The sequence below is a fragment of the Rana temporaria genome, assembly GCF_905171775.1.
Source record: "Rana temporaria chromosome 2 unlocalized genomic scaffold, aRanTem1.1 chr2e, whole genome shotgun sequence".
NCBI classification, from domain to species: Eukaryota; Metazoa; Chordata; class Amphibia; order Anura; family Ranidae; genus Rana; species Rana temporaria.
Genome location: NW_024404410.1, coordinates 119,616 through 191,704, shown reverse-complemented (window position 1 = coordinate 191,704; position 72,089 = coordinate 119,616). Strand labels below are relative to the sequence as shown.

The window sequence follows — 72,089 nt, the reverse complement described above, 5'->3', positions numbered from 1 at the left end:
AAAAATTCTTTTAACTGTAAAGCAATCTTATCTGCCTGGGCATCATTAGACAGCAGGTCCACATTGTTTCTCCATAGGTATGCGGGAGAAGCTGAGTTTTGATCATGTAAAGTTATAGACACAGGAGCGTGGTCCGACCAAGTTATGGAGTGAATAGATACTGATAATGTTCTGTGTAGTAAAGGCAGATCCGATAGCACTAAGTCTATTCTGGAATATGCACGGTGCGGAAATGAGTAATGGGTGTAGTCCTTTTCCGAGGCATGAAGACACCTCCATGTGTCATATAGATTATGACTGGAAATAAAGGAACTTAGTTCAAGTCTCCGTTGAGTTGGGGGTAGTGAACAGTCCATTGATTGGTTTGGAACACCATTGAAGTCTCCACACATTAGTAGAGAGCCTTTTTTGACCTTTTCCACTTTTTTAAACACAGAGTTGAGAAATTTAAGCTGTCTTCTATTCGGTGCATAAAGGTTGACCAAGGTGTACGGGGTGTTGTTAAGGTCACAGGTCATGATAATATATCTGCCATTGGGGTCACATATAAGGTCATGAAGTTGAAAAGCGACCGAATGTTTGATGGCCACTAAGACACCTCGTTTCTTCACTGGCGCATTTGCCTGGAAGATGTTTGGGTATGCTCTATGAGAGCATTTAGGAGTTTTGGACGACATGAAGTGGGTTTCCTGTATACAAACCACATCTCCTTTGAGACTGGCCATCTCCCTCCACATGGAGGACCTTTTAAAGGGGCTATTGAGACCATGCACATTCATAGATATCACTGACATAGTCATGTCAATTGTTTAGGGGGATGCTCCTTGCTAGCCAGTGTGGTTCTAATTGTTAGTGGTAATGCATTAATCGTACCTGAAGGTGGTGCCGTTGCCTTAAATGTCCAAAGCCAGTTCTCCATGAGGATGAGAGTGATGAAGAATCTCGGTGATGCTGTAGGCCATTTTCTTAAGATGCAGATGTCTCTTGGTGTATTATAAACATAGAAAAAAAACGTAAAGAATAATAAAAATGCAAAAATGAAACAAGTAAAGTGAAAGAAATCACTAAGTGCGAGCATTTTCGCTATAATCCTGGGGGGGATTTCTCCTTGAGACCCAATTCCAGCCGTATTATAGGATAGGATGTAAGATACAGGGCATAGATATAGAAGTTATTTTTGGCGCCACTCCGGTGCTATCTTTGGGGGGTTGCGTTCCATAGATGAGGCTGTAGCGTCTTCTGGGAGTAGTTTCCACTTTTTGGCCAGGGCAATTCCATCATCAATATTAGTAATTGCGTAGGTGCGATTGTCCTTTGTTATGAGCAATTTAGTGGGGAATCCCCATGAGTAGGGAATCTTGTGGTTCTGAAAAATTTTAGTCATGGAGGAAAGGTTTTTACGAGCGAGCATGGTATGCTTAGATAGGTCTGCGTAAACCGAAATGCCGGAATATGGTCCGGGCAGCGGTTGATTTTTCCTGGAGAATCGCATGAGGTCATCCTTGATATGAAAATAGTGTATGCGAGCAATGACATCCCTAGGGATTCCCTCCGGCAGGTATTTGGGTTTAGGGAGGCGGTGTGCTCTGTCTATAATCACCTCAGTAGGAGACGATTCGGGTAGTAAGGCAGCAATGAAATCCTGAACATAATGGCGCAGGTCTGCTGGGGCTACCGTTTCTTCTACACCTCTTAATTTAATATTATTTCGTCTCGACCTGTCCTCGAGGTCTGTTAATTTCTCTCTCATTGCCTGCAGTTCAGTCTCCGCGTCATTGTGGGCATCTACCAGCTCATTGTGGGCCGTTGTAAAGTCTCCCATCTTATCCTCCACGTGGCACACTCTATCCCCTATGTCAGACACATCCCTCTTAAGTTGGTTAACACAGAGTAGCATGTCCTTGTGCAGGGAGCCTCTTAATGTGATTAGCATGTCCCTCATGGTGGTATCACTAAGGGGCTGTCCAGTAGTGGGGAATTCAGTTAGTTGCTCAATAAACACACTTGTGCTGTTCTGTGAGTTGCACCCATCCCCAGGCTCACCTGCATATGTATGGGATGTGGATCTCTTCTGCGTCGACTTTTGTGGACTATTTATGGGTGATGTGCCCAGCGATGATCCTCCACTGGCGTTCTGAGAAGGGTAGGTGTCTCTTCTGTGCTGCGGTGATGTGTCCCCACTTCCGTTGCGGCGCGGGCCGAACTGCGAGTCCGAGGCCTCGGCGCCATCTTGCGGCCTAGGCGTGCTCGCCGACGGATAAAAATCCGTCAATTTCTTTGGACCTTTGTCGGTCTTTCGCTTGCCCATGGCCTCGATCGGGTGTCCGGGGGTCCTGTCAGGTGTTGGGATGCCCTGGATCGTGGCTGCTAGTCGCTGGATTAGGCTGGATTCGCTCGGGTCTCTGGAGCTCTGGCTCTACACGACCATCCGCCTCGGCTGCTGGCCACGCCCCCTTTTGTTTTATCTTCAAGATGTTATATCCACCCTACTCCTGGTTTGGGGTGGATCTTTTCCCAACCCATGGGATAAGTTCTAACTATTGGTTTTGTTTTTCTTCAGGTTGTTATACACATGTTGTCAGTCATCCATGTCTGTGCACTGACCCTCACTAGTTACGGATCACTGACTTCTCCACGCATTTTGGTAGCTACCTAGTTCATAAGATGTGCAGATGACCCTTCCCTGTCTCCTTATCCGGAGTCTCCTGATGGAAGTCCGTTTACGTCCCTACCTGACCCTGGGCTTTGCCCAGGGCCTCCTGAGTGATATTCACAACTCAGGTTTTCAAAGTTTAATTTTTTTTTTCTTTTTCCTGACTTTTTTTTTTTCAATATTTTTATTTTTATTATTTTCGTTTTCTGTGTCCACATCTGTAGATCAACTCTGTAGGTTGAATATGCATTGTTTTTTATTTATTGATTCACTGAAGTTCCTTAGCAGAAAATACTTATTACCTTGCAGGTCTCGGGGGAACGTCTTTTCTAGAAATGTCTATGTATCTTGCTATGCCTCTTATTATGTTTACGCCCTTTATTTTGTGCTAATATCTGTTTTTGTTATATTCACGCAAGCCTGTTTATTTAGACTACTTCCATGGCCTTAAGGATTATGTCATATAATGTGAAAGGTTTAGGTTCTGTCCACAAGCGCTGGATGGCCCTGAAGGACTTCAGGGCCTCTGGTGCAGATGTGATAATGATCCAGGAGACCCACTTCCGTGAGGGAGGTTCGTTTAGATTTGCCTCCAAATTTTTGCCCACCTCTTTTCTTGCCTCTGATTCCACGGGCAGGGCGGGTGTGGCTGTCCTGGTGAAAAGGTCATGTCCTATTAAGGTAAAGAGCTCGTATGCAGATCCTCACGGAAGATTCCTCATTTTGAACTGTGAGTTTCTGACTACATCGCTCACCCTAGTCAATCTCTATGCCCCCAACACTGGCCAGATAGCCTTCCTCAACAAACTTTTTGACTCCCCCCAATTTCGTGCGCAACCATTTATGATTGTGGGTGGGGATTTCAATTTGGTTATGTCTCCCACCAGAGATAGACAAACCCTTCTCAATGTCTCCCCGTCTAAAAAAGTCACGTCTCAGGCCAATGCTTTCCGTAGGTGTGTTAGGTTCCACCAACTTTTTGACTCATGGAGGATCAAACACCCACTTTCCAAACAGTTTACCTTTTACTCTCCAGCTCATAAAATGTATTCTCGTCTTGACCACTTTCTCATCTCGGCCCTGACTATTCCCTATGTAGTCGGGTCTGATATTTCACCCATCACATGGTCTTACCATGCTCCCGTTGTGTTGGATCTCATGCTTTCCCAGGCCCACGCCAAATCCTGTCACTGGCGTCTTAATGATCATCTGTTACAATCTGAGGTTTCACGTTCAATTTTAGCCAAGGGCTTGGAGGATTTTTTCCAACTCAATGTGGGGTCAGTTTCTGATTTTTCTACACTGTGGGAGGCGCACAAGGCCGTATTTCGTGGCATTTGCATAGCTGAAAGCTCCCGACTAAAAAAAGATCGTAATGGCCTTCTTCAGTCCTTGACGTCTGCTCTGGTTCTCGCCGAGCGGAGGCTGTTGTGCGCGCCCACAGTGGCGAAATTACGTAAAGTTACCTCCCTTAGGGAGCAAATCAAATCTTTGAAAATGGGTAGGGCGGCTAGGTCCTTGCTTTGGTCAAAGCAGAAATTTTACGAGTTCTCGAACAAACCACATAGGATGTTAGTCAACAAACTACACCCGCGCCCATTTCATTCCTTCCCTGACTTTCTCCTCCAACCAGACGGATCTAGAACACATTGCCCCCGCGAGATGTCAGATACTTTTGGCAAATTCTACAGTAAGTTGTACAATTGTCTGACTCCAGAGCATCAATTTACTTTTACCCAAGATAAGTTTGAGTCCTTTTTCTCTAACATTAAACTTCCAAAGTTATCTTTAGCGGATCTTGCTGGATTGAATGTGGCGATATCAGCTGAGGAACTTTTAGCTAAAATTAAAGATCTCCCCCTACATAAATCTCCTGGCCCTGATGGTCTACCCTATTTCTATTATAAAACTTTTATAGATATTTTATCCCCCCATATGCTGACCCTTTACAGCTCTTTGTTTAAAGGCACCCCCCCGCATGCTCACTTCTCTCACTCTCACATTTCGGTTATACCGAAACCTGGTAAGGATCCCTCTATTCCAGATAACTATAGACCCATAGCCCTTTTAAATTCAGATTATAAGATATTTACCAAGATCCTCGCTTCCAGACTGTCTAGGCTAATTTCCAAGCTAATCCATAGGGATCAGGTGGGATTTGTCCCTGGCAGGCATGCGGGGGACAACACCCGACGTACCGTGGATCCGATTGATCTCCTGGACAGAACCACCCGTTCGGCACTAGTTTTAAGTTTAGATGCTCAAAAGGCCTTTGATAGGTTGAGCTGGCCATATATGTTTGCCACTCTTAAATTGTATGGTTTTAAGGGCCCTTTTTTGAAAGCTTTAGAGGCCCTGTATTCAACCGTTACTGCCCAAGTGCAGATGTTGTCCTTCCTGTCGCCGTGTTTTCCCATGACGAACGGGACTTGGCAGGGGTGTTCCCTATCCCCATTGCTTTTCATTTTATGTTTGGAGCCCCTTGCTGAGTCTATTCGATCCCATCCAGACATTCGTGGGGTGGTGATGAGACAGGGGGAATATAAATTGTCGCTTTTTGCGGACGACATCCTGCTCACTATTACCAACCCACTGATTTCTCTCCCTTCTCTACATAAATTATTATCTTCCTTTGGTGCCATTTCAGGTTATAAGGTTAACACTTCCAAAACTGAAGCGCTCCCCATACATATGACGCCCGCGTTGCTGTCCCAACTTAAGGGATCATATCCCTACAGGTGGTGTACTGAGTCCCTTAAATACCTGGGTATTCTCCTTACTCCCTCCTACTCATCTCCCTATTCTGTTAATTTCCCCTCCTTGGTTTTAGACATTAATAAATCTCTGCTGACCTGGACAAAATATCCTCTCTCCCTTCTTGGTAGGATTAACGTTTTGAAAATGTCCGTCCTACCCAGATTGCTTTACCACTTTGAAACGCTACCGGTCGCTGTACCTTCTCCCCAGCTGAAAGCGCTTCGACGGAGTTTTTTAAGGTTTATATGGGGCGGCGGGGCTCATCGTATAGCTAGTTCGGTGGTATTTGCTCCCACATGTAGAGGTGGCCTGGGAGCCCCGGATATTGTTAAATATTATTATGCCTCACACTTGAGAGCGGTGGTCTCCTGGTCCTCTCTACACGCTCCGAATCAGTGGGCCGCCATTGAAAAGGGGGTGTTGTATCCGGTCCACCCTTGCTCGTTGATTTGGGGCGCCCCTCTATCCCTAGATCCTATTTTTAAACGTCAATGCACGGCCCCAATGGCTTTCACTTTAGCCATTTGGCATAAATGTCTTAAAAGCCACTCCCTTGCCTCACCCTGCCCTCCATTGGCGAATGTTTTGTTTAACCCAGTTATACCTGATAGCATCTCATTGGGTAGGATATCTCCGTGGCTCGATGTTCCTCTATTTCAACTTCGAAATTTAGTTCATCCTGTCACACGGAGACTATATAGCTTTGATATTTTACGCAAAAAATTCAATATACCCAACCACCTTTTTTATTTTTACCTGCAGGTGAGACATTTCTTTCAATCCAAGTCTTCTAACCTGACCCTCGATAAACCGACGGCTTTTGAGTTTTTGTGTGCCCAGGGCCCACACCAACTACACCTAATATCTTCTATTCACTGTATCCTCCATGGGTCAATCCCTCTTTCTGAAACAACACACCTTTACATGAGAAAGTGGTCCCACCTATTGGGTAAGCCTATTACAGTCCAAAACTGGGATAAGATTTGGTCCTCTACCTTTAAATCCTCTAAATGTGTGATCCATCGGGAAACGTCTATTAAAATTCTCATGTTTTGGTATAAAACTCCTGATGTAATTCACACATACGTTCCCTCAGTTCTACCGCATTGTTGGCGTTGTGGAAACGATATTGGCTCTTTGTTTCATATTTTTTGGAGATGTTCCCTGGTTCAACCGTTTTGGCAGGAGGTGATAGAAGTTTCTCTTCCATTTGAACCATTGAACTTTCTTTTGGGCCTCCCGTTCCCGGGTCTAACCAAAAAAGCTAACCGCTTGGCCGCCTATATTTTATTGGCTGCCAAGAGGCTCATACCGTTGTGTTGGTTGTCTAGTGCTCCGCCTCCATGGCCCAGATTTCTCCACCTCGTGGCTGAAATTCGGAGGATGGAATATTTGACGGCCTCTGTTAACGATTCCATACCACAATTTGATAAAGTCTGGGAACCTTGGGATCTCTCGAGATACGGGACCCCTGTATCGTTGCCCTCACCTTAGTATATGCCTCCCCCTTGTGGTTTATTTATTTTTTTCTCTGTTTGTACCTCTAATATATACCTGAGAGTTGTTTGTTTTATATGATTCTCTAGATTCATGCAGATCTCCTCTGTGATCTGCGTCCCTGGACACTATGTATATGTCATTTATTTTCATGTTCTTTTTTTTTCTCTCTTTGTACAATCTCTGTATCGTCAGTGTGCTGAACTTATCGATACTTTGTACTTTATGATACTCTGTTGTCTTACTTGTTTTTATAACCCAATAAAAATACAATTTTGCAAAAAAACATATTTTCCAGATGAGGCCGGTCCCCATAGAGGACAGACTCCACCAGTGAGGGGAACAGGGATATCTTTGTTGGTTTAGACCAGGGGTCTCCAAACTTTCTAAACATAGGGCCAACTTACGATCCTTCAGACTTTAGGGGGCCAGACGTTGGTGTCAGTGGGAAGAATACTGTCTTATATCAGTGAGAGGATCACTGCCCTGAGGGCCAGATAAAAGCAAGCATCTGGCCCCTGGGCCGCAGTTTGGAGACCCCTGGTTTAGACAATTGGAGGGACCCCATGCTGGATATCTTGGGATAAGCAGACCCAGGATTGATCTACCACTACAAATGAGTGTACACCAGCAACGGGGTCAGCAATGGTATCCTAAAGCCAGGCTTTGTGTTACTTTAAATAGTAATATAAATGGTGTATTTGGACCAACTAAGAAATGTGTCTGTTGTCAGCACTGTACTGACTGTAATTCCTCATACTGCTGACGCTTCATACAGTGGCCGCATTTCTCAGTAATGGAAATGTTTTATTTGGGCCAGCCTCACCAAACAATCCATTTTAAATACAAGAACACCTGGAGTTGGGCTTTAACCACTTTAGCCCCGGACCATTTGGCTGGCCAAAGACCAGAGCCCTTTTTGCGATTCAGCACTACGACGATTTAACAGACAATTGCGCGGTCGTGCAACGTGGTTCCCAAACAAAATTGACATACTTTTTTCCCCACAAATAGAGCTTTTGTTTGGTGGTATTTGATCAGCTCTGCGTTTTTTATTTTTTGCGCTATAAACCAAAGCCACAATTTTGAAAAAAAAAATCAATATTTAACTTTTTGCTATAAAAAAATACCCCCCCCCCCCCCCAACTATATATTTTTTTATATATTAACCCCTTCCATACCGGGGGGCACTTATACACCTTCCAGCTTGTCATTGCACTTTGAATGACAATTGCGTGGTCATGCTACACTGTACCCAAACAATTTTTTTATTATTTTGTTCCCACAAATATAACTTTATTTTGGTGACATTTGATCACCTCTGCGATTTTTATTTTCTGCAAAAAATAAGTAAAAAAATTACCGAAAATTTAGAAAATATGTTTTTTTTTTCTGTTATAAAACATTGTAAATAAGTACATTTTCTCCTTCACTGATGTTACTGCACTGACGGGCACCAATGAGGTGGCACTGATGGGCACGAATATGCGGCACGGATAGGCGGTACGGATGAGCACTGATAGGCAGCACGGATGGGCACTGATAGGTGGCACTAACATGTGTTGTACTAATGGATGCCAATCAGTGCCAAACAATGCCTGCCAATCAGTGATGCGCATTGTGGGCACTTATTATTTGTGATTGTCATCCCTGGCATACCTGTGGTGGGCATCCCTGGTGGTCTAGTGTGGGCTGCGCTGATAATCAGCACAACCCCCCCCCCCCCGGTCAGAGGATCAGCCGATTGGCTCTCCTCTACTCGTGTCTCATAGATGCGGCATTTCCTGTTTACATCGTGATCAACCGTGATTGGACATGGCTGATCACGTGGTAAAGAGTCTCCGTCGGAGACTCTTTACCTAGATCCGTGTTGCGGGGTGTCAGACTGACAGCCTGCAACAACGATCACCGTGATGCGCTCTCCCGTGGGTTCGCAGTGGCTCAATATCCTGAGGACGTCCACTCAGGATATTGAAACCACTTTGCCAACGTCTTTTTGCATAAGGCGGGTGACAAGTGGTTAAAAAAAAAAGTATTCCTCAGTTTAGGCCGATGCACATTCTTCTACATATTTTTAGTTAAAAAAAAAAAAAAATATATATATATATATATATATATATATATATATATATATATATATATATATACACACACACACACACATATATATATATATATATCTCGATAAGCGTTTATTGATTGGTTTGCGCAAAAGTTAAAGCTTCTACAAAATAGGGGATAGTTTTATGGCATTTTTAATAAGATTTATTTTTTACCAGTAATGGCTAGTGTTGAGCAGAATACGCCATATTCGATTTCGCGATATATCTCGAATATATATTCGAATATTCGAGATATATTCGCTAAATTCGAATATTCGTGATATTTTATCGAAATTAAATGATTGCGATTTTTCGCTATTGCGAATGCGAAAATAATTGCGATTTTTTGATAACTGCGGTAGGAGCACTCTGATTGGCTCAGAATATTCGTGATATTTTATCGAAATATCGCAACATGCGAATGCAATATTTACTGCGCAATTTCGACAAATGCTGTAGGAGCGCTCTGATTGGCTCAGAATATTCGTGATATTTTACAATACAAAATAATTGCGAATATTCGGCAAATGCAGAAGGAGCACTCTGATTGGCTCAGAATATTCTTGATATTTTACAATAGAAAATAAAAAGTGTTTTGCATTGGTGGTGATTCTTTACTCTATCCATCTGTCACAGCCGTTTGTCAATCAAACACCTTGAAGATTGAACACGTTCATGCTGCATGCTTTGGACTTTTTTTCACTTCACATATCAAAGACATTTTTATGAAAGATTATTTTTCTATTATTGGGACTATATTTCTTTATATATTTGTTTCACTGTGTATTTCACAAGTTATTTGCGCTTGCTTATTTTATAATTTGCCCACATGTCTTGTCACTAGACATATTTTTTATTCTTGTAGAGCGACTCCATTTTCTGTCTTGTATTAATTTATGTTGTATAACATTTTTGAGTTGCTGCTGTATTCTCCCCTTTTTTTAAGGTATGCGCAATTTTTTCCTTCTTACAAAAAAAAATAATATCAAACATACAAATATTCATAACAGAAACATACACAAAGCCCCCCCCTTTTGCATCAGAGACAATCAGAGTTCTCCTACCACAGTTATCGAAAATTCGCAATCATTTTCGCATTCGCAATAGCGAAAAATCGCAATTATTTTTTTTTCAATTTGGCAACATAAAAGGATCGCCTCAGCTTAGCTACTCGGCCCAGGGTCTCTAATCATACCAGCAATGCTTTTAGACGTCGATAGGATGTGATCTGTTTTAAAAATCAAATTGAAAAAATGCGAATAGGGGGCGTGGCCTGGCGAGCGGCTGAGATGGCAGCACACTGAAAGAGCTCCGGCAAATCCACAGCCTAAAGCCCGTATTTCTGCAGCATAGCACTGGATAATGAGCAAGCTGAACTACAGACCGCCTCAGTCCAGACCTAGACGCTCATCGGCGGCATACAAAGGAAACAGCATATCGGACATTTTTAAGAGACAAGCCCTTTCCCTGAACGGCGGCCTGAGTGGCAAGATGGCGCCGACACGTGCACTGGAGGATTTCAGTGATGACTCTCAATCTGCGGCCGAGGACAATGCAAGGGGACATTTGAACCCTAATCTTCCCCTCACCTACGCAGACATGTCGATATTCGCAGCGGATATAAAATCAACCTTCTCGGCAGCTATCACAGACCTCAAGTCTAACCTCCTTGTACTGAACGACAAGATGGCGACGGCCGAGGCAGCTGGGAAGCAGAGGGAGAAAGCCATACGCAGGCTGGAGAGGGTGTCGGCATCGCACTCTAACCACTTCATTGAAATGTCGAGGCATATGGAGGACCTCGACAACAGAGGGAGAAGGTGCAACATCCGCGTGAGGGGAATACCAGAGTCGGTTGAACCCGACCAGATAACCCTAGCCCTCAGACGCTTGTTTAACAACCTACTGGAAAGGCCTGAAGACTCCGAAATCGAGTTTGTGAGGGCACACAGGGCCCTGAGAGCGCGCGGCCCTGATAATCAGCCACCGAGAGACGTAATCTGCTGTCTGCAGAGCTTCGTTCTTAAAGAAGAAATAATGCAGAAAGCCAGAAGAAATGATCGGATTGTCTTCAACGGGGAAACAATTCTACTCTTCCAGGACTTATCGCAGATTACCTTAAAAAACCGCAGAGCCCTCCGTCCCCTCCTAGACGAGCTTAGGAACAAAGGTATGCGGTACACCTGGCGCTTCCCTTATGCGCTCCTAGTTACCCACAACGGCCGCCAACATGCTCTACGAACTCCGGAAGACCTGGAATATTTTTGCTCCAACTTACAGCTTACCCAAGTGGAGCTCCCAGACTGGTATCAGGAGTATCGGATGCCCCCTCCGACCAGAAGTCCCCCGTGCTCACCGATGGCTTCGCCGGAGGGGAAAGATCCAAAGCGGATGAAACATGGGCGCCAAGGTAGCGCTGTAGCAGGCACCCCGAATCAGAAGCATGGTCGCCAAGGAAGCTCAGTAGCAGGCACTCCGAACCACGGAAGAGCACACCCCTCCGGAGCCCTGGAAAGAATGGAAGACTGACAGACGGCAGCTGATAATCCTACACAGCGTTAAACCAAAAGACCCCATGGACGGTATGTACTGCACTTAATAACTGTATTAGCTCGGCCACCTATGACCCATTATACCGCATGCAACATGCACCGAAATTCCGATACCCCTTTATTTTTGAGCGATGAAACGTCCTCTGCCTTGACCCACAAAGGCAAGGGAGCTAATAGACTTAAGGCAGAGACACCCTACATAACACGCTAGAATGTATGACCACGGTTTTAATACCCAAGATACACAGGGAACGAACGTGGATAACCACCTGTCGATTAGCCATAGAATGACTTAATGATATTCCACTGATAAGAAATGGCTTCCGTGAGCTGATAAAGAGAGGAATACGGTTTGAGACCACTTGGTAGACACCCTATCCCCTGATGGAGAACGTCTTGTTTACACCTGAGACTACGACGGGATCTGGAGTTGTTTCAAATGCAAGACATCATACCTTCACCACCACCGCCACAACCTGACAGCCACTGCAGTTCGCTCGGAGAAGGAGGGGGAAAGAGGGAACTCCAAACAGCACCAGTAACAATTCCCGTAAACAAGGGTTTTTAACCATCCACGTTCATGCCGGATCCCCGTGGCTCACAGTGAAGAAGGTATCAAATTGTTCCCTTTCACACAAACTGCCCAACGTGATACAACTCCCGACCAAACCACCGCGGCTTTTTCTACAGAGGTCACCACTTACACACATATGGGGTAAGCAAAACACCTCCTGCTCCTACTCCATCCCATTCTTGAAACTTGGCCCACATAGAGACATGGGACATTAGCAGGTGTGCTATTCTTCCTCGCAGGTACCTAAAGGAACCGCACGGAGATGCCAGCTTATTGGTTCGTTGTAGGATTACACAACTTTAAGCTACCTGTTATTCTCACTCTTATGGTTTGAAATGATAACCCACGTTTTTCCTTAGTTACAGGTTGTAGATAAGATGTGTCTATGTCTTGACTACTGTTTATTAACGTTCCATAAATGTTAAGTTCACTGACAAACGTTAGTGCTGCAGACTTACTACATTTAAATGCATGATTCAGCTACAATAGGCTGTGGAAATATGCCTCTCGCCTGTGGACTTGGTTTTCTACTACTAGTTGTTATCTGTTTAGTGAACTATATCACCAGACTACAGGCGCTGAGTGTTGGTTGTCGAGGCGGCTGCCTCACATCGCCCCACACAGTGTCTCCCAGTGGGGCATAACCTCATTGGGACACACAAATTAAACCTTACTGATAGTTTAACTATTATAAAAGGTATATAACATTTACTCTCTCTTTCTGTGATTCTCATCCCTCCTCTTTGTTTCTCACCTTCCTCTTCAACCCTATTTCTTCCCCCACCCATCCATGATCCCCCCACAGGTCTGAGGTACAAAAGCAGCATTGCTATTACCAATAGGATACTGTACTGAAAGTGACTGATTGCCATATTAGAGTGTTCATTGTTGTCTCTTAGTATCATTTTAATAGACACAAATTGACCCATGGCGTACTCCACCCTGGACCTCAACACCACTGTGGTCTCCCACAATGTCAGGGGATTGAATGTCCCGGAAAAGAGGTCAACGGTCTTACGCAAACTCAGAAAGAGTAGGCCTCTCTTCGCTTTCCTTCAAGAGACGCACTTCAGGACTGACAAGGTACCTAGACTCACAGATTCATATTTTACTAAAGCGTTCCACTCCACGAATGACCATGCTAAATCCAAAGGGGTGTCAATACTGGTCAGTAAAACGGCTACTTTTGAGATTACAGGCAGGTTGACGGACCCGGAAGGGCGATACATCTTCTTGAAGGGAAAATACAGGGGGATACCGCTGACATTGGCTAATGTCTACTTCCCAAACTCAGCCCACTTAACCTTTTGTAAGAGCCTGATTAGGGAACTGGAGGGCTTCGCCTCAGGGCGCATAATCCTAGGAGGTGACTTTAACCTTCCCCTAAACCCCTTGGTGGATACTTCCACCGGGACGACTTACATCCAATATAAAATACTAAAGAGTCTGAAAACAGCACTGAACTCCTTGCACCTGGTGGATGTGTGGAGATACCTTCACCCAGATGGAAGGGACTTTACCTATTATTCTGTGCCGCATGATAGGTACTCAAGGATAGACTACCTTTTTGTCTCCCGGGGGGATCTACATGCGGTACAGAATGCACAAATAGGCATACAATCAATTTCTGACCATGCCCCCATATCCCTGACCTTAGACTTAGACACCCACGGGCGCCCTCCACCCTCATGGAGACTGAACGCATCACTTCTCTCCGACCCTGAGCTGCTCCCAAAACTGACCTCGCACCTCACTGAGTACTTCAACCTCAACTCCACCCCAGACGTTGATCCTTTGTCAACATGGGAAGCCCATAAATGCTCTATAAGAGGCGAGCTCATCAGGATGGGAGCTCGCCGTAAGAGGGAGAGAGAGAAGGAGATCCGAGATCTGACAGATTTAATATCAAAAATGGAATCCTCCCACAAACAATCCTTATCAGGGGCGCTAGCCACAGATCTACTAGAGGCCAGGAAGAAACTAAAACAAAAATTAGAAGCTACCTCAAAACGTTTTTTGTTCTTTCAAAGAAAAATCTACTATGAACATGGGGATAAATCGGGAAGGTTCCTGGCTAGGGCCCTAAAAGGCCCGAGGCTTCAAAATGCCATATTAGGCATTAGGAATAAAACGGGGACCATAGACATAGAGGACAATCTTATCGCCAAACACTTTCAAGACTACTACTCACAATTATATAACCTACCTAGTCAACACAAACCGGCTGCCGCCGAAGGCAATAGGATACACATTATTCAGACTTATTTGACAACATCCAAAATCCCCAGATTAGCTGCGGCAGACATACAGGCACTTGAAAGGCCTATAGACCAGGCAGAGGTTGAGGCGGCTATACGAGGCCTCAAGGCAGGAAAGAGCCCAGGTCCAGACGGGTTCTCCTCCATTTACTACAGAACATTTTCGGATATCCTCCTGAACCCACTGACCAAAGCCTTAAACACATTTTCCAATCCCAGGGAGGTTCCGAGGCCGTTCTTATTAGCACACATAACAGTTCTGCCCAAGCCCGAGAAAGACCCGGCGCTCTGCACGAGTTACAGGCCAATCTCCCTGCTTAACTTAGATACTAAGCTTTTAGCGAAAATAATGGCGACCAGGCTTAGACCCCTACTCTCCACCCTGCTGGGGCCTGAACAAGCGGGCTTCATGCCCGGTCGAGAGGCCAAAGACAACGTCATTAAATCCTTGAATTTAATCCATGCAGCAGGTCAGCGAAAGATCGAGGGCATTCTCCTGTCAACCGACGCGGAGAAGGCCTTCGATCGAGTAGCTTGGGACTTCATGATGGAAACCTGCAGGCATGTAGGCATTGGAGAACATATGATGGCATGGATCTCTGCCTTATACCAAAACCCATCGGCTCAAATACGAATAAACGGATCGTTATCAGAGACCATACATATTACCAATGGCACGAGGCAAGGCTGCCCCCTATCACCCCTCCTATTTATCTTGACACTAGAGCCGTTTATCCGAAGAATAATGATGAATAAAGAAATAGCTGGCTTCCAGGTGGAGGACAGGGAATTTAAATTAGCAGCCTATGCTGATGACCTTCTGTTTTTTTTTACTCACCCGACAAAGTCCATCCCCCAACTCATGACAGAATTTTCATTTTTTGGATATTTATCCAATATGAAAATCAACTACACGAAGTCGGAGGCGTTAAACATCTCAGTACCTCAAACAAAGTTAAAAACGATACAGGAACACAGCCCCTTTACTTGGGTGCCTACGGCCCTCAAGTATTTGGGAGTTAAGCTCACATCACAAATCTCCCAGACGGTTGAGTTAAACTTCATGCCTATGCTCAAGACTATAGAAAACGACTTGGCTGGATGGCACCCACGCCATTTTTCGTGGTTTGGCAGGGCAGCCATCTGCAAGATGTCTGTACTGCCCAGACTCCTGTACCTACTTAGGACACTCCCCCTGAATATCCCCGACAGTTTCTTCAAAAAACTACAATCCCTCCAACTTAACTTTGTATGGGCACACAAACGCCCCCGAATTAGATTTCACCTTCTCACAAAGAACAAAGCAGAGGGGGGGATGGGCCTTCCAGATTATAGACGCTACTATTATGCCTCACATGTCGCCAGAATTGTAGATTGGCACTGCCATGAGACAGAAAAGGATTGGGTCTTTTTAGAAGGCGCTCTCAGCACAATTCCACTTAAATTCCTGCCCTGGATTCCCTGGGCAGGATGCCCAGCGGCACTAAAAAACCACCCATTGGTCAGTGTCACACTAAAAATTTTCCGGAAACTTACCAAAAATCCAAACTTCTCTTCACAGCTAGGCCCACTGACCCCCCTGAGGGATAACCCCGACTTCCCTCCGGGAATTGGTCGCGGCCCTCTACAGGCACCACTGCAGGACACCCCACTTTTGGCATCCCAATGCTTCTCAAATAGCCAGATGAAAGATTTCACTGCTCTAAAGTCAGACAGCTCTTACCCCAATCTACCCTTATGGACGTATTTCCAGATCCGCAGCTATGTTAACAACTCAAAGCTTAGAGGACATTTCACAAGACAATTAACCGACATAGAAGAGATATGTTTGAAAGGGGAACCGACTCAGAGGGCCACATCACTTGCATACACCTGGTCCCAAGAACCAGCTCAAGGCAGGGAGGACAATTTCAGGGAACGTTGGGAGGAGGAGCTGGGAGTGCCCATCACAAACAGGCAGTGGAGCAGGGCATGCATACTGGCGCACAAATGCTCCCTCAGCACCCGGATGCAGGAGACATCATATAAAATGCTGACCCACTGGTATGCAACCCCGGTTAAATTGAGCAGATGGTACCCCGGATCCTCTGACCGATGTTGGCGCTGTAAAGTAGGGATAGGCACACTCTACCACATATGGTGGCAATGCCCAATAATAACTCCTTATTGGCTTGAAGTCATCAGGATAGTTAATATTATGACGGATATAAACCTGTCTTTAGATGCCGCATGCTGCCTTCTTAACATAAACAACTTCTCACTTAAAAGCTACAAACGCTCTCTGTCCAGACACTTGCTGACCTCAGCCAAGTCCTTGGTCCCACTGTACTGGAAAACTCCATCTGTACCCACCATCAAGACCTGGCTACTCAAAGTAGCAGAGATTTGCGAAATGGAAGACACGGTGGCGCAGGCCAATGATTCTATAGACCAATTCCACAAAATGTGGTCACCCTGGTTTTCATTTAAATTTTCTGATGAATATGCCCGCCTCACAGCAAACAAGAAAACTTGACCGCACACAATGTACTAGACTGTGATAGTGATACTATACCAATGTATACCTCAGTCACTATACCTCTGTATTCCCAACCCACCCCATTCTCTTTCTGTTACCCCCCTCTTCATACTGGATACTTAATTCTAATCCTAAATCTTATAACAGCAATCTGAACTTTAATGACCCAAGACAAAATACTTTACACACTGTTAAATACTTAAACTTTATATATGAGATTGTCAAATTTGGACTATATGCAACTTATACAACACACAGCTGCGTTCTATATATGAATAATCCCTTATATGGTTGTATACCCTTTCATGGGCCATTATGTATGTGTATATGTACTATGATTTCATGTTGTACACTACATTTATCTTAAATAAAAACCTTTTTGAATGAAAAAAAAAGAAAAAATGCGAATATTCGGAATTGCGAATATTCACCGCGAAATTCGAAATATAGCGCGATTTCTCGAATATGCTATATTCGAGTCGAATATTCGCAATGCGAATATTCGTGAGCAACACTAGTAATGGCGGCGATCGGTGATTTTTATTGTGACTGCGAACATTTTGCCGCATCGGCCACTTTTGATGCCATTTTGGAACCATTGTCATTGATACAGCGATCAATGCTATAAAAATGAACTGATTACTGTACAAATGACACTGGCAGGGCAGGGGGTTAACCAGTAGGGTGCGCTGAAGGAGTTAAGATTAGGGGCTAATAGATTAGATCAGTCTGGAGAAGTACCCGCTACATGGAGTTTGTGCCAGGACATTCCTCTCCGGATAGAAAATAGGAAGCTTGGGTGGCAGACTGGCTAGCAGAATGATCAGAGGAAGGTAGGGAGTCAGATTGGGGGCAACCATCATAGGAAAGGCTACTAGGTTCCTCAGTGGATAAACTACCAGCCCCATTGGAGCCAAGTGCTAAACATGAGCTGGTGACTTCATCTGAGCTTTTATCTATGCATGTGTGACCTGCCACACTTTTGAATATCGTCCCCGGAGAAATACGTATTACCTCCTCTGCTGTGGAAAAGGAGGGGAAGACCTTGGAGCCAAAAACTTGTATTTTACTGTGAACCCAGGTAGTGCAGTGAATACAATCGAGCATCATGACAGCATCCAAAGAAGGGGAGTCACCACTCCAGGTGGATATTTAGCAGACAAATCAAGGAACCTCCCAGGAATCCAAGGTGCTGGCAATGCACTAGGCAAACATGGAAAAGTGGAAATGGATGGACAGCCACACTCCAAAGGAACTTGAAGAAGTAGTCTTTATTAATAAAAACTGGACATGCAAATCCAAAGATACAGTCACATAAGGGGACAGCCGACACGTTTCGCACACAGTTAGTGCTTAGTCATGACAGCATCCAAGCCCCGCCTCTACACATTTCAAACACACTACGCAACTTCCTCAGGGGGGGGGGGGGGGCGAGACTATGCCAATGAAGGAAAGCCAGAAGGTGCACCCAGAAAGATGAAGAGGTAGGATGTGCGAGTGCAGTAACACAAATGAGAGTCAGGTGGAACAGATGCAGCGACTGCCAGTAAGGTTGTGTAGGTGCAGTAGCACCAGGCACACGTGCCAGTTTCAGGAGAGGGTACCAACATCTAAATGCTCCCAGCTTGCTTCTGTGACCACTGGAAGGGTGATCAATGGCCCCCATACAGTCCTAGGGATTTAAGAACTAAAAGGCACCCTTGTGCATGGAAATTTTTTCTGGGCTACTGCCCTGTAGGGTTCATTTATATGGGCAAAGAAACTTATACAGTGTGCAAGAGCTGTTTGGTTATGCTTGTGGAGATGCATGCAGGCAGCACATTTATTGGAAGAATTAACAGAAGGAGATACCCCCATCCTGGCTTTTCCCAGAATGGTGGTCATAGCCCCACAGGGGTCTTCATGGACAGCACTCTGCTGCTGGCAGACCATGGCTCTGGACCTGTAGACCACTCTGCAGCAAAACTTCTTCTTTCTACAAGCCAAGGGGAGTGCCTACGGCAGGATTTAGTGCATGGCAAAAACATTACAAGCCAGATCTTATATCTGATGGGGTCCAGTAATGGTTCCCCCTGGCTCTACTAAGGAATTAACCAATCTGGAAGCTGCAGTAGGAGCTGCAATGGCGATGGTACAGCAGGAACCTTGATAAGGAAATCAACTTGGTAGAAAAAGAAAAAAAGCAAAGAGAAAAAAATCCATCACCCAATGACACAAAAAAACAGAGGCTATCAGTGTGAGGAGGGAGTTCTATAGGGAGATGCCTCAGCAGCTCTCTTTTTGCTAGTATCCAATCACCTGAAGGTAAATGCATACAACCAAGTGATAATGGCGAAAGATCCTGTGTCCCCAACTCTATTGATCGGACATTCCGACAACAAAACTGTTTATACATTTCCAACGGATGTTGGCTCAAACTTGTCTTGCATACACACGGTCGCACAAATGTTGTCGGAAATTGTGAACGTCAAGAACGCGGTTATGTACAGCACAATGAAACAGAAGTTCTATACCAAGTGCGCCACCCTTTGGGCTCCTTCTGCTAATCTCGTGTTAGTAGAAGTCTGGTGAGAGATGATTCGCGTTTTTTCAGCTTTGTGCTTTTTAGTCTGTTACAGCGTGACGAATGTGCCATCTCCATTACGAACGCTAGTTTTACCAGACCGACCGCTTCCGTCTCTTACTCGATTCAGAGCATGGGATTTTGTGCGTCAGAATCCGATTGGGGCCTACACACGGTCGGAATTTCCAAACAAAAGCTCCCATCGAACATTTGTCGAAAATTGGGAGCGTGTTTACGTGGCATTTGACTAAAATATACTTATATTTTATCGCATTTAATCTGCAATGTTTTAAATTGGTGTCTCTGAGCCCTGGTTCACACTGGGTACGATTTGGAACGATTTGAGATGCGATTTGACATGTCAAATCGCATCTCAAATCGGCGGCAATGGCACTGTCCTAATCAGTGCGACGCCGCATCTGCGATTTCAAAAAGTAGTTCCTGTACTACTTTTTGCGATTTCGGGCCGCGATTTACATAAATTGCGGCCGAAATCGCGGTAAAAATCGCAGCCACGAAATTAGCGGTAAAATCGCGCATTTCACCACGATTTTGAATTCGCAGCAGTGTGAACCTAGGCTCAAAGAGATGGACAGGCTAAATAAACAAAGCTTAAAAAAACCCTGTACAGTTTGCAAAATGCAGCATACACTTTGGGGAAAAAAACAAAACAAAAAGTATTCATCAGCCGTGGGGAGGAAAAGTTGTACACTTTTATTAGTTGAGAACGTCCTACATTAAGTTCACATCTATTTCTGTTGCACTGTGCGATTTGCACAAAGGAAGTTTGGTCTATGGATCCTAAGCAATAGCTACAAAGAGAAACAAGACAATAAGAACATCTATTCTTTATCAGATGGAATACCTAGATGTGCAGAAGAACCAGATCAGACACAATTGGCCAGTTGGACTTAAAGTGGGGGTTCCGCGGGATTTCGTTTTTTTTTTTATGTGCATCTGCAGGTCGGTAAGTCATTAACCACTTAAGGACCGCCGCATGTACATATACGTCAGCAGAATGGCACAGGCAGGCACATGCACGTATATATACGTGCTCTGCTTGACGTGGGTCGGGGGTCCGATCGGGACCCCCCCCCGTACATGCGGCGGTCCCCGTGGCTTCAGGAGCGATCCGGGACGACGGCGCGGCTATTCGTTTATAGCCGCTCCGTCGCGATCGCTCCCCGGAGCTGAAGAACGGGGAGAGCCGTGTGTAAACACGGCTTCCCCGTGCTTCACTGTGTCGGCGCATCGATCGCGTCATTCCCTTTATAGGGAAGACACGATCGATGACGTCATTCCTACAGCCACACCCCCCTACACTAGTAAACACACACAAAGTGAACCCTAACTCCTACAGCGCCCCCTGTGGTTAACTCCCAAACTGCAAACTGTCATTTTCACAATAAAGAATGCAATTTAAATGCATTTTTTGCTGTGAAAATGACAATTGTCCCAAAAATGTGTCAAAATTGTCCGAAGTGTCCGCCATAATGTCGCAGTCACGAAAAAAATCGCTGATCGCCGCCATTAGTAGTAAAAAATAAATAAATAAATAAAAATGCAAAAAAACTATCCCCTATTTTGTAAACACTATAAATTTTGCGCAAACCAACCGATAAACGATTATTGCGATTTTTTTTACCAAAAATAGGTAGAAGAATACGTATCGGCCTAAACTGAGGAAAAAAAAAAATGTTATATATGTTTTTGGGGGATATTTATTATAGCAAAAAGTAAAAAATGTAGCATTTTTTTCAAAATTGTCGCTCTATTTTTGTTTATAGCGCAAAAAATAAAAACCGCAGAGGTGATAAAATACCACCAAAAGAAAGCTCCATTTGTGGGGAAAAAAAGACGCCAATTTTGTTTGGGAGCCACGTCGCACGACCGCGCAATTGTCTGTTAAAGCGACGCAGTCCCGAACTGTAAAAACCCCTTGGGTCTTTAGGCAGCATTTTGGTCCGGGGCTTAAGTGGTTAATAGTTTACTTACGTGTCCAATTTCACTAGCCCTCCGCCTTGTCTTTCTGCAGTAAAAAGTACTTTATAAAATTCTGCCCGGAGCGGGTCTATCTTGCTTGTGGGCACTGTGAAGCCCACAAGCAAATCCTTCCGGGATTTGGAGCCGCATTTGTCACGTGACCACCTGCATGAGTCACGCGACGATCAAAAATCACGCGAGATTTGCTCTATATGCAGTCTTAATCGTCTCCTGGGCAGCATGATGCTGAGCTCCCAGGAGACATTGCGGCGCAGAGAGACGAAGCGACACGCCCCCTCCTGCGGAAAGAAAAACCAGGAAGTCACTGCTAGACATTGTCTAAAGAAGGTATTCGATTGTTCTTTGAAAAAAATGGATAGCGACTTGTTATTTTACACACCAAGATAGTGCGATTGAACATTAGATTAGGTTTAGGGTGAACCTCCGCTTTAAGTGGCCCGGTCTAAATAACACAGCAGCAAGCAACTCCCTGATGGAGGACCTAAGCAAGTTGCAGAAATGGATTTCTCATTGAACAGAAAAACTCCTCCTTGGCAGGTGTCCCACACCATTCTGGAGTGCTGTTTGCACAGAGCGGAGCTAGAACCTTTTTGCAATGGGAGATGTGGACCAGACGGGCTTACCACAGCCCTCAAACTTGGCTGCGAAGGCACAAGATTCCACTTGATCACTAATATGGCTCCGTTGCTGAGGCAGATTTGTTGGGGTACATTCCCAACAGCAAATGTGCATGGCTTCTGATTCGATGAGAGAACCTTATCCTGTATCTAGAGTAGATCACTCACATGTGATTGCTGCTTGAGCGATTGCCTGCAAGTGACTGATTTAAAAAATAAACTATGCTGTGCTACAAATTATTAATAACAACAAAAATCAGTAAAAACAACAGCAGTCAGCACAATATTGAAGTAAAAAAAAAAAAAAAAGTAAATGTAGTAAAAAGGTGCAGCGCTTAAATATTAGTCCCAAAGAATTAACCAGGAACAAATGTTCAAATGATGGTTCGATCAGCCTCTTACCCCAGTTAATGGACCCCCTCCCCCATCATAGAGATCACATCAGCCAATATAAAATACAGGTGGAAACTCGTTACTCCTCATATATCTTATGGCAGCAAATCAGATCCTCCTCAGGAGTTGGCGACGAGACTGCATGCTGGGACACGGTGGCTATCTTTGTGATGGGGAGAGGCTGCTATTACACAAACAGAGCTTGTTTAGATTTCTACTAATGTGAGTGCAATATTATTCATTTTTATCTTTTTAAACATTACTTTGATGTACTGCACAGCGAGGTGTATTTTCCTTTGTTCACATGGGATATTTTATATATGGTGATTAATCGCTGGAGTGAACCTTAAGGCCCCTTTCACACTGGGGCGGGAGCCGCGGTATAGCGGCGCTATACCGTCAGATTTGCCACGGGATTCGGCTGCTAGCGGTGCAGTTTTAACCCTCGCTAGCGGCCGATAAAGGGTTAATACCGCCCGCAATGCGCCTCTGCAGAGGCGCATTGTGAGTGGTATTACCGCTATTTTCCATTGTTTTAAATGGGAACGAGCGGTATACACGCCGCTCCTCTCACCGCTGCAAAGATGCTGCTGACAGGAGATTTTTTTCTCTCCCGCCAGCGCATCGCCTCAGTGTGAAGTGAAGGAGTTTTTTTAGCGCTATACCGCCTGAAAAACTCCTCAGTTTGAAAGGGGTCCAAGTAAGGAGGCATATCTAGGCTCTGCTGCATTCACCATCCAATTTGCTGCCATAAGATATGAGTAACAAGTTTCCACCTGTATTTTACATTGGCCGATGTGACCTCTGTGATGGGGGTCCATTAATTGGGGTATAAGGCTGTGTTATTGGGTGCTGTGGAGGGGTCTCCCTATCTTGTGCCTATCGCTGATCGAACCATCATTTGTTCCCGGTTAATTCTTTGGAACTAATATTTAAACGCTGCAAATTTACTGCAAGTCACTGATTAGCTGCAGGAGTTGGCCACCTCCTATCACTGTCACAACCAGCTGCTAATCCCAGGAGCCCCTTGATAGGGTTCTCACTTATGATCAGAGGCAGAATGAATTCACAGGGTTGAATGTATTTACTTAGGATATCACAAACAAGAAACCATTGGGGAATACCTGTCAATTAAAGTACAATGCAAACAAACTTTGTACACAGGCCCAGTCAAAGCTCCATAAGCAGGAAGAAGAAAAGAACCATGAAGAAAACACAGTACAGTCGTTGGTGCTTGTCCATAAATGTAATGCATTCACAGGCCTTCCAAGTGTTAACCTAATAGACATAAGCACTAAACTCGATGCATCTATCCTTTTTATTATGGTTTTCTCAGATTGTAGCAAGTTTTTTTTTTCTTCAAAGTAGCATTATATCTTTTCACCATTCATCAGCTTGTGGAATCACATTGGTGAGGGAACTGTTGAGACACCCCCCAACTCTTTCACAGTGGATAAGATGCTACATCGTTAATACCCCACTACTCTAAAAGTTCCCCCTCTTCAGCTAAAGATTAAGACTGTGGACCTTCTGGTGACTAGTAAGCTTTATCAATTTCAGAGAACTGATACTATTTCTTTCTAAAGTGAAACTTCTTGTGGCTCATAAGGTGTGGCTTCATTGCAAAAGCTTTATCACATATAGAACACTGATGTGGCTTCTCCCCAGTGTGAACCCTCTGATGTACGATAAGATTTGTTTTAATTGTGTAACTTTTATCACATTCAGAACACTGATATGACGCTGGTCTAGTGTGAACCCTGTGGTGTAGGATAAGCTCTGCCTTGGATTTAAAAGCTTTGTGACATTCAGAACATTGATGTGGCTTCGCCCCAGTGTGGACCATCTGGTGTCTCATAAGGTTTGGTCGCAATGTAAAAGCTTTGTCACATTCAGAGCATTGATATAGCTTCGCTCCAGTATGGACAACCTGGTGTCTGATGAGGTTTCCCTTCATTGTAAAAGCTTTATCACATTCAGAACACTGATATGGCCTCTCTCCAGTGTGGATTATTTGGTGTGAGAAAAGCTCTTTCTTTGTTATAAAAGCTTTGTCACATTCAGAACACTCAAAGGGCTTCTCCCCAGTGTGAATCTTCTGGTGTCTGGTAAGGCTCACCTCTACTGTAAAAGCTTTATTACATTCTGGACACTTATATGGCTTCTCTCCAGTGTGAAGCCTCTGGTGTTGGATAAGGCCCACCTTTAATGTAAAAGTTTTATTACATTCTGGACACCGATATGGCTGCTCTCCAGTGTGAAGCCTCCGGTGCGTAATCAAGCCGTACCTGTGTGTAAAAGCTTTGTCACATTCAGAACACTGATACAACTTCTCTCCAGTGTGAATCCTCTGGTGTGTGGCAAGTCTTGACTTCTGTGCAAAAGCTTTGTCACATTCAGAACACTGAAATGGCTTCTCTCCAGTGTGGATTTTCTGGTGTCTGGTAAGGCTCGACTTCCCTCCAAAAGCTTTGCCACATGTGGAACACTGAAAGGACTTCTCTCCCGTGCAAACCTTCTGGTGTCTGAGACGCTTCGATGCCATTGTAAACCACGTGTCACCTTCCAAAACAAGATATATCTTCTTTTCTCTGTGAGGTCTCTTGAGTATTAAAGTAGTAAAGCCGTTGTTCACTTCCAGAACACTGAAATGACTTCACTCCTGTTGTCCTCCGAGGCGCGATCAATGTTGACGAGGATTAAAAAAAAAAAAACATTTAAAACACGGATATTGCTTGTGTCCTGTGTGAATCTTTCACTGATCTGTAGTAAAACTTTGTAGAACACCAACGTGAATTGTCTCCAGTGTGACTTGTGCTATGAAGACCAACTTAACCAAAAGCTTAGTTCATCAGTCCACCTGTACAGAGATAAAAAAAAAAGTCAGAATTTGTATTTCATTTTTTTTTGTTTTTATATAAAGAGAACACGATTCTCAATATTTCCACGTGGTAGTACAATTGAAAATTTATTGTATGTGTATATATATATATATATATATATACACACACATATACATATATATATATATATATATATATATATACACACACACACACACACACACACACACACACACACACACACACACACACACACACACACACACACAATTTTTTTTTTTATTATTTATTCAGTACAGGGACAACATAATGAAGGCAGAATCAAAAATACACATAGCTGCATTCAGAGAGAGAGATACGCCAACGTAACTCGGAATCTGCGCCGTCGTAAGTTTAAGTGTATTCTCAAACTGAGATACACTTAAACCTATCTAAGATACGACGGCCTGAGCCGTCGTATCTTAGGGTGCAATTTTTCCGCTGGCCGCTAGGTGGCGCTTCCATTGAATTCGGCGTAGAATATGTAAATGCCTAGATACGCCGATTCACGAACGTCGTTTCCGTAAGAGTTACGCCGCGTAAAGATAAAGCTGGCCTAGTCAATGTTAAGTATGGCCGCCGTTCCCGCGTCGAAAATTTACGTCGTTTGCGTAAGTCGTCCGTGAATGGGGCTGGACATCATTTACGTTCACGTCGAAACCAATACGTTCTTGCGGCGTACTTTGGAGCAATGCACACTGGGATATGTACACGGACGGCGCATGCGCCGTTCGTAAAAACGTCAACCACGCCGGGTCACCAATCATTTACATTAAACACGCCCCCCATCCTCATTTGAATTAGGCGCGCTTACACCGGCTACATTTACGCTATGCCGCAGTAAGTTAGGAGGCAAGAGCTTTGTGAATACAGTACTTGCCTATCTAACTTACGGCGGCGTAGCGTAAATACGCTACGCCGCCTTAAAGATGCGGCGCTCTTTCTGAATCTAGCTAATAGAATACAAGAAATGGTAACATACAAACAGGAAGGCAGGTGATAAAACATATATGTTGTCATAGTATGTCTCCCCGTGCCCGGAGTCAAATACCTAGGTCCCATGGATGGTGTATGTGGGGGAGCGTATGTTTTACCTCATCCGAGCACCCTCCGCGGGAACCAATCACCCCCACTTTTTCCATTTTCAATACATTAGAGAAGTTAGCATAAGAAGGAAAAGGATAAAGAGTGAATAGAATATAAAGGGGGGGCAGGAACCGCTCCTGACCCGAAAGGGGAAAAGAAGAAGTAGAGGGGGTTGGGGGGGTGGGGTGGGTGCGAGCATGGTATCCCTGTATGGGTCTTAGACCGTTTTCATGTGTCTGTCCCATCCTGAGCCGAGTTTTGGATTATCTCCTCTAACACACACACGGTCGTTTTTTATCATGAAACAAAACAACGTTTTTCAAACTTCATTTTAAAAAACGATGTTGCCTACACACCATCGTTTTTTCAAAATGCTCTAGCAAAGCGCGGTTACGTTCAGCACGTACGACGGCACTCTGTTCCATTCAAGCTTGCGTCATAACTTGCTCCTAAGCATGCGCGGGTTTAAAAAAACGTTGTTTTAAACGTCATTTTACCCACACACTATAATTGTAAATGACACAAAAAACAACGTTTTGAAAAACGACATGAAAACTTGAAGCATGTCTTCTTTTTCAGAAGACATAAAACAAAGTTTTCCCCACACACGGTCATTTTAAATGACGTTTTTTAAAAATATCATTTTTTTCCCCCATCACAAAAAACGACCGTGTGTACGCGGCATAAGGTTCAAGCCCCCTTCAGAGTATCTAAACATGTTCCAGGGTCGCCAGATCTCCATGTACTTCTCCTGTCTATGTTGACTAGTGAGGATCAAGTCCTCCATGTGGCCAACCTCGTCTACCTTCCCAAGCCATTGTGCTACCGTTGGAGGCTGCTGAGATTTCCAACTCGGTGGTCCGTCCCAGTAGGTGACGGACCACCGAGCTCTTATATGCCTTTGCCGGGACAACCGTTGCGTGGAGCAGAAAAAACGCTGGGTCCTCTCCTAGTATGCGGTCTGTAAATTTCTGGGTTATACGGCGGACCTCTCTCCAGAAGCCCTGTATACAGGTGCAAGACCAAAATATATGTAGGAGCGTTCCCTTCTCTTCCTGGCAACGCCAGCAGAGGTCCGAGGACTCCGGAAAAAGCCTATGTAGCAGCTCAGGTGTTCTGTACCACCTGGTAAGTACCTTGTAGTTCGTCTCCTGTACTCTTGAGCTCAGCGAGGACTTGTGTGTAGAGGCGAGTATGTGTTGTACCATACTGCTGCTAAATGTACAGCCAAGGTCCCTTTCCCATTTAGCTAGACAGGGGATCGATCGTCCAGTTGGGGTGTAATCAGTATATTATATGTCAGGGACAGTGCGTGAGGGAGTGTCCCCGTTTAGAGTTCTTTAAATGTCGTTGGGGGGGGGGGGGGCATGATGTCCGGCGGTGGTAGACTACTCAGGAAATGGCTGAGCTGCGACGCTTTCATATAGTCCAGGCCGAAGGGGCCAGCAGGGTCCATAAGTTCTACCGTCCCCCTCCACTTGCCCCCTTCGCTAAACCTCCTGTCTCGCAACCCAGGGGGGAATAGGGGATGGCCTAAGACCGGTCTCAGGGGTGAGTTGTATGTCGAGAGGTGAGACTCTGCCAGGAGCCCGGCGCAAATTCTAATGGTCGTGCCCAACAGGGGGTGTTGCTTGAGCTCCGGGGGAAAGGCAGAATGGCACCATGGGGCTCTCTGGAGTGGAACCGGGCTCTGGGCCTGTTCGATGCGAGTCCAAAGCTTGGTGTCGGAATGCCAGCACCAATCCAAGAATCTGGTAAGGTGAGCAGCGTGGTAATACATACGGATCTCTGGCATGGCAATACCGCCGTAGAGTTTCGGACGTGCAAGTACGTTTCGCTTCAGTCGCGGGGTCTTCCCTGCCCAGAGTAACGGGGTCAGAGCGGAGTGTGTCTGCTTAAAAAAACTACTCGGGATGGCTATTGGTAGGGCTTGCATCAAGTACAGAAATTTTGGGAGGATCGACATTTTTTATATATTGCAACGTCCCAGCCACGAATGGAGGCCGGAAGTCCACTGGTCCAGCAGCCTCTGAACTTTTTTCTTTTCAGAAGTGGGGGGGGGGATTTCATCTGAAAGATCTGGGGAAGGGATGCAGGTATCAAAGTGCCCAGATGCTTCAGGGCCGTGTCCGTCCACTTTAAGTGGAAGTTACGTTTAAGTCTCCCCGGTTGGGCAGGAGGAATCCTCACCCCCATGGCCTCCGACTTGGTGAAATTAATTTTTAAATTAGATAATTGGCCGTAGACGTCGAATTCTGTCATGAGGCTCTGCAACGATGTAGGTGGTTGTGCAAGCGTGAACATAAGGTCATCCGCATACACGGAGACCTTATGCTGTACACCCCCTCACAGATATTCCCGAAATCTCTGGGTTCAAACGCACATGACACAGGAACGGTTCTAGAGTCAAAGCAAAGAGCAAAGGGGAACATGGGCAGCCCTGACTAGTCCCGTTATAAATCCGGAAAGGCTTGGACAGTACCCCGTTTGCCCTCACCCTGGCCATCGGGCCCGAGTAGGCCGCCGTCACCCAGTGCCGCATCTGGGGCCCAAGGCCTATATGCCTTAGCGTTGCAAATAGAAACCTCCAGAGCACTCGGTCAAATGCCTTTTCGGCGTCCGTCCCGAGGAGGACACACGGCGTCTTCCCTCTGCTGGCGGTGTGTAACAGGTTAAGGACATTGGTGGTATTGTCCCTAGCCTCCCTGGCTGGGACGAACCCCACTTGGTCCAAGTGGACCAACTCGGGCAGATGTTGCCACAGTCTGGAGGCCAGGACCATAGTGAAAAGTTTGAGATCCGTATTAAGGAGTGAGGTGGAGCGGTAACTCCCGCACTGGGGTGGGTCCTTAACATCCTTGGGGATGACAGCGATTTGGGCCTGTAGGGAGGAAGTATGGAAAGATTGACCTGTCCCCAGAGCGCTGTACAGTTTCACCATGTGTGGGCCTAGGGAGGGGAGGAGGGTCCTGTAGTAGTGGGTAGTCAAACCGTCAGGTCCAGGGGCCTTACCCAACTTCGTCTCCTCAAGCGCAAGCTGAAGTTCAGTCAGGGTGATAGGTTCGTTGAGTATTTTTTGGGTGTCTTCAGACAGGACTGGCATATTAGACTGCGTAAGGTATTCCGACGTGGGATCCCCCTCCGGCACCAAAGCATGAAGATTGAACAAAGAGTCATAGAAAGTTCTAAATTCGCAAGCTATTTGCCCAGGCAACGAAACCTTCTGCCCCGTCCGGGAAACCACATGGGGGATGACTGACGCTTGGCATTGGGCCTGTAGCGACTGAGCTAGAAGTCTGCCGCATTTGTTCCCAAACTCATACCCCTTCCTCCTACAAACCTGCATGGCCACCTTGGCCTTAAACTGCAGTATGTCTGTGATCTAGTCGCGTCAAGCTCATTCCCCACCTGTCTGGTCAGGGCTGTTTTGTGTAGTGTCTCTAGGGCAGTGTTTCTCAATTCCAGTCCTCAGGCCCCCCAACAGGTCAGGTTTTCAGGATTTCCCTCAGATGAAAAGGCTGTGGTGATTACTAAGGCAGTGAAACTGATCAAATCACCTGTGCAAAATAATGGAAATCCTGAAAACTTGACCTGTTGGGGGGGCCTGAGGACTGGAATTGAGAAACACTGCTCTAGGGTCTGTAATTTGGCCAGCAATGTGTCTAGCTGTGCGGCCCATTCTCGTTTCAGCCTAGCTCCATGCTTAATAAGCACCCCCCTAATCACGGCCTTGTGAGCCTCCCGCACCAGACCAGGGTCGCTCCCCTCCGTCGCATTGGTCGAAAAGTAATGGCTGATCTCAGTGAGCACTTCAGCCATAACCTTGGGGTTCTGTAGTAGGCTGTCATTGAGCCTCCAGACCGGTCGCTCTGACGCCTGGGCGTCAAATAGGGTATATGTCATCATAACCGGGGCGTGATCCGACCATGTTATCGATCCAATTGAAGTGTTCTTGATTGCATGGAGTTGACTGTGTGGGACAAGGAGATAATCAATCCGCGAGTATGTCTGGTGCGGTTTAGAGAGGAAAAAAAAAAAAAAAACGAACAATAGTCCCTTTCTCCTGGGTGGAAAAGGCGCCATGCGATCAATTGCGCTGAGTGCAGGGCCGTTCCAATACGTTTACGCGCATCGCGAGTGACCGCAGAAGTACCCGATGGAGGTGTCTTCCGCAGGCGACAGGGAAACATTTAAGTCACCCGCCACCACCAGCTGTCCCTCCGTGTACTGCATAAGCCTCTTTATTTGTCTCACAATGAACACGTCCTGGCGTGCGTTGGGGGTGTATAGGTTGGCCAATGTCACCTTCTTATCGCCTATGAGGCCTTTCAAGAATAAGAAGCGGCTTTCTTTGTCTATCTGTGAGTCCATGGGACTCTTGCGGAGAGGAGGATAGTGACGCCTCTCGACTTGGCTTCCGTGTAAGCTGAGTGGTACGCTAGGGGAAATAATCTGTTTTTGAGTAGGGGCAGCTTGAGGTCTCTAAAATGGGTCTCCTGTATGTCAGCCCTCGAGCGACGTGCGTCCTGGAGCAGGATATTCCATTTCTCGGGCGTGTTTAGGCCCTTCGCGTTAGGCGAAAAGGATAATGAGTTGGTCCATGTTCGCAATTCCACCGGCACAGGGGGGTAGAGAGGGGGTAAGGGAAACTAGAGGGTAGAGTAGGAAAGAAAAGCAGAAAGAGCTGCCACTAGCGCGTGTGCAGCCAAAAGTAAGGGGGAACTAAATGAGCATACACGGCGGTGGTACTCACCGGGAGCACTAAACAAACTCCTGGGGTATAGAGCACCGTCCTAGTTGGGGTAATGTATTGAACAGAGCCAAGGAGCGAGCTCCCGGTCCTCACCCACCCACACCCGGCATGCCTGTATGGCTAACCAATGTAAACCGGCAAAATAAAAGTGAGGACGTCTCAGTGGTCAGTTTAGTAATAGAACAATGAGCTAAGTAGCTAATAGTGTTTTAAACTCCACTAGTTAGTATGTAATCAAATTTTAACAAGAACACAAAATAAACAAATAAGAAATCAGACAAAGAGGAACACATGGATTGCAGTGCAAATCAAGTGCAGTAGTCATGGAGGGTACATCTAAAAAAAAAAAAACACACACCTTCTGTCTCCAGTGGCAGCAACCACCCCACGCCCCTCTATCCCAACACAACATGGCCCCCTCCTCATGGCAGGGACCAGTGGGGGGGCATCTCCCACCCAGGGAAGCAATCCACTCTGGGGACCCCGGGAGGATCTCCAGGCAACTGAGGTGCCATATAAAAAGGGGGGGTGGGGTCCAGGACAGTCCACGTTGGGGCTCAAACCACCCATGACCCATATATATATATATATATATATATATATATATATATATATATATATATATATATATACACACACACACACACACACACACACACACACACACACACACACACACACACACGTGTATGTGTTTGTGTATATACACATACACACAGTATTTATCGGCGTATACCGCACCACTTTTTTGCCCTGAAAATCTGGGCAAAATCGTGGGTGCGCGATATACTTGAAGGAAAATTCCTGAAAAAAAAAAAAAAAATACTTAGTTTGGATGCCCCTCGTCGGTGTCTTGTCCGGTCCGGCGTCCTTCTGCAGCCATCGTGGTGTCCTTCCCGCGCTGTGTTTGAACCACTGCGCCGGCATATACCGAGCGCAGTAGACTTGGGTATAGTCGGGCAGGCTCGGCTCCTCTCACGGTCACGTCCTTTACGCGAGCGGAGCCGAGCCTGCCCGACTATACTGCACTCGGTATATGCCGGCGCAGTGGTTCAAACACAGCGCGGGAAGGACAACACGATGGCCGCCGGACCGGACGAGGCCGCCGATGGATGACGGGCAAGACACCGAAGAGGGGCATCCAATATTTTTTTCCAGGAATTTTCCTTCAAGTTCGGGGGTGAGCGCTATACGCCAGGGCACGTTATAGCAGGATAAATACGAATATATATATATATATATATATATATCACATACATACATATATATAGTTTTTCCTTAGTTTAGACCGATACGTATTCTACATATTTTTGGTAAAAAAAAAAAAAAAAAAAAAAAAAAAAAAAATTAGAAGATCCCACTTCACAGCATGAAGAAAACCTGAAGGTTTTAGTTGAAACAGGGTATCAAACAAGAGCCATTTCCAATAAAGAAAGGAAATACCTAGTACCAAGCAGCAGATACCTACAATCTATACTCTTCCTAAAATCCAATAAGACCTCAACCATCCCCCAGCAAGACCCATAGTAAATGGGATAGGCTCTATTACATCTTGCCTAGGTCAGTTCCTGGACCACCATCTACAAAAAAGTGTCACCCAAACACGATAACAACAAAGCCTGGGGAATGCCCAGGGAAAAACCAAGCCTACTTACCGACCAGCTAGCAGAACAACCAATTAACCATCTAACAGTACGCGTTAAAAACAGGGTTTTTTTCACCCAAACACGAGCCTATCTAAAAAGGATACAAAAGACCTACTTATCCTGTTACAAGACATTGACCTATCTGGAAGAAGTGATGTCTTCCTAGTAACAGCAGATGTAGCGTCCCTTTACACAGTGAATCAACACGTCGATGCTCTGTTGGCCCTCAATTGGGCACTCTCCCAGAGGAATGACATCACATATGCTCAAAAAGTCTTTACTTAACTCTTTAGATTTCTGTTTGGGGCACAACTATTTTTGGTACGACGGATGTTTTTACTCTCAAAAGGAATACCCCTGTAATACACAAGCTTAATGTATTCTAGTCAAGTTAGTCTGTAAACTAAGGTCCGTTTTGTTAGGTTGTTACAGCATATAGATCATTTATAAAATGGAAATAGACTGTGGGCATCATGAAGCCAGACTGTATGGCTTCCTGGATTTCAGCCTTGCAGATCTCGCACATGCTCAGTGCTGCACAAGCAGTGTAATAGGTTTCAGTCAGGTTTCCATAGCAACGTGAGTGTCAGAGGAAGTTGCCTCCCCTTATCTATGCAAACCTCTCCAGGAACCAGTAAACATAGTAAATAATTTGTTTCTATGCAGATATATCTACATATAATATTTCATATATATATATATATATATATATATATATATATATATATATATACATATATATATATATATACACACACATACACATATCTTGCGTTGTGTGTATACATACTAAACATGTGCTGTATAATAATAATAATAATAATAATGTGCGCAGTCAATAAATTCATTTTGGTTCGTTTCGCATTAGCCGTTATTTTGTGCCCGAAAACACGAAAAAAGCTGGACGCTTAACCACTTCCCGACCTCCTCATGTACATATACGTCAGCAGAATGGCACGGACAGGCACAATCACGTACCTGTACGTCCTCTGCTAGACGTGGGTGGGGGGTCCGATCGGGACCCCCCCCGGTACATGCGGAGGTCTGGTCCGCTCGGGGAGCGATACGGGACGACGGCGCGGATATTTGTTTTTAGCCGCTCCGTCGCGATCGGTCCCCGGAGCTCAAGAATGGGGAGAGCCGTGTGTAAACACAGCTTCCCCGTGCTTCACTGTGGCGGCGCATCGATCGGGTGATTCCCTTTATAGGGAAGACCCGATCGATAATGTCATTCCTACAGCCACACCCCCCTACACTAGTAAACACACACTAGGTGAACACTAAATGTTACAGCGCCCCCTGTGTTTAACTCCCAAACTGCAACTGTCATTTTCACAATAAACAATGCAATTTAAATGCATTTTTTGCTGTAAAAATGACAATGGTCCCAAAAATGTGTCAAAATTGTCCGAAGTGTCCACCATAATGTCGCAGTCACGAAAAAAAAAAAAAAAAAAAAAAAAAACGCTGATCGCCGCCATTAGTAGTAAAAAAAATAAAAAATAATAAAAATGCAAAAAAACTATCCCCTATTTTGTAAACGCTATAAATTTTGCGCAAACCAACCGATAAACGATTATTGCGATTTTTTTTACCAAAAATAGGTAGAAGAATACGTATCGGCCTAAACTGAGGAAAAAAAAAAAATTTATATATGTTTTTGGGGGATATTTATTATAGCAAAAAGTAAAAAATATTGCATTTTTTTCAAAATTGTCGCTCTATTTTTGTTTATAGCGCAAAAAATAAAAACCGCAGAGGTGATCAAATACCACCAAAAGAAAGCTCTATTTGTGGGGAAAAAAAGGACGCCAATTTTGTTTGGGAGCCACGTCGCACAACCACGCAATTGTCTGTTAAAGCGACGCAGTCCCGAACTGTAAAAACCCCTTGGGTCTTTAGGCAGCAATATGGTCCGGGGCTTAAGTGGTTAAAAAGGACTAATAGCATGCCTCCCAACATTTTAAAAGTCCACTGCGGGACATTTGTTCAGCAGGGGGGTAAGCCGAATTAATTGAAGTTGTTGTACAAGTAAACACTGCTCCGGCTTATCCTTCGTTCGCATTAACGTTGTTGACGGGGGGGGTGTGACACTGACCTGCTGCTGTGCTGCCGAATCGGTCCAGTCCATGCTGCAGTGTACCTTCTCCGCCTGTGGAGGTGGCCAGAGTGCAGATGGTTGCCGCTGCCATCATCCCCATGGCTCCATGATCCTTCACTCTTCAAAGCCAGAGACCTTGCCTGTAGCTGCATTAGGCCGCCGGGTGGCGGACCGCGGGAGCCGGAGAAGTGGAAAAGGTGGGTGGAGCCAGGGTAACACTGACACGGCCTCGCTCTGGAAGTCTCTGTGTGTGACGTCACTGGTTGTTAGATGCCAAGCGGGGCGGCCATAGCAACCAGTGATCAGTTAGGGTGGCTGCAACTCTGGTATGTGTCAGGGAACCGCAGCCCAAATGCGGAACACTGTCGCACCTCGCGGGAGAACTTAGGGTATCTGGTGACCAGATGTCACTCACTTGTTCTGGCACTGGGCTGCGGGAATTTAGCCGATCGCGGGACTGCAGGACAAACTTCAAATCGTGGGAAATTCCAGCAAAATCCGGGACGGTTGGGAGGTATGCTAATAGTATCTGCTGTGCTCATTATGAGGTGTTCCCACCATCCCTGTGCTGAGTTCCCGGATGTGATGCGCGATGTTATGGTGACAATGTGCTGTGCTGGGGGAAGGAGGAAGCAGGAGAAACTCAGTACAGCACAGGGATGGTGGGAACCCCTCATAATGGGGCACAGGGATGGTGGGAACCCCTCATAATGGGGCACAGCAGGTGTACAGACCCGGGAACTCAGCACAGGGATGGTGGGAACCCCTCATAATGGACACATCAGGTGTACAGACCGGGGAACTCAGCACAGGGATGGTGGGAACCCCTCATATTGGGGCACAGCGGGTGTACAGACCCGGGAACTCGGCACATCACAGGGATGGTGGGAACCCTTGATAAGCACAGCAGGGGTACAAACCTAGCAACTCAGCACAGCGTTGGAGGGAACCCCTCATAATGGACACATCAGGTGTACAGACCGGGGAACTCAGCACAGGGGTGGTGGGAACCTCTCATAATGAGCACAGCTGAAGTACAGCCCCAGGAACTCACTGGTGTTACTGGCAGTTTCACACTGAGCCGTTTTGTCCCATTCAGTTACACTATATGTAACTATGTCGTGGGGTGTCAAACACCAGCCAATGAGCTGCTAAAGTGGGCGGAGCCACATACACGTAGCGGCCCGCCCAGATTCCATCCCATTGTCTGGTGTTTGATAGCTGCTGTCTTCTGGGTTCCGCCCACCCGTGTCCCACCCACCCCAACATCACGCTGAAATCTCTCTGCATTCAGCATGACTATTGCCTCCTGGGATTGATGACAAACATCTCCCAGAAGGCATTGCAGAGAGGAGATAAGGTACTCAGCCACGGCTGCATAATACACAGAGGAGGAGATAAAACCGTGAGTTTAAAAAATAAAAAATATGCCAATGCGTTTAAAGCCCCCAGAGCAGCTTGGATGCAGAGGACTTAAAAAAGTGGGTGGAACTCCACTTTAAGTGGTTAAACAGTTGTTTGGCACTCCATCTAGAGAATATTTTTTTCATACAGCTGCCTGCAGAGCCATTTGCCACGGAGATGCTGAGGGCACATATTGGCACACTCCTTAAGCCTGTTAAAAGTCCAACTACCCCGGCAAATTTTTGTCCAATATCCCTATTGAATTCTGATGTAAAGGTTTATGATAAAAAAAAATAAAAAAAATAAATGTTGGAGTAGACTACATTGGTCGAACCTGATCAAATGGGTTTCACGAAAGCTAGAAAGTCTTCTGATGCCACACCTCAGTGTCATGCACCATGCTGAGATAAGACATATGCATTCTCTGCTTGTTTCTATAGATGCGGAGAAGGTGTTTGGCAAAGTTCACTGGTGGTATATGTACTTCGTCATCTCGAAAATTTGGCTTTAATGGTAGGATTCTATCCACCATACTGGCATTGTATTCAGAGCCAACAGCCCAAGTCTACACATCAGGTCTTCAAGCCATTAATGATCTCCAATAACACCATTCAAGGATGCCCTCCATCTTTAATGGCTGAACCCTTGGCAGAAGCACTCCATACACACCCTCATATATCCAGGTTTCCCTTTTGTGCCAGATCTCATCTTCCTTTTAACAAACCCGCTCATTTCTCTACCCTTGGACCCATCAGGTATTAGCTGCTGGATCTGACTATAAGTTCACTTTAATCACTTCAGCCCCAGACTATTTGGCTGCCCAAAGACCAGAGTACTTTTTGCGATTTGGCACTGCGCCGATTTAACTGACAATTGCGCGGTCGTGCAACGTGGCTCCAAAACAAAATTGACGTCCTTTTTTCCCCCCACAAGTAGAGCTTTCTTTTGGTGGCATTTGATCACCTCTGTGGTTTTCATTTTTTGCGCTATAAACTAGGGAGTGATTCTAACTGTGGGGGGGGGCTACGTGTGACAACAATGATCGCCACTCCCGATTATAGGGAACTGATCAGTGTCCTGTCACTAGGAATAACAGGGAAATGCTTGTTTACATCAGCATTTCCCTGTTCTTCCTCTCCGTCAGACAATCGCGAGTATCCCCGCAGACATCGAGTCCGCGGGACCCGCAATCACACTCACGGAGCTTGCGGCAGCGTGCGCATGCCCACAATGCCACGTGTTAAGGAGACGTACAGGTACCTTAATCTGCCTGTACGTGCCATTCTGCCGACTTGTATCTGTGCAAGTCGGTCGGAAAGCGGTTAACCAAATCCCAAATTTTGGATTTGAGTGTGCACAAAACTACCCACCAACTTACAGAGCTGCCATATATAGTTACATAGGATCTCCGCCGTACAAAAAATATTAAAGAGGAGTTCCACCCAAATTTGGAACTTCCTCTTAACCCACTCCTCTCCCCCTTACATGCCACATTTGGCATGTAATTTTTTTGGGGGGGGAGTGGGGGCTTCAGCACGAGTGGGACTTCCTGTCCCACTTCCTCCTTCCTGTAGGCGACTAAGCTTAGTCGCCTTCAGGAAGTGGCTGCTGTAGGCGATCGCCTAGGACACGTCACAGGTCCTAGGCGATCTCCTGGCCAATTACAGGGCGCGGCGCCGGGCCGCGCCGCTCGCGCATGCGCAGTGCCGCGCCGCTCGCGCATGCGCAGTGGGTGCCCGGCCGTGAAGCCGAAAGCTGTCACGGCCGGGTGCCCACACTGAAGATGAAGACGCCGGCCGGGGAGGGGGGGAGAGGAGCGGAGCCCCGGCCGGAGCAGGTAAGTGCCTGTTTATTAAAAGCCAGCAGCTACACTTTTTGTTGCTGCTGACTTTTAATAAACATAAAAATGGCTGGAACTCCCCTTTAAAAGCCAAACAGCTACAAATACTGCAACTGCTGACTTTTATTATTAGGACACTTACCTGTCCTGGAGTCCAGCGACGTCGGCAGCAGAAGACGAGCGATCGCTCGTCAATCTGCTGCCCCCACCGCCATCCTCGGTGAGGGAACCAGGAAGTGAAGCAATGCGGCTTCATTGCCCGGTTCCTTATGGCGCATGCGCGTTTTGCGCTGCGCCATGCTCACTGGTCCCCGCTGTGTTCTGGGAGCCGTGTGTTTTTCCCAGAACACAAGGCGCGCAGGGGGAGGGGGGGGGGGGGTTGTGGAAGTGACGCACTACCTGCAGGTCCCCACAGAGTGGACTCCCGGAAGTGGGTGTCAATACCCGTCTTAGACAGGTATCTGCACCCCCCTCCACCTGAAGAGGTGCGAAAGTCGGGATCCGATGAGCGGAAGTCCCACTAGGGCGGAGCTTTAGGGTAGAGCTCCGCTTTAACCTGGTTGAAGAAAGATGCATCCAGTTCAACCAGCTTATAAAAACAAACAAAACCTCCATATGCCCCATCCTATACCCACAGTTGATCAAGAGGAAGACAAAAAAAAAAAAAAAAAAAAAAAAACACACAAAGCATGATCCAATTTGCTCCAGCAGGGGGGGGAATCCTTGCTGATCCCCTAACAGGCAATTGGAAATTCCTTGGATCAACCTTACCTAGTATCCAGTTATATGTACATTTGGGAAATAATCCAGGCCTTTGTTAACCACTTCAATACTGGGCACTCCCCCCCCCCCCCCAGGCCAATTTTCAGCACCACCACATTTTAAAATGACAATTGCGCGGTCATGCGACGTTGTACCAAAACACATTTTTTATCATTTTGTTCCCACAAATAGAGATTTATTTTGGTGGTATTTGATCACCTCTGTTTTATTTATTTTTTGGTTATAAAATTTTGTAAATAGTAAGTTTTCTCCTTCACAGATGCACTGATGAAGTATTAATATGCAGCACTGATAGGCATTTTTAATGGGCACCGTTTGGCATCCTTGGTGGCGCTGCACCGATAATCACCGAAGACCCCGTCCCCCCGTCAGGAGAGCAGCCATTTGTTGAGAGAGGACACAAGTGTCAGAAGGAATAGTAGAGAGCGCATGTTACACAGTGGAAGGAGGGCTAAATAGAGACAGGGGGGGGGGGGGTGTCACCTGCAGCCTGTTCGGTGCTTTCCATTCTAATTGCCATGTGCGTTCACTTTGTGCAATCACTGAGGTGCAGAGATCGAAGTGCATATCACCCAGGGGCGGACTGACCATCGAGTCACGCGGGCACTGCCCGAGGGCCCCATGCCACTAGGGGCCCCCCCATCAGGGTTGCCAGGCTCAGTAAAACCAGGGACAGTATGTAAAAATCATTTTTTTTTTGTTTTTACATCTGTCCCTGATATGTCCGAAACCGACATGCTTTTGATTTTAGCTGCCCCGCCTTTGCACTGCCTCCTGGTGTGGTGGCCATCTGTAAGTCCAGGGGCCCCATAATCTTCTATTTCTCTTTGTGAGATTCTCTGCAGTGTTTTCCTGCCGAAAAACCAGAGCGTGTTTGTGTATACTTGCCTCTCCATTGAAACATGCGCATGCTCAACGTCATCCCGGCTCCTCCCCCGCAAAGCAGTGTCTTTGCACCGATCGGTTGGCTGAGCCTGGTGCCGCCCCCCCCCCCCCCCCATCAATGATGTAGCCATACTCCAGGTGCGGCCGGTGTCTCGTCACATTCGGCTCCCCATCACAGAACGCGCTGGAAGTGACGTTGCGCCGAGAAATTTCGCACTGCACATGCGCGATGCGTTCCGAACGATTTGCGACACTACGGAGCAGTGAAACCGACAGATAAAGTCACGGAAGTGACGTTACAGACGATACAAACACTGGGCTCTGCGTCCCAAGACTAATACTTCCCTTGTTACCTCGTGTCTCTGCCAGCTGTCCCTCCACAACCCAAACCAACCTGTGCTGTGCGGTTCTGCATTGCTGGTACTTGTAGTGCCTACCTAGAGCAACCTGTAGTGATAGATCCTGCAATGCTGGGACTTGTAGTACCTCTAAAGATGCCAGCTGTTTTTGGACTGCCCTATACAAGGCAGGGGGCAACCAGTGGTGATTATCATGCCATGCTGGGACTTTTAGTGTCTCCAGAACTGCCAGCTGTCCCTGTACAACCTAAACCAACCTGGGGTGATAGATCCTGCAATGCTGGGGACCTGTAGTGGCTGTCTTGCAGCAGTGGCTGTCTGAATGAAATGCTAACACCAGGTGTTTGCAGTGAGACAGCCACGGCACTCTCCACAGAGAGACAGCCACGGTACGCTGCAGAGAGACAGCCACAGCAGGTCCCAGCATTGCAGAACCTAACAACCCAGGTTGGTTTAGGTTGTACAGAGACAGCTGGCAGTTCTGGAGACACTACAAGTCCCAGCATGGCATGATGATGACCACAGGTTGCTCTGCCTTGTATAGGGCATTCCAAGGACAGCTGGCTTCTTTAGAGGCACTACAAGTCCCAGCATGGCATGATAATCACTAAATCATTTGCAGTGTGAAATTTCTCTGCGTAACGTGACTTCCGGAGCGTTCTGTGAGGAGACACCGGACCAGAGTCCAATTCGCATGTATGTGAACACGGCCTGAATGTCCAGCAATGAAGAGACACCGATACCGGGAAGTAGATTCTGAAGTCCCAGATCAGCAAAAACGTTCCATCAAGTGTGTGTGTGTGTGTGTGTGTCTGTGTGTGTGTGTCTGTCTGTCTGTGTGTGTCTCTGTCTGTCTGTGTCTGTGTGTGTGTGTGTGTCTGTGTGTCTGTCTGTGTGTGTGTGTCTCTGTCTGTCTGTGTCTGTGTGTGTGTGTGTGTGTGTGTCTGTCTGTGTGTCTCTGTCTGTCTGTGTGTGTGTGTGTGTGTGTGTCTGTGTGTGTGTGTCTGTCTCTGTGTGTGTGTGTGTGTGTGTGTCTCTGTGTGTGTGTCTGTGTGACTGTGTGTGTGTGTGTGTGTGTGTGTGTGTCTCTGTCTGTCTGTGTGTGTGTGTGACTGTCTGTGTGTGTGTGTGACTGTCTCTGTGTGTGTGTGACTGTGTGTGTGTCTGTGTGTGTGACTGTGTGTGTGTGTGTGTGTGTGTGTGACTGTGTGTGACTGTCTCTGTGTGTGTGTGACTGTGTGTGTGTCTGTGTGTGTGACTGTGTGTGTGTCTGTGTGTGTGACTGTGTGTGTGTCTGTGTGTGTGTCTGTGTGTGTGACTGTGTGTGTGTCTGTGTGTGTGACTGTGTGTGTGTCTGTGTGTGTGACTGTGTGTGTGTCTGTGTGTGTGACTGTGTGTGTGTCTGTGTGTGTGACTGTGTGTGTGTCTGTGTGTGTGACTGTGTGTGTGTCTGTGTGTGTGACTGTGTGTGTGACTGTGTGTGTGTGTGTGTGTGACTGTGTGTGTGTGTCTGTCTCTGTGTGTGTCTGTGTGTGTCTGTGTGTGTCTGTGTGTCCCAGATGATTAAACACAAGGAGGAACAGACAGTCACAGATGATTGATATGTCTATAGAGGGACAGGAGCCCTGTACCATGAATAGGATATATACCTGACTTACCTGTGTGGTGTGACATGGAGAAAATCTCATGCTGGTTTCCGTGTTCTCAAGATGGAGACTGAGAAGCTGTTGAACTTCCTGGAACCAGATCTAAAATGGCTGAAAACAGGAAGTAAGACAGGAAGTGAGGTTTGGTACACGCCCACACTGGTATTTCCGGTATTTTCTCTCACAGGGAGGATCAGCACTGATTATTACAGAGGGTGCAGTATGGAGAGGAGACACCAGATGGCGCTGTGTCCAAATAGATGAAAAGTATAAAACATCACAAAGAAAAAACAAAAAGCAGATAAACAAATAAGGGAAAAGAAGTGTAAAAGACCCCGGTAAGAGGACGAAGCACATTCCTAGTTGGGAATCCATTCTGCCCGTGCTTAACTGTTGGGGAACAACTAAAACAGAAAAAAATAATTGTGAAAGAATAATATTTTTTTTTTCTTAAATATAATTATTTAACCCCTTCCTTACCGGGCACTTATACACCTTCCTGCCCAGACCAATTTCCATCTTTCAGCGCTGTCGCACTTTGAATGACAATTGCGCGGTCATAAAACACTGCACACAAACTAAATTTGGATCATTTTGTTCCCACAAATAGAGATTTCTTTTGGTGGTATTTGATCATCTCTGCGATTTTTTATTTTCTGCAAAAAAAAAAAAAAAAAGAAAATTTTTAAAAAAAAATGTTTTTTTTTTTTTTGTTTCTGTTACAAAACTTTGTAAATAAGTACGTTTTTCTCCTTCACGGGTGGACACAGATGGGGCGGCACAGATGGGCGACAACAGGTGGGCGAAACGGATGGGCACAGATGGGCAGTACGGATGGGCACAGAAAGGAGCGGCACGGATGGGCACAGATGGACAGCACGGATGGGCACAGATGGGCGACAACAGGAGGGCGACATGGATGGGCGGTACATATGGGCACAGAAAGGAGCGGCATGGATGGGCACAGATGAGCAGCACGGATGGGCACAGATGGGCGACAACAGGAGGGCGACATGGATGGGCGGTACATATGGGCACAGAAAGGAGCGGCATGGATGGGCACAGATGAGCAGCACGGATGGGCACGGATGGGCCCAGATGGGCGACACAGATGTACTGTAACATAATGTACTGATGAATGCCAATCAGTGCTAAACAATGCCTGCCAATCAGTGATGCCCATTGTGGGCACTGATTGGCATCCCTGGTGGTCTAGGGTGAAACACCTGGTGGTGGGCATCCCTGGTGGTCTAGTGGAGATCGAAGATTTGCAGTCCAGGGACCTCGGCTGTGGAACGCTCTGCCAACCACCATCCGACTGGAGTTGAACCACTTGGCCTTCAGGAGAAAGATTAAAACCCATCTCTTCTGAGGTCAAAGGGTTTTTCCCAGGGAATGGACACAGCGCCCAGAGGCGATTCAGTTCGCATGTGCTGCGCTATATACGTTTTTCACTCACTCAGTGTGGGCATCCTCGGGGGGGCTGTGCTGATAATTGATCAGCACAAACCCCCCCCGTCAGAGGAGCAGCCGATCGGCTCTCCTCTACTCGTGTCTGACAGACGCGAGTGAGGAAAAGCCGATCACCGGCTCTTCCTGTTTACATCGTGATCGGACGTGATTGGACATGGCTGATCACGTGGTATAGAGCCTCCGTCAGAGACTCTTTACCTAGATCGGTGTTGCGCGGTGTCAGACTGACACCCTGCAACAACGATCGCCGCGATGCGCGCCCCCGGCGGCTCAATATCCTGATGACGACACATGAAGTCCACTTAGGATATTGAAACCACTTTGCCGACGTCATTTTGTAATCGGGCGGGGAGGCGGCAAGTAGTCAATAAAAAAATAAATAAGAAAAACAATTGGACTGTGAGCCGAGGCAGCCGTGGGAATGGAAATGGAAAAAAAATTGGCATTGATAAGCACTGTGGGGCAGATCCACAAAAGTATTACGCCGGCGTATCTCTTGATACGCCACGTAATTTCAAATTTTGCGCGTTGTATCTTTCTTTTGTATCTTCAAAACAAGATACGACGGCATCTCGGATGGATCCGACAGGCGTTCGTCTTAGTACGCCGTCGGATCTAAGCTGCAATTTTTCGGCGGCCGCTAGGTGGCGTTTCCGTTAAATTCCGCGTCGAGTATGCAAATTAGCTAGCTACGGCGATCCACGAACGTACGTCCGGCCGGCGCATATTTTTTACGTTGTTTGCGTTCGGCCTTTTCCCGGCGTATAGTTAAACCTGCTATTATGAGGCGTACTCAATGTTAAGTATGGCCGGCGTTCCCGCCTCGCATTTTGAATTTTTTACGTCGTTCGCGAATAGGGATTTGCGTAGAATGACTTCACCATCGGAAGCATTGGCTTGTTCCGGGTTAATTTTGAGCGCATGCGCACTGGGATACCCCCACGGACGGCGCATGCACAGTTAAAAAAAAAAAACGTTGTTACATTTTCATAAAACACGCCCCCATCGCAGAGATTTGAATGGCCATTACGCTGCCAAAGATACACTACGCCGCCGTAACTTACGGCGCAAATTCTTTGAGGATTCTAAAAAAAAAAAATAAGTTACGGCGGCGTAGTGTATCTTAGATACGCTGCGCCTGGCGGAATATTACGCGAAGGTACGTGGATCTGCCCCTGTATGCGATCAGTACATTGCGACTAGGGAAGTGAGACTACAGAACACATAACTGAGATGACGGGATGAGACTGAATCCTTCCAATAGATCTGAAGGATCCGTACTTCTACATACCTACAGCCCAGCGGCGGTGCGTCCATAAAGAGCGCAGGAGCGCCGCCCCCTCTCCTGCTCGCCCCCCCCCCCCCTCTCCTGCTTACCCTCCTCTTTAGGGCGCTAGCGGTAAAATTAACGCAATGCCGCGGGCGTTTTAAGAGTTTTTCCAGCGTTATTGAAGCGCGGGCAATTTCAGTCCTGCTGTTGTAGATGCTCTTTTTTTTTTTGCGTGTTTACATTTTTGGGAGATCATGTGACTTTTCTGAGGCTCAGAGCGGATAATAGGCGCTATTCAGGCGTTTTTGCAGCGCTTTCAATTAATTTCAATGGAGAGGGGCGTTTTTTGAGCGTTTTTTTTTTCAGCGCCTAAAAGCTGCTCCAAAGATGCTGCTTGCCGAACTTTTCTCACCGCCCCGCCAGCGCAACGCCTCGGTGTGAAAGGGTCCATTGAGATGCATGGAGAGCGTTTTATGAGCGCTATATTTAACGCTAAAGCGCTGTAAAAACGCTCCAGTGTGAAAGGGGTCTTAGAGCCGTGGGCTCTAACAGGCTTCCAGAAGGGTGAGCAGCGGGCTCCATGCTGTGCGTTCGCTGCTTACTCAGTGTTACGTTAGGGGAGCTTCCCTAACACTGACCCGCCTCTCAGCCAATCAGGTTGCCGGGTATGTTACCGGTAACCTGATTGGCTGAAACGACAGGGGCTGTGATTGGACGCCGCCTACCAGGAAGGATGGATCTTTACTGGACATGGAAGACAGGAAGGATGGCCCTCCCCTAACAACCAACTTTACACAGCTTGTTAAAGAGAAAAAAAACGTAAAAACACGCCTGTATAGATGTGCACCTAAAAGAGGATACCCAGCACATGGAAGACAGGAAGGATGGATCTCTACAGCACATAGTGATCCATCCTTCCTGCCTTCCATGTCCAGTAGTGATCCATCCTTCCTGCCTTCCATGTCCAGTAGTGATCCATCCTTCCTGTCTTCCATGTACAGTAGTGATCCATCCTTCCTGTCTTCCATGTCCAGTAGTGATCCATCCTTCCTGTCTTCCATGTACAGTAGTGATCCATCCTTCCTGTCTTCCATGTCCAGTAGTGATCCATCCTTCCTGTCTTCCATGTCCAGTAGTGATCCATCCTTCCTGTCTTCCATGTGCAGTAGTGATCCTTCCTGCCTTCCATGTACAGTAGTGATCCATCCTTCCTGCCTTCCATGTACAGTAGTGATCCTTCCTGCCTTCCATGTACAGTAGTGATCCATCCTTCCTGTCTTCCATGTACAGTAGTGATCCATCCTTCATGCCTTCCATGCCCAGTAGTGATCCATCCTTCCTGCCTTCCATGTACAGTAGTGATCCATCCTTCCTGTCTTCCATGTACAGTAGTGATCCATCCTTCCTGTCTTCCATGTGCAGTAGTGATCCATCCTTCCTGTCTTCCATGTACAGTAGTGATCCATCCTTCCTGTCTTCCATGTACAGTAGTGATCCATCCTTCCTGTCTTCCATGTACAGTAGTGATCCATCCTTCCTGTCTTCCATGTACAGTAGTGATCCATCCTTCCTGCCTTCCATGTACAGTAGTGATCCATCCTTCCTGCCTTCCATGTCCAGTAGTGATCCATCCTCCTGTCTTCCATGTACAGTAGTGATCCATCCTTCCTGTCTTCCATGCCCAGTAGTGATCCATCCTTCCTGCCTTCCATGTGCAGTAGTGATCCATCCTTCCTGCCTTCCATGTACAGTAGTGATCCATCCTTCCTGCCTTCCATGTACAGTAGTGATCCATCCTTCCTGTCTTCCATGTACAGTAGTGATCCATCCTTCATGCCTTCCATGTACAGTAGTGATCCATCCTTCCTGCCTTCCATGTACAGTAGTGATCCATCCTTCCTGTCTTCCATGTACAGTAGTGATCCATCCTTCCTGCCTTCCATGTACAGTAGTGATCCATCCTTCCTGTCTTCCATGTACAGTAGTGATCCATCCTTCCTGTCTTCCATGTGCAGTAGTGATCCATCCTTCCTGTCTTCCATGTGCAGTAGTGATCCATCCTCCCTGTCTTCCATGTCCAGTAGTGATCCATCCTTCCTGTCTTCCATGTACAGTAGTGATCCATCCTTCCTGTCTTCCATGTACAGTAGTGATCCATCCTTCCTGTCTTCCATGTACAGTAGTGATCCATCCTTCCTGCCTTCCATGTACAGTAGTGATCCATCCTTCCTGCCTTCCATGTACAGTAGTGATCCATCCTTCCTGTCTTCCATGCCCAGTAGTGATCCATCCTTCCTGTCTTCCATGTACAGTAGTGATCCTTCCTGCCTTCCATGTACAGTAGTGATCCATCCTTCCTGCCTTCCATGTCCAGTAGTGATCCATCCTTCCTGTCTTCCATGTCCAGTAGTGATCCATCCTTCCTGTCTTCCATGTACAGTAGTGATCCATCCTTCCTGTCTTCCATGTCCAGTAGTGATCCATCCTTCCTGTCTTCCATGTACAGTAGTGATCCATCCTTCCTGCCTTCCATGTACAGTAGTGATCCATCCTTCCTGCCTTCCATGTACAGTAGTGATCCATCCTTCCTGTCTTCCATGTACAGTAGTGATCCATCCTTCCTGTCTTCCATGTACAGTAGTGATCCATCCTTCCTGTCTTCCATGTACAGTAGTGATCCATCCTTCCTGTCTTCCATGTACAGTAGTGATCCATCCTTCCTGCCTTCCATATACAGTAGTGATCCATCCTTCCTGCCTTCCATGTACAGTAGTGATCCATCCTTCCTGTCTTCCATGTCCAGTAGTGATCCATCCTCCTGTCTTCCATGTACAGTAGTGATCCTTCCTGCCTTCCATGTACAGTAGTGATCCATCCTTCCTGCCTTCCATGTACAGTAGTGATCCTTCCTGCCTTCCATGTACAGTAGTGATCCATCCTTCCTGTCTTCCATGTACAGTAGTGATCCATCCTTCCTGTCTTCCATGTACAGTAGTGATCCATCCTTCCTGCCTTCCATGTACAGTAGTGATCCATCCTTCCTGTCTTCCATGTACAGTAGTGATCCATCCTTAATGTCTTCCATGTCCAGTAGTGATCCATCCTTCCTGCCTTCCATGTGCAGTAGTGATCCATCCTTCCTGTCTTCCATGTACAGCAGTGATCCTTCCTGTCTTCCATGTACAGTAGTGATCCATCCTTCCTGTCTTCCATGTGCAGTAGTGATCCATCCTTCCTGTCTTCCATGTCCAGTAGTGATCCATCCTTCCTGTCTTCCATGTGCAGTAGTGATCCATCCTTCCTGTCTTCCATGTACAGTAGTGATCCATCCTTCCTGTCTTCCATGTGCAGTAGTGATCCATCCTCCCTGTCTTCCATGTCCAGTAGTGATCCATCCTTAATGTCTTCCATGTCCAGTAGTGATCCATCCTTCCTGCCTTCCATGTGCAGTAGTGATCCATCCTTCCTGCCTTCCATGTCCAGTAGTGATCCATCCTTCCTGCCTTCCATGTGCAGTAGTGATCCATCCTTCCTGTCTTCCATGTACAGTAGTGATCCATCCTTCCTGTCTTCCATGTACAGTAGTGATCCATCCTTCCTGTCTTCCATGTACAGTAGTGATCCTTCCTATCTTCCATGTACAGTAGTGATCCATCCTTCCTGCCTTCCATGTACAGTAGTGATCCATCCTTCCTGTCTTCCATGCCCAGTAGTGATCCATCCTTCCTGTCTTCCATGTACAGTAGTGATCCTTCCTGCCTTCCATGTACAGTAGTGATCCATCCTTCCTGCCTTCCATGTCCAGTAGTGATCCATCCTTCCTGTCTTCCATGTCCAGTAGTGATCCATCCTTCCTGTCTTCCATGTACAGTAGTGATCCATCCTTCCTGTCTTCCATGTCCAGTAGTGATCCATCCTTCCTGTCTTCCATGTACAGTAGTGATCCATCCTTCCTGCCTTCCATGTACAGTAGTGATCCATCCTTCCTGCCTTCCATGTACAGTAGTGATCCATCCTTCCTGTCTTCCATGTACAGTAGTGATCCATCCTTCCTGTCTTCCATGTACAGTAGTGATCCATCCTTCCTGTCTTCCATGTACAGTAGTGATCCATCCTTCCTGTCTTCCATGTACAGTAGTGATCCATCCTTCCTGCCTTCCATATACAGTAGTGATCCATCCTTCCTGCCTTCCATGTACAGTAGTGATCCATCCTTCCTGTCTTCCATGTCCAGTAGTGATCCATCCTCCTGTCTTCCATGTACAGTAGTGATCCTTCCTGCCTTCCATGTACAGTAGTGATCCATCCTTCCTGCCTTCCATGTACAGTAGTGATCCTTCCTGCCTTCCATGTACAGTAGTGATCCATCCTTCCTGTCTTCCATGTACAGTAGTGATCCATCCTTCCTGTCTTCCATGTACAGTAGTGATCCATCCTTCCTGCCTTCCATGTACAGTAGTGATCCATCCTTCCTGTCTTCCATGTACAGTAGTGATCCATCCTTAATGTCTTCCATGTCCAGTAGTGATCCATCCTTCCTGCCTTCCATGTACAGTAGTGATCCATCCTTCCTGTCTTCCATGTACAGTAGTGATCCATCCTTAATGTCTTCCATGTCCAGTAGTGATCCATCCTTCCTGCCTTCCATGTGCAGTAGTGATCCATCCTTCCTGTCTTCCATGTACAGCAGTGATCCTTCCTGTCTTCCATGTACAGTAGTGATCCATCCTTCCTGTCTTCCATGTGCAGTAGTGATCCATCCTTCCTGTCTTCCATGTCCAGTAGTGATCCATCCTTCCTGTCTTCCATGTGCAGTAGTGATCCATCCTTCCTGTCTTCCATGTACAGTAGTGATCCATCCTTCCTGTCTTCCATGTGCAGTAGTGATCCATCCTCCCTGTCTTCCATGTCCAGTAGTGATCCATCCTTAATGTCTTCCATGTCCAGTAGTGATCCATCCTTCCTGCCTTCCATGTGCAGTAGTGATCCATCCTTCCTGCCTTCCATGTCCAGTAGTGATCCATCCTTCCTGCCTTCCATGTGCAGTAGTGATCCATCCTTCCTGTCTTCCATGTACAGTAGTGATCCATCCTTCCTGTCTTCCATGTACAGTAGTGATCCATCCTTCCTGTCTTCCATGTACAGTAGTGATCCTTCCTATCTTCCATGTACAGTAGTGATCCATCCTTCCTGTCTTCCATGTGCAGTAGTGATTCAGAATTATTTCGCTTTACTAACACAGCGCCCGCTGTTCACTGGTTTGGGCGCCTATTAAAGCCTACGGCTCTAATCAGGTGCTTCCAAAAAACACCCCCCCCCCGCTGTAATTCAGGTGTCCGGCGCTTGAAAAAGGGGCGGACACTTGAATAGGGGGGTCAGCAGCAACCATAGATAGATTCACGCAATGCATCTATCCATCTATGGTGATAGAGCGATGCAGGAGAGAGGGGGTGACACACCGCCACTGACCCCACACATACAAAACTACCAGAATCCCCCCTCCGTCTTCCTAAATGTGAACTCCACCAGCCCTTAATATACCTGATATATAATAATGGAACAATCATATAGAAATACCACCCAGCAGCACATCACCAGCAAAACCAGCAGAAAATGATCAATGAGATCGAAGTGATATCATAAAACAAAGTGTATGTCGTCATAGAGATCACAACTAGGGATGAGCTTCGAGTTCAACTCATATTCCACTCGAACATTGCCTGCTCACTTTTTCGGTGAACAATTTGAGGTGTTTGCGGCGAATTCGAAAAGCCGCGGAACACCCTGTAAAAATCTAGAAATCTAGGGCCGGAATCACAAAGAGTTATGCCGGCGTATCACTAGATACGCAGACGTAACTCGGAATCTGCGCCGTCGGAAGTTTAAGTGTATTCTCAAACTGAGATACACTTAAACCTAGCTAAGATACGACGGCCTGCACCGTCGTATCTTAGGGTGCAATTTTTCCGCTGGCCGCAAGGTGGCGCTTCCGTTGATTTCGGCGTAGAATATGTAAATGCGTAGATACGCCGATTCACGAACGTACGCTTGCCCGTCGCAGTAAAGATACGCCGTTTCCGTAAGAGATACGCCGCGTAAAGATAAAGCTGCCCCCTACGTGGCGTGGCCAATGTTAAAGCGGTGGTTCCCCCTTAAAAACTACATTTTCTTATTCCACTGCCCCCCACATTCCATCACGATTAATGCTCTTATTATTTTTTTCCTGCTGTACATACCGTATTACAGCATCTTCACCCGTGCATCCAGGTTGCGAGTCCCGCGGGAGTGGGCGTTCCTCACATGCTGTTGAATGACGTTTTGGCCAAAAACGAGCTCCCCCTTGTCGCGTAAGCCGCGTCACGGTTGGCGAAAGGAGCCGAACGGCGAGTCGGCGCTATACTGCGCATGCGCATTGCCGTTCGGCTCCTTTCGCCAATCGTGACGCGGCTTACGCGACGGGGGGAGAGCTCGTTTTTGGGCAAAATGTCAATCAACAGCATGTGAGGAACGCCCACTCCCGCGGGACTCGCAACCCGGATGCACGGGTGAATATGCTGTACTAAGGTATGTACAGCAGGAAAAAAATAATAAGAGCTTTAATCGTGATGGAATGTGGGGGGGCAGTGGAATAAAAAAAAGTTGTTTTTAAGGGGGAACCACCGATTTAAGTATGGCCGTCGTTCCCGCGTCAATTTGAAATTTTCACGTCGTTTGCGTAAGTCTTCCGTGAATGGGGCTGGACGTAATTTACGTTCACGTCGAAACCAATACGTCCTTGCGGCGTACTTTGGAGCAATGCACACTGGTATATGTACACGGACGGCGCATGCGCCGTTCGTAAAAAACGTCAATCACGTCGGGTCACCACCCATTTACATAAAACACGCCCCCTCATCCTCATTTGAATTAGGCGCGCTTACGCCGGCCCCATTTACGCTACGCCGCCGTAACTTCGGAGGCAAGTGCTTTGTGAATACAGCACTTGCCTCTCTGACTTACGGCGGCATAGCGTAAATATGCGCGGATCTACGTGAATCCAGCCCTTAAAGTGCTAATTTTAAAGGCTTATGCCTCGTACACACGATCATTTTTCGGCATGAAAAAAAACTTTGTGGGTAATCCACAAAAGAGATACGACAGCGTATCCCTGTTTCTATCTTTGGAACTGATCCACAGAATCAGTTTCCAAGAGATAGACAGAAGATCCGACATGTGTAAGGGACTTACACTGCCGGAGTATCGTGTCTATTCTGGAAATTGTCCAATTGTCTCTTTTTTCTGGTATTGACTAGAGTAATACAAGGTACCTGTGTGACCGGAGTGCTCAATGGTCCTAGAATTCTCTATAGCTGAGTATTGGGATCCCATAAATAAGCAGAGAATGAAGGAGAACCTGTGTGATCGGAGTCTGGTGGTGTGATCCCCTCCCCCCTCGTACTCGGAGTTCTAATGCCGCGTACACACGGTCGTTTTTCGGCATGAAATAAAATGACATTTTTAAAAACGTAATTTAAAATGATGGGAATGTGGGCTTCACATCGTTTTCCGTCTTCTGAAAAACTACAAAAAAAATATTCTAACGTGCTGCATTTTTTTTAACGTCGTTTTCGAAAACCTCGTTTTTCGTGTTGTAAAAAATGATCGTGTGTGGGCTAAAACGACGTTTTAAACCCGCGCATGCTCAGAAGCAAGTTATGAGACGGGAGCGCTCGTTCTGTTAAAACTAGCGCTCGTAATGGAGATCGCACATTCATCACGCTGTAACAGACAGAAAAGCGCGAATGGTCTTTTACTAACACGGAATCAGCTGAAGCAGCCCAAAGGCGAATGGAACTTCCCCTTTAAAGTGTGTTGTACGTCACCGCGCTTTGCTAGAGCATTTTGAAAAAACAATGGTGTGTGGGCAACGTTGTTTTTTTATGATGAAGTTGGAAAAACTTTGTTTTCTTTCATGCCAAAAAACGACCGTGTGTACGCGGCATAAGAGTCCGGTGGTGTGATCCCCTCCTCCCTCGTACTCGGAGTTCTAAGAGTCTGGTGGTGTGATCCCCTCCTCCCTCATACTCGGAGTTCTAGGAGTCTGGTGGTGTGATCCCCTCCTCCCCCCCTCGTACTCGGAGTTCTAAGAGTCTGGTGGTGTGATCCCCTCCCCCCCTCGTACTCGGAGTTCTAAGAGTCTGGTGGTGTGATCCCCTCCCCCCTCGTACTCGGAGTTCTAAGAGTCTGGTGGTGTGATCCCCTCCTCCCTCATACTCGGAGTTCTAAGAGTCTGGTGGTGTGATCCCCTCCTCCCTCATACTCGGAGTTCTAAGAGTCTGGTGGTGTGATCCCCTCCTCCCTCTCGTACTCGGAGTTCTAGGAGTCTGGTGGTGTGATCCCCTCCTCCCCCCCCTCGTACTCGGAGTTCTAAGAGTCTGGTGGTGTGATCCCCTCCCCCCCCCTCGTACTCGGAGTTCTAAGAGTCTGGTGGTGTGATCCCCTCCCCCCCTCGTACTCGGAGTTCTAGGAGTCTGGTGGTGTGATCCCCTCCCCCCCCCCCTCGTACTCGGAGTTCTAAGAGTCTGGTGGTGTGATCCCCTACCCCCCCTCGTACTCGGAGTTCTAAGAGTCTGGTGGTGTGATCCCCTCCCCCCCCCCCTCGTACTCGGAGTTCTAAGAGTCTGGTGGTGTGATCCCCCCCCCCCCTCGGAGTTCTAGGAGTCTGGTGGTGTGATCCCCTCCCCCACCCTCGTACTTGGAGTTCTAAGAGTCTGGTGGTGTGATCCCCTCCTCCCCCTCGTACTCGGAGTTCTAAGAGTCTGGTGGTGTGATCCCCCCCCTCGTACTCGGAGTTCTAAGAGTCTGGTGGTGTGATCCCCTCCCCCCTCGTACTCGGAGTTCTAAGAGTCTGGTGGTGTGATCCCCTCCCCCCTCGTACTCGGAGTTCTAAGAGTCTGGTGGTGTTATCCCCTCCCCCCTCGTACTCGGAGTTCTAAGAGTCTGGTGGTGTGATCCCCTCCCCCCTCGTACTCGGAGTTCTAAGAGTCTGGTGGTGTGATCCCCTCCCCCCTCGTACTCGGAGTTCTAAGAGTCTGGTGGTGTGATCCCCTCCTCCCCCTCGTACTCGGAGTTCTAGGAGTCTGGTGGTGTAATCCCCTCCCCCCCTCGTACTCGGAGTTCTAGGAGTCTGGTGGTGTTATCCCCTCCCCCCTCGTACTCGGAGTTCTAAGAGTCTGGTGGTGTGATCCCCTCCCCCCTCGTACTCGGAGTTCTAAGAGTCTGGTGGTGTGATCCCCTCCCCCCTCGTACTCGGAGTTCTAGGAGTCTGGTGGTGTGATCCCCTCCTCCCCCTCGTACTCGGAGTTCTAGGAGTCTGGTGGTGTAATCCCCTCCCCCCCTCGTACTCGGAGTTCTAGGAGTCTGGTGGTGTGATCCCCTCCCCCCCCTCGTACTCGGAGTTCTAAGAGTCTGGTGGTGTGATCCCCTCCTCCCCCTCGTACTCGGAGTTCTAGGAGTCTGGTGGTGTGATCCCCTCCCCCCCTCGTACTCGGAGTTCTAAGAGTCTGGTGGTGTAATCCCCTCCCCCCCTCGTACTCGGAGTTCTAGGAGTCTGGTGGTGTGATCCCCTCCCCCCCCCTCGTACTCGGAGTTCTAAGAGTCTGGTGGTGTGATCCCCTCCCCCCTCGTACTCGGAGTTCTAAGAGTCTGGTGGTGTGATCCCCCCCCCCCCCTCGTACTCGGAGTTCTAAGAGTCTGGTGGTGTAATCCCCTCCCCCCCTCGTACTCGGAGTTCTAGGAGTCTGGTGGTGTAATCCCCTCCCCCCCTCGTACTCGGAGTTCTAGGAGTCTGGTGGTGTGATCCCCTCCCCCCCTCGTACTCGGAGTTCTAGGAGTCTGGTGGTGTGATCCCCTCCCCCCCTCGTACTCGGAGTTCTAGGAGTCTGGTGGTGTGATCCCCTCCCCCCTCGTACTCGGAGTTCTAAGAGTCTGGTGGTGTGATCCCCCCCCCTCGTACTCGGAGTTCTAAGAGTCTGGTGGTGTGATCCCCTCCCCCCTCGTACTCGGAGTTCTAAGAGTCTGGTGGTGTGATCCCCTCCCCCCTCGTACTCGGAGTTCTAAGAGTCTGGTGGTGTTATCCCCTCCCCCCTCGTACTCGGAGTTCTAAGAGTCTGGTGGTGTGATCCCCTCCCCCCTCGTACTCGGAGTTCTAAGAGTCTGGTGGTGTGATCCCCTCCCCCCTCGTACTCGGAGTTCTAAGAGTCTGGTGGTGTGATCCCCTCCTCCCCCTCGTACTCGGAGTTCTAAGAGTCTGGTGGTGTGATCCCCTCCCCCCTCGTACTCGGAGTTCTAAGAGTCTGGTGGTGTGATCCCCTCCCCCCCTCGTACTCGGAGTTCTAAGAGTCTGGTGGTGTGATCCCCTCCTCCCCCTCGTACTCGGAGTTCTAGGAGTCTGGTGGTGTGATCCCCTCCCCCCCTCGTACTCGGAGTTCTAAGAGTCTGGTGGTGTGATCCCCTCCCCCCTCGTACTCGGAGTTCTAGGAGTCTGGTGGTGTGATCCCCTCCCCCCTCGTACTCGGAGTTCTGAGAGTCTGGTGGTGTGATCCCCTCCCCCCTCGTACTCGGAGTTCTAAGAGTCTGGAATGTGAAGGTTTGGTCCTCACAACGATACAAAGTCATATCAGGACTTGTGGTGAAGGACTGATAAGAGCCGAGGTAACTATGGAGCGTCTCCAGAGGAAGTGAAGCAACTGAACGGAATGTTGGTGGGGGGATGGAAACCGCACTCTCGTGTTTAGCCGACTTCCTCTTTTCTCTTCGTTTTATAAAGACAAAAAGACTTTTCAGAGACAATCTCACATTAAAAACAAATTCCCATCTTAAAGCGGAGCTCCGCTGAAAAAAATAATATTAAAAGCCAGCAGCTACAAATACTGCAGCTGCTGACTTTTTATTGTAGCGCTACCCCCGGAGGAGCCACTGATTAGATTTGGGATCGGCGTGTTTAAGTGACCTCTTCACTGTGTCTAGGGGTGATGGTGGTGCTGAGAGCAATGACAGAATGTCCAGGACCGTTGATTGCGTTTTCAAATGCTTTATTTTCCCGGTCAAACACGACCAACATGTAACTTGAGGTTGGTGAAGGAAGAGCAACTTCACAGTATCGGGCTATGGATAGTAAAGGCAGTCCTGCCCTTTAGCAATAATGGGCTAGATTCAGAAAGACTTACGACGGGCGTATCAGTAGATACGCTGTCGTAAGTCCGAATCCGCGCCGTCGTATCTTTAAGCGTGTGCTCAAATCGAGATACGCTTAAATGTTGCTAAGAAACGACCGGCGTAAGTCTCCTACTCCGTCGTATCTTGGGGTGCATATTTACGCTGGCAGCTAGGTGGCGCTTCCGATGATTTCCGCGTAGAATATGCAAATGAGCTAGATACGCCGATTCAGAAACGTACGTGCGCCCGGCGGATTTTTTTCCGTCGTTTACGTAAGGCTTTTTCGGGCGTAAAGTTACCCCTGCTATATGAGGCGTAGCCAATGTTAAGTATGGACGTCGGGACAGCGTCAAATTTTCCGTCGTTTACATCGTTTGCGTAGGTCGTTCGCGAATAGGGCTTTGCGTAAGTTACGTTCACGTCGAAAGCATTGACTATTTGCGGCGTAATTAGGAGCATGCACCGTTCGTTAGAAACGTCATTTACGTGGGGTCATGCTTTATTTACATAAAACACGCCCACTTCTTCACAATTTGAATTAGGCGCGCTTACGCCGGGACATTTACGCTACGCCACCGTAACTTCGGCGCAAATTCTTTCAGAATACGGGACTCGCCTCTCAAAGTTACGGCGGCGTAGCGTATATGAGATACGCTACGCCCGCCTAAAGATAGGCGATTCTTACTGAATCTAGCCCAATATTTGTATGTGTCGCCACTCCAGCCGGAGTGGGTGAAGTGCCCCTGGACAGACCTCTCTTACAGGCCTGGCAGCCAGAGTGCCACTTAAAGCTTCTGGGAAAGAAAACAAGTCTCTGCCACCGACTTGGCTCTAAATTAGATCTGGATATCCAGATGAGACCTCTGCCACAGGCCTAGTGCTTGGAAGTTAGGACGGTAGAGCAAATCCTCCCAGTATGTCTTTTGGGGTCACCGACTGACAGCTTGAGAGTGACCCATCAGTGTCCGGTGCCCAGATCCCCGATGGTTTGTTACAGCCCCGTTGGATCACCTGCCTCCGGGTTCTCCTCAGACCGATCCCCCACCAAACAGCACCCAGCTTTCGATCTTCTCAATAGAAGTGGGGACCCAGTAAGTCACTGGGGCCCCTTTGCAGCATATGTTGCTCCGGGCTATGAGAGCCCAGAGTCAGGAACTCCGCATAGCACGCGACCCTGGCCTGGTAGGCCATAGTGGTGGGGCCCATGATTGTGCGCCCACCCTAAAGCTGGGTGCCGCACCTGGGACCAGGAACCCCAGCGAAGAACCCCGAACAACGGCCTCCGCCACAGAAATACTCCTCCCCAGCATGCCCCGCGAGGGAAAACTCCAATTGGCTGCTGGGAAGAAGCGGCTCCGCCTGGACCCCTCTGGCGCCACCTGCCGTCCAGAGATGAGACTGCATCTCTGGAGCACATACTGACCCACCGGACAATACAGATTTGGCGACAGCCAAATTTGGCAAATCACAGAATCAGAGCAACATAACCTTCTCATTCTCCCACTAAATTTGAATATAGCACCTGTACAAGAGTACACAGTCGCTACATAATATTAGGACACTTTCCTGCCCTGAAGTCCAGCGCCGTCCACAGCAGAGGACGAGCGATCGTTCGTCACTCTGCTACCCCCACCGCCATCCTCGGTGAGGGAACCAGGAAGTAAAGCGCTACGGCACGAGTCGCGCTACGCCTGCCGATTGACTCCCGCTGTGTACTGGGAGCCAAGTGTTCCCAGAACACAACGGGGGGACGGGAGGTGACGTCATGCCCGCAGTCTGCAGTCAGTCTGCGTGCTCGGATAAGGGGTCTGATGTGGATTTTTGGGGGAACTCCACGACATTTTTTTTTTAAATTTGGGGTGGGGTTCCCCTTAAAATCCACACAAGACCTGAAGGGTCTGGAATGGATATTTGGGGGGAACCCCACGTAATTTTTTTTTTAAATTGACGGCGGGGTTCCCCTTAATATCCATTCCAGACCTGAAGGGCCTGGTAATTGAATTTGGGGGGACCCCCACGCTTTTTTTTTTATGAATGAATCCTCTCTGAATTGCCAGAGCCGACAATTCATTATAGCCGCGAGTCCGGTTTAAATGACTTTTTTTCCTTCAGAAATGACACTTTGTGCAGGGACAGTTCTAAGTACGGGAAACATGCGCTTTTTCACATGCTTACTTTACACCCCCCCAGGTACGAAATTTGGTGCGAACTGAACAGGGGGGCGTTCGGCTCATCCCTAGTCTGGGGGAGTGAGTCCAGAGTAGACCAACGGTACATTCCAATGGACTTAGATAGAGAACTTGTTCTCTTTTTTTCCCGACGGACAAAAATTCCAATTGGAAAGTCAATTCGTCTGTATGCAATTCCGACGGACTAAAAACCACGCATGCTCAGAATCAAGCAGAAGAGCCGAACTGCCTATTGAACTTCATTAATCTCCGCTCATCGTACGTGTTGTACGTCACCGCGTTCTTGACGGTCAGACTTTTGGGTGTCTGTCGGACAATCCGTCGGACTTTATTCCGACGGACAGTCCGGTTGTGTGTACAAGGCATTAGTATTAATAGGGATGTTGAAGTCCCACAGAATGATTGTAAGGATTTCAGAAGAAAGAAAGTAGGGTAGCCAGGCAGAGAAGTCATAAAGAAAGGCTGATACTGGTCCAGAGGGCCGGTAGATCACAGCTATCCTCAGAGAAACTGGAGAGAAAAGACGAATGCAATGTGCCTCAAATGAGGAGAGTGACAAAGAGGGAGGTGGGTGAAGTACCTGAAAGGTGGTATGTGTGGATAGGATACCCACTCCCCCTCCCTTGCGTCCACTGGGTCTGGGGGAGTGAGTCCAGAGTAGGCCACCATGGGTTAGGGCAGCAGAAGACGCAGTGTCGGATTCATGAAGCCAGGTTTCGGTAATTTGCGAATAAATTAAGGAGTTAGCAATAAAGAGGTCACAGAGAGAGGTGAGTTTGTTACGGACAGAGCGGGCATTCCAAAGGGTGTAAGAGAAAGGGAGTCTGGTCTTGGGTAGAACATAAATGGGAACTAGATTGCGTGGATTGCGGCTGCAGCCAGAGGGTGCAGGGTAATGGGTGTTGAGTACAGTTAAATGATGGAGGCCCAGGGTTTGGGGATATATCTCCAGAGGCAAGGAGGAGCAGAAAGTTGAGGATGGTAATCTGGGAGTGGGATTTATATGAAGGGACAGTGTTGGTGAGTGCAGTAATAAGGAGAGGACAGAAGGGAGGGTGACAGGGGCAGATTGACCATTAGGGCACTGACCGTGGGCCCCATGGCCAGTAGGGGGCCCCGTGAGCTGGGACAGTCATACTTTTTAAGAAGGTGTTCTATTACAACTCAATCGTGGTGTTTGTCAGTAGCAGTGTCATTGCTTCCAAATACATACACTACCTGACGGTTTAGTTCTGATGCCTCGTACACACGACCGGTTTTCCTGACGAGAAAGCTGCCCGCAAAGAAAAATTCGAACCTGCTCTATTTTTTCCCGTCGTGTTTCCCGTCAGTCTTTTTCTCGTTGTGAAAACCGCTCGTGTTTATGCTTTTCCGAGGGGAAAAAAAAGGCGCATGCTTAGAATGAAGTATGAGACGGGAGCGCCCGTTCTGGTAAAACTAGCGTTCGTAATGGAGATAGCACATTCATCACGCTGTAACGCACTGAAAAGCGCGAATCGTCTCTCACCAAACTTTTACTAACACGAGGATCACCAAAAGCAGCCCAAAGGGTGGAGCCATTTGAATGGAACACCCCCTTTATAGTGCCGTCGTACGTGTTGGACCTCACTGCGCTTTGGTCGAGCGTTTTTTTGACTGAACGTGTGTATGCAAAGGCAGGCTTGAGAGGAATCGCGTCGGGAAAAACTTCGGGTTTTGGCATGTCAGGAAAACCGTCGTGTGTACAGGGCATGCGTCTTCTGTCTCACCCCTTGGTGTTCTCTCGCACACTCAATCTGTGTTCCCCTAGTCAGATCCCCTCCTTCAGTGCCGTGTGATGGGAGAATCCGGAGGAGGGGCATAGCTACTGCCGACTATTGCATGCTTATATGCAGAGAGGGAGCTGAGCTGAGCGAGCGAGGAAAGTTCTGTGGAGGTGAGCTGAGCGAGCGAGGAAAGTTCAGTGGAGGTGAGCTGCTGCAGTGCACACAATAGAATGTTTCATGTCAGGAGGAAATGTTTGTGGCAACATGTGGAGGGTTAGGTAAGGTGACCAGCAGGGGCGGACTGACAACTCATGGGGCCCCCGGGCAATAGGAGATTATGGGGCCCCCAGGCAATAGGAGATTGTGGGGCCCCAGGGCAATAGGAGATTGAAACAAATCCCTCCACAACTAACTCACCCCCACCAACTGTCTCACACCCCCCATCCCACTGGTGCTTGGGGGGGACCCCTGCAGTTATTTTCACCAGGGGGATAATGTGTGGATAGAGCAGGTAATCACTGCAGCGGGTGGGGGAAATAACTGAAACTGATCTTTTGTGGCTCTCACTGCAGCAGCTGAAAGATTGATTTAGTTATTTCCCCCACCCCCTGAATTGGGTTCGGGAAGGTTCCCTCTAAACTGGGTTTGGAAAGGTTCCCCCTGAGCTGGGTTCAGGAAGGTTCCCCCTGAGTTGGGTTTGGGAAGGTTCCCCCTGAGTTGGGTTTGGGAAGGTTCCCCCTGAGTTGGGCTCGGGAAGGTTCCCCCTGAGTTGGGTTCGGGAAGGTTCCCCCTGAGTTGGGTTCGGGAAGGTTCCCCCTGAGCTGGGTTCGGGAAGGTTCCCTCTGAGCTGGGTTTGGGAAGGTTCCCCCTGAGCTGGGTTTGGGAAGGTTCCCCCTGAGCTGGGTTTGGGAAGGTTCCCCCTGAGCTGGGTTCGGGAAGGTTCCCCCTGAGTTGGGTTCGGGAAGGTTCCCCCTGAGTTGGGTTCAGCAAGGTTCCCCCTGAGTTGGGTTCGGGAAGGTTCCCCCTGAGTTGGGTTCGAGAAGGTTCCCCCTGAGTTGGGTTCGGGAAGGTTCCCCCTGAGTTGGGTTCGGGAAGGTTCCCCCTGAGCTGGGTTCGGGAAGGTTCCCCTTGAGCTGGGTTGGAGTTGCTTCTATCTGACATCTGCTGGAGTTTTGGAATTGGGAGCTCAGACGGAGGAGAAGTTCTCCGGAGTTGGATGTAAAGATCTGGGATGAAGATGATGAGGGTGAGGAAGTTTCTCTGGGAATTAGGGGCAGATTTACGGAAACTTTTCACTCTGAGGCTGGGTTCGGGAAGGTTCCCCCTGAGCTGGGTTCGGGAAGGTTCCCCCTGTGCTGGGTTCAGAAAGGTTCCCCCTGAGTTGGGTTCGGGAATGTTCCCCCCTAAATTGGGTTGGGGAAGGTTCCCCCTGAGTTGGGTTCGGAAAGGTTCCTCCTGAGCTGGGTTCGGAAAGGTTCCCCCTGAACTGGGTTCGGGAAGGTTCCCCCTGAGCTGGGTTCCGGAAGGTTCCCCCTGAGTTGGGTTCGGGAAGGTTCCCCCTGAGTTGGGTTCGGGAAGGTTCCCCCTGAGTTGGGTTCGGGAAGGTTCCCCCTGAGTTGGGTTCGGGAAGGTTCCCCCTGAGTTGGGTTCGGGAAGGTTCCCCCTGAGTTGGGTTCGGGAAGGTTCCCCCTGAGTTGGGTTCGGGAAGGCTCCCCCTGAGTTGGGTTCGGGAAGGCTCCCCCTGAGTTGGGTTCGGGAAGGCTCCCCCTGAGTTGGGTTCGGGAAGGTTCCCCCTGAGTTGGGTTCGGGAAGGTTCCCTCTGAGTTGGGTTCGGGAAGGTTCCCATTGAGCTGGGTTGGAGTTGCTTCTATCTGACATCTGCTGGAGTTTTGGAATGGGGAGCTCAGACAGAGGAGAAGTTCTCCAGAGTTGGATGTAAAGATCTGGGATGAAGATGATGAGGGTGAGGAAGTTTCTCTGGGAATTAGGGGCAGATTTACGGAAACTTTTCACTCTGAGGCTGGGTTCGGGAAGGTTCCCCCTGAGCTGGGTTCGGAAAGGTTCCCCCTGAACTGGGTTCGGGAAGGTTCCCCCTGAGCTGGGTTCGGGAAGGTTCCCCCTGAGTTGGGTTCGGGAAGGTTCCCCCTGAGTTAAGTTCGGGAAGGTTCCCCCTGAGTTGGGTTCGGGAAGGTTCCCCCTGAGCTGGGTTCGGGAAGGTTCCCCCTGAGCTGGGTTCGGGAAGGTTCCCCCTGAGCTGGGTTCGGGAAGGAGTCTTGGAATGGGGAGCTCAGACGGAGGAGAAGTTCTCCGGAGTTGGATGTAAAGATCTGGGATGAAGATGATGAGGGTGAGGAAGTTTCTCTGGGAATTAGGGGCAGATTTACGGAAACTTTTCACTCTGAGGCTGGGTTCGGGAAGGTTCCCCCTGAGCTGGGTTCGGGAAGGTTCCCCCTGAGCTGGGTTCGGGAAGGTTCCCCCTGAGCTGGGTTCGGGAAGGAGTCTTGGAATGGGGAGCTCAGACGGAGGACAAGTTCTCCGGAGTTGGATGTAAAGATCTGGGATGAAGATGATGAGGGTGAGGAAGTTTCTCTGGGAATTAGGGGCAGATTTACGGAAACTTTTCACTCTGAGGCTGGGTTCGGGAAGGTTCCCCCTGAGCTGGGTTCGGGAAGGTTCCCCCTGAGCTGGGTTCGGAAAGGTTCCCCCTGAACTGGGTTCGGGAAGGTTCCCCCTGAGCTGGGTTCGGGAAGGTTCCCCCTGAGCTGGGTTCGGGAAGGTTCCCCCTGAGTTGGGTTCGGGAAGGTTCCCCCTGAGTTGGGTTCGAGAAGGTTCCCCCTGAGTTGGGTTCGAGAAGGTTCCCCCTGAGTTGGGTTCGGGAAGGTTCCCCCTGAGTTGGGTTCGGGAAGGTTCCCCCTGAGTTGGGTTCGGGAAGGTTCCCCCTGAGTTGGGTTCGGGAAGGTTCCCCCTGAGTTGGGTTCGGGAAGGTTCCCCCTGAGTTGGGTTCGGGAAGGTTCCCTCTGAGTTGGGTTCGGGAAGGTTCCCATTGAGCTGGGTTGGAGTTGCTTCTATCTGACATCTGCTGGAGTTTTGGAATGGGGAGCTCAGACGGAGGAGAAGTTCTCCAGAGTTGGATGTAAAGATCTGGGATGAAGATGATGAGGGTGAGGAAGTTTCTCTGGGAATTAGGGGCAGATTTACGGAAACTTTTCACTCTGAGGCTGGGTTCGGGAAGGTTCCCCCTGAGCTGGGTTCGGGAAGGTTCCCCCTGAGCTGGGTTCGGGAAGGTTCCCCCTGAGCTGGGTTCGGGAAGGAGTCTTGGAATGGGGAGCTCAGACGGAGGAGAAGTTCTCCGGAGTTGGATGTAAAGATCTGGGATGAAGATGATGAGGGTGAGGAAGTTTCTCTGGGAATTAGGGGCAGATTTACGGAAACTTTTCACTCTGAGGCTGGGTTCGGGAAGGTTCCCCCTGAGCTGGGTTCGGGAATGTTCCCCCTGAGCTGGGTTCGGGAAGGAGTCTTGGAATAGGGAGCTCATACGGAGGAGAAGTTCTCCGGAGTTGGATGTAAAGATCTGGGATGAAGATGATGAGGGTGAGGAAGTTTCTCTGGGAATTAGGGGCAGATTTACGGAAACTTTTCACTCTGAGGCTGGGTTTGGGAAGGTTCCCCATGAGCTGGGTTCAGGAGGGTTCCCCCTGAGCTGGGTTCGGGAAGGTTCCCCCTGAGCTGGGTTCGGGAAGGTTCCCCATGAGCTAGGTTCAGGAAGGTTCCCCCTGAGCTGGGTTTGGGAAGGAGTCTTGGAATGGGGAGCTCAGATGGAGGAGAAGTTCTCCAGAGTTAGATGTAAAGATCTGGGATGAAGATGATGAGGGTGTGGAAGTTTCTCTGGGAATTAGGGAGAGATTGACGGAAACTTTTCACTCTGAGGCTCGTATGGCATAAAAAAACTTTGCTTCTACAGGAGTTGTGTTCTGAAGCAGCTCAATGTTCTCCTTCTACGTGTTCTTCACATTAGGACGTTTACAGGCATATTTTGAGATGAACGTTAAGAGGCAGAAAAAAAAAACCTTCTCATTCTTGTTTCTGATTGGAGCTCACTTGCAGAAAAAACATAAAACTCTCCTAAACTCGTCTAAACTTTGTACAAAAAATGCTCTATATGAACGTTGAAATAATTGTAATAATATATATGAATTACGCCGCCATCTTAAATGTATTTGCCTGGCTTAGCTCTGTATATTCCCTCTTGCTGATACTCTTATGTATGTGTAGTGCCCTGCTCCTGTTGATCAGGCGCTGCTTTAAATTTAGTGGGGTCTGAGCTGTTATTTGGCTCAGACAAGAATGATTAAGGGCAATTTAACCCTGGGAGTTCCACCATTGTTTGTCTGAAGGTGTCATTACCACCCCAGGCCAAGGGTGGCAGCAGCAAAGTCAAGGTGCATTGGGTATTCCCCTTGGCAGCAAATCAGTGGGAGTAGTTGCTCGCTGCGCATGCCGGGGAGGGGTATTTAAGGGACAGACGCCATTAGGTTGAGGTCGTCGAAGTCGGTCTGTTGTCCCACGCGCCTCGTGGGCCCACCTGGCATGAGGTCCATGTCCTGAATCCTGGTTTCGGGACGACGTTGGCCGGGGCTGTGACTTTGTTGGTAGGCCCAGTAGTCTGGCTGGGGCCTGCCTTGCAAAGGTGATCCTGTGCTGTCCGTCCTGCGGGAGAAAGCCACTTGGTGAAGGAAGCCAGGGGAGGACCTATCCTGAAGAGGGCCATGCAAGAGGCTGGTACCTTGGGAGAAGGCCTGGAAACTTCATTGAAGGATCCCCCGCGCACCGAGAGGCTTGACAATGTCGCCTGTCGGGTCAAAAAGTTCTACTAAAGCTAAGCTGGAGAGATCCGGGTGCTGAATCCTGTGGCAGAGGATTCCGGACCAAAGTGTCTCCTCATAAAGGAAGGTCTGTGGCAGAGACTGGACTTTACTTCGTGTGCCATCCCGGCTGCTAGCATACAAAAAATTCTCCTGCGCTCTGGTGTTTCCTGCTATAGGGCAACGTGATCCAGATTCAAGGCAAAGTCCAAGATCTTGCAGCCCTCCTCAGAATCATGGGAAATGAGGGCGCACCAACCTCTCGCATTACCGTTTAAAAGGATTTTATTAGATAAATAAAAACAATGATCGTACTCACAAAAGGAGTTATAGACAGCGCTTATCAGTCAATCACACTGGTACACAGCATCGCCAAACGAACACGATGGCAGCACAGATCAGATGGCATCAAGCTGGCGATATGACTGACGCGTTTCAGAGGCAAACCTCCTTCATCAGAGCCTTGGTGGTCCGAAGCTACTCCCTCATGGAGAAGCCCTCAAATATATACAAGTGAGCATGTGTGGAGGAGCCCGAGCATAGGCCAGCCCCAATTGGCCAAACCCACCCATCTCCCCCTCGGCCACTCTTGTCCTAGGGGGTGTGGCTAGGAAATCCCACCGCTAGAGAAAATGTATGTATCCCATAGGCCAGCCCTAATAACTGTATGAGCCTTAATATGGTAAACGTAAGTATAAACAACTGTGCATACACAAAAGGAAAGCCAAACCCAGGACAAGAGGCAGACCAATAAGTGTGGTCGATGCACAAGCAGCATCACCTTACCAGACAATGGCGGCTCCTCTTTTACACCGATGGATCAGTGGCCAAAGATGTCACTCCACAGACCCCTCTCTCACATCTCTCTCCATAGGCGTGCAATGGAGCGCACGCCATCATGGGACCAGTAAGTGTATGCGTTCCAGCCCTCACTTCTGGATGGGCCGGAACGTCTCTTCCACTCGTGCGCATGTGCACAACGCGCGACGCATATTCTTGCAGCGATACCGGAAGTGCGGGTGTATATGCGTTCCACTCGCTACTTCCGGTTCGCCTGGAGAGCCCACCACCGCACAGTGCACAAAAATAGGCACACAGCGACTATGCCTCTCTCGCCCTACTACCCAAAGAATTAAGTTAATGGTGGGTGGAGGGATGAAGCTGCAGATGTGCAATCTAATGGTGTTTAGCTAGATTCGCTGGCCATCCCTATTGCCAAACAAATACTCCCCCTAGTGGTCTAAAGGGGAAATATTTCACCACGTTAAAGGGAACCCATATACAGTAAACAATAGTCACTGTGTGCCTTCTCCACACATACTCAAATGTATAGAGCTTCAAAATGCATGCGGTGAGTTAGATATACACATAAAATGTGAAAATATACAAATGAAATCCAAATGGATTGATAAAATGCATAGCGACCTATCCCGGCTGCTAGGCCAGTGAGAGGGACCTATCCGGGTGAGCAATACCCACTCTGGCTGGAGTGGCGATGAGATCTGTTGGCTGGAAGCAGGAGTGTTTCCTATCTGTGATTATACACCTGAACCTACCTACCTATCTACCTACCCTTCCACCCCTCCGCCTTCTTTTCTACTGAAGTTCTACAAAATAAACCCAAGAAAAAGAAGTGCATTTTGTGGACATTGAAATTCTTAAAGCGGAGGTTCACCCTAATTTTTGACTTTGGCTGAGGTCAACTAGCAGGCATAGACAATAACTAATCCGTTGTTTGTTTGTTTTTAATCGCGATCCTTACCTTGGTACTGCAGCAGTTTCTCTCCTGTCAATCACGATTCCCCGCGGGAGTGGGCGTGTATCATCCTTTTCCCCCGACCAGCGCTATGTCTCCTGGGAGTGAGTCATGAGAATCCCAGGAGACGCGCTGTGCTGATAGAAAAGGTAGAAGTCTTCACAACGGGGCATGAGCTTATTACGCCCGGCCGTTGTTATGGCAACTGTGTAGTGTTGACGGGGACGCTCGCCGTCAACACTGCACATGCGCGGGATAGAGCGGTGAATGCTGGGACGTCAGCATTCACTGTATCCCGGAAGACTACCCTGTGGGCTTCAGAGTGCCCACAGTTAAGATGGAAACGTCCATCGCTCGTTTTTATAAAATATAGTTTGCGGGACAAAACAGATCCAGCCGGCTAAAGGAGTGGGACACACGGGCTGCCGACTACTAGAGGTAAGAGCGCTAGAACGATACAAATAAAAAAAAATGAAAACCCGCGGAACCCCCGCTTTAAGACTCTCCTTTCACCCTGGACAGCGAGAACATAGAAGTAACGTGCCACCCAACTATAACCAGCAGCTCCTCCGGGGGTAGTGCTACACGTGGTATTTAGGAATGTTATTATCAGAGCTTTTTTTCTCAGAAAATAGGTGCAGGAACTCAACCACGACCCCGTTCAGATTTCACAAACAGTAGAAGGGTCTTAAAGGGGCATTAAATACCAGAATTGCTTTACATACAGAGTGCAGAGTTTACTTGTGTCACTTGTAAACACAGAAACCAGACTTATGTGTTTACAAGTGATTGTGGTGAGCGGGCACCAAAGGGTCTGAGCCAGAGGTGGTGGAACTGAGTTCCCCCAAGTTCTGCCTGAAAAAAAGCCCTGGGTATTATACAACACACCCCTTAATATGTTTGTTGTTAGCCAAGCCTTGACATCTTGTTTAGTAACCCCCCAGGAAAGACGTAATGATTAGGTTGTCCTCTAACTGCCCCTCCCCTCGTCTTTTGTTGGATTTCTCGTAGAAACCACATTCATTCGAAGTGAAATCCGATACCTTACTGCACAGGCTGCCTTTCCTGTCTCAGTTATTAAGGTATCTCCAGATCGGAGGGCGCGGTTGGTAGACCTATAAAGAAGGAAGGTTCCTCCAGAAGAACTAATATTCCTTTACAGACGTTTTTTACTCCAAAGAGAACAGACATTTTTTTGAAGCCCAGTGTGCATGGAAGGAAGAAAACGTCTCCACTTCCCTCCAAGCCGAACCTCTCCTCCCGGGTATTATTTCTCACCAATTCCACTCGTCCTAAAGAAGCCCCCCGGAGATAAAGAAGACCCCCGGAGATAAAGAAGACCCCGGAGATAAAGAAGACCCCGGAGATAAAGAAGACCCGGGAGATAAAGAAGACCCCCCGGAGATAAAGAAGACCCGGGAGATAAAGAAGACCCCCGGAGATAAAGAAGACCCCGGAGATAAAGAAGACCCCCGGAGATAAAGAAGACCCCGGAGATAAAGAAGACCCCCGGAGATAAAGAAGACCCCCGGAGATAAAAAAGAGCCCTGGAGATAAAGAAGACCCCGGAGATAAAGAAGACCCCCGGAGATAAAGAAGCCCCCGGAGATAAAGAAGACCCCGGAGATAAAGAAGCCCCCGGAGATAAAGTAGCCCCCGGAGATAAAGAAGACCCCGGAGATAAAGAAGACCCCGGAGATAAAGAAGACCCCGGAGATAAAGAAGCCCCCGGAGATAAAGAAGACCCCCGGAGATAAAGAAGCCCCCGGAGATAAAGAAGTCCCCGGAGATAAAGAAGACCCGGGAGATAAAGAAGCACCCGGAGATTAAGAAGACCCGGGAGATAAAGAAGACCGAGGGTGACGTAATCTCGGAAGAGGAAATTCCGGGTAATAAAGAGAAGGGTTACTGCAAGATCTGACCTCCATTTTAATACGATAAGAAAGATGTGCCGATCATTACAGCCGTTGCCTGGAGGGGAAGGAGAGACGTGAGGGTTGGTGGAACCCGGACTGCAGAGTCCTGGAAGCCGGTGCTTGGATGTAATGTGTGAGTACTCCTGGGAGAGACGGGGTTAACCATACACAGTCCGGAGGATGGGAAGGATAGACCTCCATTCATGTAGGGGGCAGCATTGGGTTGGGCTGAGAACCTCAGGGGGGTCTGGCAGCCCCGGTACCGCCCACATGGGTGTCATCACTGAAATGTCCCAAATACAAGTCCCAGCATGTCCTGTATACATTGTATATTATACACCGGAGGACTACAAGTCCCAGCATGTCCTGTATACATTGTATATTATACACCGGAGGACTACAAGTCCCAGCATGTCCTGTATACATTGTATATTATACACAGGAGGACTACAAGTCCCAGCATGTCCTGTATACATTGTATATTATACACCGGAGGACTACAAGTCCCAGCATGTCCTGTATACATTGTATATTATACACCGGAGGACTACAAGTCCCAGCATGTCCCGTATACATTGTATATTATACACAGGAGGACTACAAGTCCCAGCATGTCCTGTATACATTGTATATTATACACCGGAGGACTACAAGTCCCAGCATGTCCTGTATACATTGTATATTATACACAGGAGGACTACAAGTCCCAGCATGTCCTGTATACATTGTATATTATACACCGGAGGACTACAAGTCCCAGCATGTCCTGTATACATTGTATATTATACACCGGAGGACTACAAGTCCAAGCATGTCCTGTATACATTGTATATTATACACAGGGGGACTACAAGTCCCAGCATGTCCTGTATACATTGTATATTATACACAGGAGGACTACAAGTCCCAGCATGTCCTGTATACATTGTATATTATACACCGGAGGACTACAAGTCCCAGCATGTCCTGTATACATTGTATATTATACACAGGAGGACTACAAGTCCCAGCATGTCCTGTATACAGTGTATATTATACACAGGAGGACTACAAGTCCCAGCATGTCCTGTATACATTGTATATTATACACAGGAGGACTACAAGTCCCAGCATGTCCTGTATACATTGTATATTATACACAGGAGGACTACAAGTCCCAGCATGTCCTGTATACATTGTATATTATACACCGGAGGATTACAAGTCCCAGCATGTCCTGTATACATTGTATATTATACACCGGAGGACTACAAGTCCCAGCATGTCCTGTATACATTGTATATTATACACAGGAGGACTACAAGTCCCAGCATGTCCTGTATACATTGTATATTATACACAGGAGGACTACAAGTCCCAGCATGTCCTGTATACATTGTATATTATACACAGGAGGACTACAAGTCCCAGCATGTCCTGTATACATTGTATATTATACACAGGAGGACTACAAGTCCCAGCATGTCCTGTATACATTGTATATTATACTCCCACGGCTTTCACATTCTGGAGGGAGAGGGACAGACAAGTGTGACAGGCAGCCAATAGCGCTGCTCTTCTGAGTGGGAGGGCGTGACTGCTAAGTTGCTCCGCCTCACACCACCCTCTTTGCCAATCAGATTGCCCAGGCTGACAGAGGATTGGACAATCGCTGGTAATGCAGAAGTCTGATAATCGGTGTTCTCCTGTCCTGTGTGTAGATTAGACAATGATCGAGGGATGACTTCCCCTCCCCCCCTTCTCACACGGCTTCTTATCTCTGTGTTTTTATTTACACAGCACACAGCAGGGTGGAGCTTCACAGAGCTGATAACCAATCACTGTCCTCCTGTGCCTGAGAAATGACTGTTAGAAAATACGTGTGGAGCGATCAATGTTTTTCCACACTGGTCACTGCTAGGACACACTTGTCTTCTCACACAGTCTCTGACCATCTCCTGTACTATGTCTGCAGTCTCTGACCATCTCCTGTACTATGTCTGCCGTCTCTGACCATCTCCTGTACTATGTCTGCAGTCTCTGACCATCTCCTGTACTTTGTCTGCAGTCTCTGACCATCTCCTGTATTATGTCTGCAGTCTCTGACCATCTCCTGTACTATGTCTGCAGTCTCTGATCATCTCCTGTATTATGTCTGCAGTCTCTGACCATCTTCTGTACTATGTCTGCAGTCTCTGATCATCTCCTGTACTATGTCTGCAGTCTCTGACCATCTCCTGTATCATGTCTGCAGTCTCTGATCATCTCCTGTACCATGTCTGCAGTCTCTAAACAATCTCCTGTATCATGTCTGCAGTCTCTGATCATCTCCTGTACCATGTCTGCAGTCTCTGACCATCTCCTGTACCATGTCTGCAGTCTCTGACCATCTCCTGTATCATGTCTGCAGTCTCTGACCATCTCTTGTGTTATAGCTGCAGTCTCTGACCATCTCCTGTACTGTGTCTGCAGTCTCTCACCATCTCCTGTATTATGTCTGCAGTCTCTGACCATCTCTTGTGTTATAGCTGCAGTCTCTGACCATCTCCTGTACTATGTCTGCAGTCTCTGACCATCTCCTGTACTATGTCTGCAGTCTCTGACCATCTCCTGTATCGTGTCTGCAGTCTCTGACCATCTCCTGTATTATGTCTGCAGTCTCTGATCATCTCCTGTACTATGTCTGCAGTCTCTGACCATCTCCTGTATTATGTCTGCAGTCTCTGACCGTCTCCTGTACTATGTCTGCAGTCTCTGACCATCTCCTGTACTATGTCTGCAGTCTCTGACCATCTCCTGTATCGTGTCTGCAGTCTCTGACCATCTCCTGTATTATGTCTGCAGTCTCTGATCATCTCCTGTACTATGTCTGCAGTCTCTGACCATCTCCTGTATTATGTCTGCAGTCTCTGACCATCTCCTGTACCATGTCTGCAGTCTCTGATCATCTCCTGTACTATGTCTGCAGTCTCTGACCATCTCCTGTATCGTGTCTGCAGTCTCTGACCATCTCCTGTACTATGTCTGCAGTCTCTGACCATCTCCTGTATTATGTCTGCAGTCTCTGACCATCTCCTGTATTGTGTCTGCAGTCTCTGACCATCTCCTGTATTATGTCTGCAGTCTCTGACCATCTCCTGTATTATGTCTGCAGTCTCTGACCATCTCCTGTATTATGTCTGCAGTCTCTGACCATCTCCTGTAATATGTCTGCAGTCTCTGACCATCTCCTGTACTATGTCTGCAGTCTCTAAACAATCTCCTTTACTATGTCTGCAGTCTCTGACCATCTCCTGTATCATGTCTGCAGTCTCTGACCATCTTCTGTACTATGTCTGCAGTCTCTGACCATCTCTTGTGTTATAGCTGCAGTCTCTGACCATCTCCTGTACTATGTCTGCAGTCTCTGACCATCTCCTGTATCGTGTCTGCAGTCTCTGACCATCTCCTGTATTATGTCTGCAGTCTCTGATCATCTCCTATACTATGTCTGCAGTCTCTGACCATCTCCTGTATTATGTCTGCAGTCTCTGACCATCTCCTGTACTATGTCTGCAGTCTATGACCATCTCCTGTACTATGTCTGCAGTCTCTGACCATCTCCTGTATCGTGTCTGCAGTCTCTGACCATCGCCTGTATCATGTCTGCAGTCTCTGACCATCTCCTGTACTATGTCTGCAGTCTCTGACCATCTCCTGTACTATGTCTGCAGTCTCTAAACAATCTCCTTTATTATGTCTGCAGTCTCTGATCATCTCCTGTATTATGTCTGCAGTCTCTGACCGTCTCCTGTACTATGTCTGCAGTTTCTAAACAATCTCCTTTACTA

General features: G+C 47.7%; 1 protein-coding gene across 1 annotated transcript; it reads right to left on the bottom strand.

Annotated features, from left to right (window-relative positions):
• Positions 1–23,549: 23,549 nt before the first annotated feature.
• LOC120921557 (zinc finger protein 300-like) lies at positions 23,550–41,989 on the bottom strand. Its single transcript, XM_040334058.1, has 2 exons — positions 41,886–41,989; positions 23,550–25,348 (listed from the first exon to the last, which is right to left on the bottom strand). Exon 2 carries the CDS (start codon positions 25,031–25,033, stop codon positions 24,059–24,061), a length of 975 nt encoding a protein of 324 aa, XP_040189992.1. The 5' UTR covers positions 25,034–25,348; positions 41,886–41,989; the 3' UTR covers positions 23,550–24,058.
• Positions 41,990–72,089: the final 30,100 nt, after the last annotated feature.

Excerpts from the sequence above, each read along its gene's own strand:
- LOC120921557 (XM_040334058.1), bottom strand. The coding sequence starts at position 25,033 with ATGGCATCGAAGCGTCTCAGACACCAGAAGGTTTGCACGGGAGAGAAG.